Raw genomic sequence first — 63,473 nt, 5'->3', positions numbered from 1 at the left:
GCCTAGGGGGGGTCGGTGGATCAGTAGGGGGGGTTACCCAGTTTTTGGTTGTGCGAATAGGGGGGGTCACCCTGTTTTTGATATCATGTTTTCCACAATTCACACACGCGCTCATGCATATATTTTATAAAATGTTATTTCAGAACAAACGATAAAAAAGTTAATCGTACAAATGTGTTCTTAATAATAACTATTACCTATATTGCCTATAAATTTGTTGATGCAAAAAATGTTGTAGGCTAAATATTTTGAGGTTAAAGTTGCCAAATAACAACAGATTATGCAATGCGGCTAGAACCCCAATTATACAGTTAAGTTTTAAACACATCCCAAGTCCATGTGCTGCTGATATCAGATTATTTTATTTGAAGTCTGAAGTCACTATTGTATAAGATATTTACTGGATTTATCCAATTATAACAGGAGACGGAAAGACAACACAGCATTTAGTACAAAGAGCAGTGACAGTTTTTGTTCAGCAAATCAAAAATGTTAAATTTGTGAAAATGCTGATATATAAATTAAAATAAATGATGAAAAAATAAATAAATATTTTTTTTGTTTTTTTAACTTTTAAATATGCATATTTTGCTCTGTAAAATACCAAAATCCAACACAAATTTAAGCAAAAATCAAAGTTTCCTTTGTTTTCATAAGTACAGACTGTGTTTCGGGTGTAAAGCTTTCCTGGTCTATAAGATATGAAAGATATTTTAAATCCAACTTAGTTTTCAAAGAGTTCAAACCGCCTAGATTCAAATCCTCTTTTCCTATCTTATAAGGGCGTTTATCGAGTGAGTATTCCACAGCTTTGCTTTTATTTACTATCTTTAGCAGAATAGATTTCCCTCCTTCCTGCAGCCGTTTCTGTAGTCATTTTTTGGCTTTATGCTTCCCCTCCCCTCCTAAGGTCTATTAAATGCAAACGCTAAAAATTATGTCAAAATTATGGCAAACCATGATATTTTCAATGCACATATAATACATTTTGTAATCATGTCAGAGCCAAAACTGTTAATGTTTCTTTGTTTTTTGGGGGGGGGGGGGTCAGCATGTTTTAAGTTTTAAAATATAATGTTGGGGGGGGGGGTCACCCACTTTTTTTTATTTGATAGGGGGTGGGTCAACTGAGATTTACAGCTGGCAAAATGGAATTTGCCGACCCCCCTAGGCCGAAGTAACTGACCAATCCCTTAGCTTGAACAGTTCAAATCAGACTAGTACAAAAAGTCCTGACTTAACTTGTCTAATTCATATTCTATGACAGGAACAGCAGTACATGTATTATATATATTTTCAGATTAACTTCCTAGAAACTTGTCTTGAATATTTTAATTAACTTTTTGACACATTTATTTGTGACCCATGCACTTGTATTTATATGGAGATTGTAAACCACACACTTTTAATGACGTGGTGATTGTAAACCACATACTTTTATTCATGTGGAGAATGTAAACCACACACTTTTATTTATATGGAGATTGTAAACCACACACTTTTATTCATGTGGAGATTGTAAACCACACACATTTATTCATGTGTAGATTGTAAACCACACACATTTATTCATGTGGAGATTGTGTAAACCACACACTTTTATTCATGTGGAGATGGTAAACCACACATATTTATTCACGTGGAGATTGTAAACCACACACTTTTATTCGTGTGGAGATTGTAAACCACACACTTTTATTCATATGGAGATTGTAAACCACACACTTTTATTCATGTGGAGATTGTAAACCACACACATTTATTCACGTGGAGATTGTAAACCACACACTTTTATTCGTGTGGAGATTGTAAACCACACACTTTTATTCATGTGGAGATTGTGTAAACCACACACTTTTATTTATGTGGAGATGTAAACCACATACTTGTATTCGTGTGCAGATTGTAAACCACACACATTTATTCATGTGGAGATTGTGTAAACCACACACTTTTATTCATGTGGAGATTGTGTAAACCACACACTTTTATTCATGTGGAGATTGTGTAAACCACACACTTTTATTTGTGTGCAGATTGTAAACAAACTACAATCTTGTCTTCATATGGAGATTGTAAACAACACACTTGTATTCATATCGTGTATTCGTGTGTAGATTGTAAACCACACACATTTATTCATGTGGAGATTGTGTAAACCACTCACTTTTATTCATGTGAAGATTGTAAACCACACACTTTTATTCATGTGGAGATTGTGTAAACCACACACTTGTATTCATATGGAGATTGTAATCCACACACTTGTATTTATGTGGAGATTTGTAAACCACACACTTGTATTCATGTGGAGATTTGTAAACCACACACTTGTATTCATGTGCAGATTATTAACCACATACTTGTATTCATATTTCTGTTGTAAATTTCAGTTCATGTAAAGAAGCCTTATTATAAATGTACATCTTTTTAGTAGATTGTAAATTGAATATACTAAGATATTTAGTCAATGTGCGTGTATTGGTGTACTATTGAGAGTGACCAAGAGCTGGGTTTAGTACCACACCCCAAACAGTGAAGTTACTGCCTTTTGCCATTACTCTGTTGTGGACTCATTTTAAATAATCTAATGAGAAAAGTATTCGTTAGTATTCCTGTAAAATAATTTCAGTTTCATGACTAGAATGAGTTAATCTCGAATTTTATTATACCCAGTTAATTCCTTTGAAAAAAGCAATTGGCGTCACACATTTGATGATTTCTGTTTATTTCATTGCCTCTTTTTAGCTCCGCTGACGACTTTGTAGAGCAGAGCTTATCATATGAGTAATTGTCCGTCGTCGTCCGTGTCAATGTTTTACTTTTTCGACTTCTTCTTGAAAACTACAAGCCTGAATGCTTTGATACTTGGTGTATATGTACCTTGGGTAGACCTCTCTTAGATTTGTTCATTTCATGATGATATCTTGAATTCTCTAATTTTGGTGAATATTTTTGTCATTTTTGGTAAAAAGTGATATTTTCGACTTCTTGTTAAAAACCGCAAGTCCAATTGCTTTGATATTACATATATAGGTACTACATGTGGACTTCTCTCAGATTTGTTCATTTTGTAATGATATCTTTATTTCTATAATTTTGTTGAATATTTTTGTAATTTTGGGTAAAAAGTGATATTTTCGACTTGTTAAAAACCGATTGCTTTTACATTACATATATAAAGGTACTACGGTACATGTGGACCTCTTTCAGATTTGTTACTTTCGTGGTGATATCTTCAATTATCTAATTTTGATGATTATTTTTGTCATTTTTGGTGAAAAGTGATATTTTTGAATTTTTGTTGAAAACAGCAAGTCTACATATTGTTCATTTTCTAATGATATCTTCTGTTCTTTAATTGAAATGTGCATTGCTAACAGCGGAGCTATCTCAGCCGACAGGCTGCTTGTTTAAACTTTGGATTGCTTTTATGATTTCTTCTGTAGTTGGAGGATCTATGTCCAAATAGTTTCTGGCTGGTTGAAGATGTGCCGGTAATTCTGGTTCTGGTTTATTTAATACTTCTGTGAAGTGTTAGACCCAAATTTCAGCTTGGCCATGTTCAGATGAAATGGTCTTCCCATCTTTATCTTTCACAGGAATGGATTGATTTGCATTGGATTTACGGAGTTCCTTGGTAATTTTGTAAACAGCACTGAGATCGCCTCTTTGTGCTGCCTGCTCAGCTCGAGCTGCCTTTTGGTTGAGAAAATTCCTTCTGTCATTTCTAGCGGATTTCTTAACTTGTTTGTTCTCATTTCGGTACAATTCATTTAGCTGATCAAGAAGTCTCTGAGATTTGGTATTAAGCAGTTTATTCTTAATTTCCTTCCTCTCATCAATGAGTTTCCAGGTGTGTGGACATAACCATTCCTTGGATTTGCTGGCTTTGACACCAAGAACTTTCTTTCCCGTTTCAACATAAGTGTTCTTAATGTTATCCCAATTTGATTTTACATCTTGTTGATCAAGGTCTTCTAGGGCACTAAACCGATTTTGTATTTCCAGAATGAACTGATTCTTGACAACAGGTGATTTCAGTTGGTGAATGTTAAGTCTCTGTCTAATCTGCTTACTAGCAGCTGCCTGCCTAAGATTAAGCTTGACTGTTGCACAAACTTAATGGTGATCACTGGAGACATCAGCTCCGCGGTATACACTTACATCCTGCAATGAACCGCGTGACTTATTTTTGACAATAACATGGTCGATCTGGTTTTTATTTCTGCCATTTGGTGAGATCCAGGTAACTTTATGAATGGACTTGTATGGAAAAATGGTTCCACCTATGACAAGATTATTAAAGGAGCAAAAATCAATGAGTCTTTCAACATTTTCATTAACAGTACCAATGCCATGTGTTCCCATGTGCAACTCTACATCTGTGTTGACAGATCCAACTTTGGCATTACTAAAATTATGTAATGTTGAGGTATTTTGGCGATTGTTGACTGTTGTTCATAACAAGTGTCTTTGTCATCTTCATCTGCATCATTTGTTGTTGCATAACACTGGATAATGGAGAGTTTGCAGTGGCTGTAGTTAAACCGGGCTGTAATCAGTCTGTCACTGATTGGCTCCCATTCCAAAAGTGAATTATTCCTTGCTTTAGAGATGATAATTGTTACTCCACTGGTGTGAGAGTTTTCTCTACCAGAAAATAAGATGGTTGAGTGACCCTTTGCCTTTGTCGACCCTGATCCTGTCCAACGGCATTCACTGACTCCAAGAATGTCAAGATTGTATTTGTACATTTCGTTAATGACTTTATCCGTTTTGGGGTGGTTCATGCATAGTTCTTACATTCCAAGTACCAATTTTTGGGCTTCAGAAAACTGTCCATCGCACGCCTGACTTCTCCAATGGAGCTTTCATCAGAAGTGGCCAACCTGCCGGTTTCCCGGCTACAGTTCCCATTTTGCCTATTTGTACTAATTAGTTCCTTTCTTGCAGTTTCTGTAACAATCAATTGAACTGGGCGGGTTGTTGGCCCTCCACAGTAGGTTTCTTTTGGGGTTTTCCTTCCCTTAGCCAGAGCCTTGTTTGCCTAGAACCGCGAGGAGCTAGTGTGTACCACGGGGAGGTGAGGTTGCTCCACGGTTTACTGGCAGGCAGGCTTTTCACTCAAGACGAGCTAGTCAGTCTCAACATCACTGTGATGCTGAGCGCTTGAGCACCCCTGACACCCCAAATTGCCTCAGTGGAGAAAATAATGTATTCATAAATACTGGTGGCATAGACATTTTATTTAAATAGTTCTTTGCTAATCTGTCAAATGAATGGTGGAGTTGCGATTCAGTTAATTCACATGCATTAATGTGACCACCATATTTTTTACCCAACTGTACATGAGCTATAAATAGTTTATTATGCACGAATGATGTTATCCTCCTCACACGCCAGAAATGAATGTTTGGAGGAACTCCGGGGGAAAAGGCCAATTTATTACCGCTATTTGTTTTAGTTAGATATTTGTCTAAGTTGGACAAAGTGCATCTTACTACTGCCAGCCAGGTGACCCCGGGAATTAAAAAATAATGGTATCACCCACCAGGTACATGGCACCTCTAAGTATTATGGGTAATACCTGTAAAATCTCCGGCAGAAGATTCAGACTGGAAATTTGGGAGCAGTTAGTTAACACTTTCATTAGTGTGACATTAATTTAGTTGTTAGGGAGATGTGGTGCTTCTGTTTGCCAGTTCCATCAATGCATTCAGAGACAATTTTTGTTAACTGTTTACGTTGGTTGTCAATCGCAAAATGGCTATTACACCTGGCTTAGTGGGAGAAAACAGAAGTTCCGGCAAAATCATCAAAGGTGCTACATTGATGTTCGGAATATCAATGATCTGTGTAATGACGACCTACATCTGCGTGTCGTGAGTGTCAGTGTTTCTTCTGTTATTTATTTGATATTTAGGCTTCCACCACAAGGTCAATCATTGTTGTGGAGCTTGTTCATTGCTTGTGGTGCTAGGCATCGATTTAGACCACATTTATTTTAATCGTTGTTTACCCAGAGAGAGTATCGCTACATCATCTGTCAATCAAGAGTGTGATCACGCAAGTGTGACAGCGCCAACTTCAGGCCATCTACAACACATTTTGTAAACCAGAAGTATCTGGCTAGATTGATTAATATTCAGATCATTTTGACCTTACTGCTCCGGTTCGGTACAGTTTAACACGGATTGCATGCAGGCCTTCTCGAAGTTCCATACGTTTTCCAAGCCAGGGTGTGCAGAGTCCATGTTATATCACATGGAATTGGTCTAGGCAACCACCACCTGACATGCCAGTAGCATTTTGTCTCCATGCAAGTTGGTGGCAGTTGAGGGAGTCATTACCAAACCAGGGTTACAGAATTTCTGTTACCAAGCCTGCTGCATGTACGAAATCCCTTATCCAGGCAGCTTTCCACATGGGTATGCACAGAATCTGTCATGGGGTGCTTCACCTCGGGCTGTATTTTTTTTACAGTTTTGTGTGGATTCAGTTTTGGCCTTTTCAAAGTCGTGTACATTTTCCAATCCAAAGTGTATGGAATTCCTACTAGCATGGAAATCCCTCTAGGTGCTTGGGTCCGTACAGTCGATCACACATGATCTGAAAGCTCTAACTAACTCGCATGCATTTTGTGATGGTGAAGTGTTAGACCATAGTTGTTCTGGCATCAAGATGCTGGAAGCCATGCAACACATTAATTTCTCATTACCTTCCAGACCTCTCCTGACGCACAGTCTGGATCGCATTGTTGAAGGTCAGAGGGTGACGAATACACAAAGTAATTGCTGCTGGACTTTTTGTTGTGAAGCTTGGCTTACAGTTACATTTACCGTCACGTTGGGGGCCTTCAGCTTAGCTATGTTGAGTGTTCTGCATTGTACGTGTCAGAGGTCTGTATACTTTCTAAATGAGGCATCGTCGCCCAAATTGTTGTCTGCTCGAGACCAGTGTGTAGTTCTGTACAATTAACACCTACACAGTTTGGCATATTTTTTTCACTAGTGTTTGCATTGTGGGTAATATTGCATTGTGGGTAATATTGCATTGTGGGTAATATATCCTAGCATTTGTTAACCTTTTCACACTGTTTTAAATGGGATTGGGCTTGAGTGACTACTTTTTAGATTCAAATGTGAACACACTTTGTGTAACTTAGACAAATATCTCACTTAAACAAATAGTGGTAGTAATTGCTCTGACGCCATAACCTAAAGGGGCTGCTCCAGCCAGCCCTCTTGTTTATCAGTCACTCCAATTATTGACACTATCCGCCCGCCTCCTGAGGCATTGGTGCATCACCTTTAGAGATCTGCTGTTCTTCAGCAAAGAAACAGTGGAGCGTATTGCCTGTAGTCAACAGAAGTGATGTGCACCTTTGGGTGATGCCATTTTTCTTCAATCTGGGGGTCAACTACCTGGCAGTAGTAAGTCCAACTTTGACTAACTTAGTCGAATGTAAGTAATCGGAGTGACTAATAGACAAGAGGGCTAGCTGGAGCTGCCCCTTTATTCATACATACTGTATCTTAAGAGTTCAGGGAGTTCTGAGTTCAAACCCAATGTATTCCCTGAATCGACCCAGGGTATCTCATACTCAGCCAACAGGGTAGATTTAAAGTGGAGCTGATTTATACAAGGCGTCATGCGTCATAAGCAGTTTTATTCATTTAATTTAGGGACCTAGACCGAAGCTGTGATGTTAATCGTATCAACCACCTCTACTAACATATTCTATTGAGTGATAGTCTCTGTGTGTGTTGGGCATTATCTGTGTTACTGTGGTGGTGGTCCTGGCAAAATATTTCAACCATACATTACAAGTTTCATTTCATACATTCTGGCAAAGTGTTTCATGCTCCCCTGTGATTGCACTTGTTATGTACAGTGGGTGATATATACATTACAAACAGAGACCACGGCACGAAATTTTGTATGGGAGCGTGATCTGCTCACCAACCTTGTGCTGAAAAAAAAATTGAAAAAATTTCCTTTTGAGGGGCAAATTTTGCTGACACAAAGGGTTTCAGCTTGATGTTGGAGGGGCGATCGCCCCCTCCTCTTGTGCCGTCACCACTGAAACATAATTTCTTCTCCAAAAGAGAGAAATACAGATAGAGCAAAAGCGAGAATGAGAGATCGAGTGTATTATAACTGGAGTAGATATGCAGAGATAAATTTTGTATTAAGTAAGTATTTGCATTGAATAGAATAGAACAAATCATTTATATGTAAGTTGTGCACATCCATTAAAGTTAAGTATGTATTTAAGTGTCACCAGTTATATGAAATTAAAGATTCTCATACAATGACATTTTTGTGCATTATGATACATAATATAACTGCAAACTCTTGTCTACAGTAATGTACCTTATCGGCAATTTCAAAGCAAGTATTTTAAGAATAAGATCAGAATCAAAACACAAAGGAAGGTGCACACCAATAATACGATCAGAATCATAACCTAAAAGGAAGATGCACACCAATAATAGGTACAGAATCATAACCCATAGGAAGGTGCACACCAATAATACAATCAGAATCATAACCCAAAGGAAGATGCACACCAATAATATGATCAGAATCATAACCTAAAAGGAAGATGCACACCAATAATAAGATTAGAATCATAACCCAAAATGGATATGCACACCAATAATAGATCAGAATCATAACCCAAAGGAAGATGCACACCAATAATAAGATCAGAAACATAACCCAAAGGAAGGGACACACCAATGATAAGATCAGAATCATAACCCAAAGGAAGATGCACACCAATATTGAGATCAGAATCATAACACAAAGGAAGGTACACACCAATATTGAGATCAGAATCATAACACAAAGGAAGGGACACACCAATAATGAGATCAGAATCATAACACAAAGGAAGGGACACACCAATAATGAGATCAGAATCATAACACAAAGGAAGGGACACACCAATAATAAGATCAGAATCATAACACAAAGTAAAGTGCACACCAATAATGAGATCAGAATCATAACACAAAGGAAGGGACACACCAATAATAAGATCAGAATCATAACACAAAGGAAGGTGCACACCAATAATGAGATCAGAATCATAACACAAAGGAAGGGACACACCAATGATAAGATCAGAATCATAACACAAAGGAAGGGACACACCAATGATAAGATCAGAATCATAACACAAAGAAAGGTGCACACCAATGATAAGATCAGAATCATAACACAAAGGAAGGGACACACCAATAATGAGATCAGAATCATAACACAAAGAAAGGGACACACCAATAATAAGATCAGAATCATAACACAAAGGAAGGGACACACCAATAATAAGATCAGAATCATACTGTAAAGGGGGTTATTATTCACTGGGTTTTAATTTAGCGTTTTTCACTGACTGGAAAAATGCGCTAAATTAAAACACAGTGAATATGTAAAATTTAGCATAGAACACATTATCTAAATGACGAAACCGTGAATTTAAAACCCACTGAATATGCCTGAAATGGTAAATCAGTGAAATTTAAACACAGTGAAAATTAGTCATTTTACAGTAACACAAAGGAAGGTGCACACCAATAATGAGATCAGAATCATAACACAAAGGAAGGGACACACCAATGATAAGATCAGAATCATAACACAAAGGAAGGGACACACCAATGATAAGATCAGAATCATAACACAAAGGAAGGTGCACACCAATAATGAGATCAGAATCATAACACAAAGGAAGGGACACACCAATGATAAGATCAGAATCATAACACAAAGGAAGGGACACACCAATAATGAGATCAGAATCATAACACAAAGGAAGGGACACACCAATGATAAGATCAGAATCATAACACAAAGGAAGGGACACACCAATGATAAGATCTGAATCATAACACAAAGGAAGGGACACACCAATGATAAGATCAGAATCATAACACAAAGGAAGGGACACACCAATGATAAGATCAGAATCATAACACAAAGGAAGGTACACACCAATAATAAGATCAGAATCATAACACAAAGGAAGGGACACACCAATGATAAGATCAGAATCATAACACAAAGTAATGTGCACACCAATAATGAGATCAGAATCATAACACAAAGGAAGGGACACAGCAATGATAAGATCAGAATCATAACCCAACGGAAGGGACACACCAATGATAAGATCAGAATCATAACACAAAGAAAGGTGCACACCAATGATAAGATCAGAATCATAACACAAAGGAAGGGACACACCAATGATAAGATCAGAATCATAACACAAAGGAAGGGACACACCAATAATGAGATCAGAATCATAACACAAAGGAAGGGACACACCAATAATAAGATCAGAATCATAACACAAAGAAAGGTGCACACCAATGATAAGATCAGAATCATAACACAAAGGAAGGGACACACCAATGATAAGATCAGAATCATAACACAAAGGAAGGGACACACCAATGATAAGATCAGAATCATAACACAAAGGAAGGGACACACCAATGATAAGATCAGAATCATAACACAAAGGAAGGGACACACCAATAATGAGATCAGAATCATAACACAAAGGAAGGGACACACCAATAATAAGATCAGAATCATAACACAAAGAAAGGTGCACACCAATGATAAGATCAGAATCATAACACAAAGAAAGGTGCACACCAATGATAAGATCAGAATCATAACCCAACGGAAGGGACACACCAATGATAAGATCAGAATCATAACACAAAGAAAGGTGCACACCAATGATAAGATCAGAATCATAACACAAAGGAAGGGACACACCAATGATAAGATCAGAATCATAACACAAAGGAAGGGACACACCAATAATGAGATCAGAATCATAACACAAAGGAAGGGACACACCAATGATAAAATCAGAATCATAACACAAAAGAAGGTACACACCAATAATGAGATCAGAATCATAACACAAAGGAAGGGACACACCAATAATGAGATCAGAATCATAACCCAAAGGAAGGGACACACCAATGATAAGATCAGAATCATAACACAAAAGAAGGTACACACCAATAATAAGATCAGAATCATAACACAAAAGAAGGTACACACCAATAATGAGATCAGAATCATAATCCAAAGGAAAGGACACACCAATAATGAGATCGGAAACATAACCCAAAGAGAGATATGTACCAAGAATAAGATCGTAAATCAACATAAATATGTAAAATAGGATAATTACTTTTTTTTTTGTCTGTCTGTCTTTATAACAAAGTAAACAACGTGTGACGTGATGGAAAAGAGGTGCCATGCGAAGTGCGCCATCTATGGCGAATCCTGTCTTTAAAATGTCATACATTGAATTATGTATGTAGATGTAGAAAGTGTCTGTCTATACACTAGAATGTAAAGCACTTTTTAAAAGATACAAGAGAGCCGACATTTGTTTGTTCATCATTGGCAGCCCTCTTCCGAGATATTGTAGGAGTATTAAAACTGGTTCTATCTCTAGTTAGTCCAACCATTTACTGTGCCCAGGGCCACCGCTATTGTTTCATCTGAATTGAAGTTGACTGTGCTTACGTTCGTGGGCAAGTACTCATAATTGTGATATTATTCGGGAATTTTATAATATAGTAATACTAGTATTTCGTACCATTTGGTGTATGCTGCCCTCAACGCTCTGTTTGGACGTAATACTTTACAGTATGCCATCGTTGCATGGATCACTGGAACAGTAGAGACGATAGTGGTGGAAAATTCGTTCTCAGCGATATGGTTCTCATATGAACAAGGATAACTGTTGAGCAGACCAACGAGTACAGACTCGACCGTTACCATGCAGTAACAAGATAATTTCTTTGGTAATTGGAAGGCACCGAAAGAGTCAACAACGGTAATTAGTGCACGTTGGGCCCTGGGTCAAAATTGGATTGTGGGAAAATCAATGTTTATCAACACAAATGTCGCACATGTATGACGAGACCGTGGCGAACACCGCCTTTCAAGTTTAAAGCCAGGTAGTAAGTTATTGGACTGCATGTAATTTCTTGTCTCAGAAAGGATAACAAAATATTATGAGTATCGTTCAACTCAAAACCACCATGGACGGTAATTTCCTCACACTTCTTACCATGTTCTTTCCTTTGGTATCCCAAGCCACAGTCTCGGTGTTGAGCGACTGTACCCGAGCTAATTCGTCCCCGTGCTATCGTTGTCACACGTTGTAGGTTATAGCAATAACACCGGAACAATAGTCTACTGTAAATCTTTGGCTGGCAAAAACATGTAGTGATATTGACTGGGTCGCACGATACGTAAGTGAACAGCTAAGAAACAAGAAACACGCTTTATTAAACAAAACTAATAAGTTGGTGCTTATTAATGCTCATATTCCCCAAGCAGAGGCGACGGCACGACATTTTGAATGGGGGGAGGAGCGAGATCTGCTCAGCACCAACCTTGCGCTGAAGGCTCGACCTTACTAGAGGGTCCGCGGCTGATCTGCACTGGCTCGGAAGATGAATTCTGATTGGCTAAAAAAACAAAAAAACTTGTGGCGTTGAATGCACGTTCATTGTCAGTATTGTTATGCAAATTCAAACTAGCTAATCATTTACAACCTTCCGAGCCAGTGCAGATTAGCCCAGGGTCCGGGGCATGCTCTTCTTGAAAATTTTGAACTTTAGAAACGCTATTTCCTGGATTTTGAAGGGCTATTTTGGTGACACAAAGGGTTTCAGCTTGAGTTTGGAGGGGCGACCCCCCAGCATTTTTCGACCGCCCCCTCTGCCACCCCCCCCCCCCGTGCCGCCGCCACTGCCAAGTTTTAGTGAAATCTTATGAAACATCAAAATGTACTGGTATTGGTGGAAGACAGAGTGGGGATGATAACACACAGTGATGACTTCAGTGATGTAGGCAGTGTAACTCGACCGATACATTGAAACCATTCAGCCAGTACTGCGCTCACGATGCGAGAGGAGTACAACCGCACACTGGACAATACTTCATTAGTTTAGCAATAACACTTTTTATAGTGATCTACATGGATTTTACAATTAATATCTGAACCCTAGTACCTCTGAAAAATAAGAATTTACCGATAAGGTAAGCTCGCCATATTGTACTACTGTCGGGAGAGGCAACAAAATTGTTCATGAAGATGAAAGGCCAGTGTTTTTATATGTGATATGTTTTCAAAAAACACCGGACATACCCACCTGTAATTTATGATCAATCCCTTAAAATAGCATCATACACAATTTCACGCATTCCAAAAATACGACAACATAGTTCAATATTCAATGATTATTTAATTTATCAAATAGTAATCTAGATCGGAAGGTTCGTCTACATTTAAATCTGCATTTTGACCTTGATGTTCAGAGTATGTTTTATAAAATTTCAACAATATACACACAAAAAATATATCAAACACGCCGCCCTCTGTCGTTCAATCTCCAGAAAAAACACATCAGTTGATAGAGGGCGGCATAGTTCGATGAAGAACGCAGCAGTTGGAAAGGTAAGCCTATTCACTCTTTGAGTATGTTTTTCCTGTTCCAACATGCGAACGAACTGAATGCTTATCGATTTGGCGTGTAGTTTTCATCACGTGATCAATAAATACTGACAGGATATGAATGAATTATTTTCGTTACGGTATATTACGACGCATGCGCACGATAAAGTGCGCTGTTCTTGTTCCCACTATTGATGTTTTGACAGACTTTGTATATCCTGGTTAACTTATTCTCAGAAAAAAAACAAGCCAGACTAAATTCTTCTGAAAAAAATACTCTCATGGGTTAACTATCATAAGCTATGGACTTGAAGAGTGATAGTGACGTCACAATGTTCGAGGCGTAGCCAATGCTTGTGTAATCAATAATAGTATCGGAACCAACAGACCTGAGATGTTCAAATATCTTTAGAAACTAATAAAATGTTCATCTGTCATAATTTGAGCGTTAGTGTATAAATAAATAAATACATTTAAGTAGATTGCACATCATGGAAAGTTGATAATAATAAAAAAACACCAACGTGACACGTCACGTGTTTCTGTTTGACCAATCATGTGACTTCGTTCATTTCTCCAGTGTCACCATCGCCACGTAAAGCATTCGCCATATTTATATTATATGGAAATTGGTTAAAAAACATTGAAACGGTTTTTTATTTTAAAATTCGAAATCGAAACGTAAGTCACATCAAAATAACTGGTGGGGAACCGCAGTGAAAAAGAGAATAAATCTAATTTTACGAAATACAGATGTAAATAAAATATTTAGGGTTAAAATCATTTTGGATTCAGCCATTATAAAAGGGAAATGTGGGGAAAACAGTTTTAACAAGTAAACATTCGTTGGCGTGATTTCACGACCAAACAGATTGACTGTTATTTATCACAGAAACCGGCATGGCCTCACTGCACTTCCTCGCCACTAGCATACGTTCAGTTTCTTCACGCAAATTGTCAGCATCTCTCGCCGTCGTACTGCAGTTATTTAATTTTGAGAACAAAACGACGAACGTCTGACATTGTCTTTGTTTCATCAACATCGAAGAATGTTTCGCCGCCATTGATTTGAACACCCACGGTGAACTAATACTGCGGTTGGTCCAACCAAGTTGGACTGTGTGGAAATTCTTGATAACCCGGATGTGGAGCTCCATTGGGTAAATCTGATACAGCACCCGCCATGACCCGCATGGCATCCCCCACACCCTGACTGCTGGCACTAATCATTCCCGGCATGCCACCCGGTCCTTCCACAAACGCCATAGAAGGTACAATACGCTGGTGACTGCTGGGTAAATTCGGTGAGTGCGTTATGGGGTAACCGTCGTTACTTTGCATATAATGATTGTCCATGTAGCTACCGCCGTTTGGATGGTGTGGAATTGGCGAAGGTTCCTGTTCCAAGCCGCTGTCGTACATGGTAGAGTTGTTATTATTTGTTCCGATACTCATTTCGTCTGTTGAGAAGAAGCAAGGAATAAAATAATTAAAATAAAAAATCGTAGATATTTCAGAACAAGTGTGTCTAGAAGATTGATAACACAAAAACGTATTTCCGTTATCTTTGAATTGCAAGCTAGTTTAATGATTGACAGGCAACTCGGTGAAGAGAACGTCAATCGTGGTTTCTAATTTAGTCGATACAGCGTTGTACAGCATCGCGATTAAAAACACTACCCGCCGCGATGCCCATATTTTAACTGGCGCAGTGGGGTCGACAGAAAGGTCAGTTAATCTCAACTCTAGTTGTTCGCGACAATTGTATAACTGTTGCAGCACAGTGTATAGTACGGAAATTGGGATGGGTTTGACAGTTTAACAGTTAAAATTTAATTTAATCGGACCATCCTGGATGTTGTACTCGTAATTGTACCGTGAATTGGTGACCGTTTTCCGCGACACAAAGAGAATGCGAGTTCCGATGCTCAATTGAACCCCAATTTAAATCAGGATGTATGAATGATAATCCAGTAAAAAGAAGGATAAGTCGGATTATACTTTTAATCAAGATGAGTTTTCGGATTATTATCCCATTCTTATTAACAACTCACATTCATGGGTATTTATTGCTTTCATCCGTCTCTTTGGACAATGTATTATTTTAGTAAACTGCAAAGAAATTAATTATATGGCTGTCTACATTGCCAAATCCAGTAGGTATTTCACAAATCACACGAATGGAATGCCACTTATTACTTCTGAGTATTGTACCGCATTTTTTTATACTCAAAGCCGATTGTTGAAAGTCATGAGGAAATTATTGAAAAGGACGGCGACAACACTAGTGAACAAAATATAATCAATTTCTCGATAAGTTTATTCCGTTTATCCCATGCGTTCTTCAAAGTGCCCGTGTCTAATCTCGTGAAATTGTTTGTCAATCCGCTTAAACCGATGATCTGGGTCGATTATCGCTGAGACTGATCCACTAACGTTCAATCGGCCCGTCACATTTACAAAAACTGTAATCAGAACAATTCGGTTTATCCTGTAAACCAACGGCCACTCGTTGAATCCTACACGAATACGTAATGGATGTATACCGTTCCAAATAAACTGTCATATCAAGCCGAGTGAATCGCGATTCTGAAGTTGTGCGTTTACTCACGGTGAACTCGAAAAGGCATTTGCAGTTCAAGTTTAACAAATTAAGTCACGGTCACGGTTATTTGGCTTCGTTTTGACTGGACATGCTAAGTACTTTTTACTCGGGAAAAAAACCAGTTGTTATCCAGAAACAAACATAAAAAAAATATTTTTAACAAACGAACACGATTTTCGAAAACAACTGTGTCCCATATATGTAAACCATGTTTAACGTTTTTGTGTGTTTGTATCATTAGTTTGGATAAAATTCAGGCTAAAATTATACTGGCGACTAATCTTGAAATATATTGTATTTGGTTTTTTTAATATATAACAGTTGTTAAAGTCGTAAAAAAGTTGATACGTTGAAATCAAATATATAAATAAAATTAAAATAAAACGGGTTTAGAAATAAAAAAAATGAAAACACGATAATTGGGTATTTTCCCTTAAGCACACATTTTTGTATCATACACGTAAATAATGAGATTTTTCAATAATACAAATTTCTTACACAAACTATGTAGCGTTTTTATCTAATTATCATATAATTATGTTATTTTGACACAAAAATACAATGTTTTAGAAGAAAATGCACTGATGTGTGTTTTCTGTTTTTTGACGTACGTCATGATAAAAAATAAAACGCCATATTAGATTTGCATAGGTAGGTGCGTTCGGAGACGATGAATTCATTCAATTGAATATGAGATAAAATAAAATAAAATAAAAAGTTTCTACAAATGCATGATGATATACGTGGTAATATTTTACTGGCGGCGTTGAAGCACAAGTACTAATTACACTCACCTTCGTATCCGTCTTTGTCCTTCGTTGATTCGGGCGACAGCGTCTCGTGCGGACTGCCTTCTCGTGTTCTCTTAACTCCACGAAAATACTGACTCCATCGCTGGCGGTTGGCGTCCTTTTTTAAGCGTTTTTCTTTCGCGCGACGATTTTGAAACCAGACCTATCAAGAAAAAAACAAGGACAATATTTGTAAGGTTGTTCTGGTCGTTACCTTCGCGACAAACGCATGATGCAGTAAATCCGTTTGGAAAATGATACCTTCCGTGTGATTGTATACGTAGAATGGTTTGTCATCCTCGCTCGTTCGACGCCGGCCCAACTTTCCATGCGTCGGGAAAACATTTGAAAAAGCTTTCATCCTTACTATGTCCGGTGTATCCAGAAACACCCGCCCTCTCTTCCTTCTGTCCTCTCTCTCTCTCTTTTATCAACTACACCGATCATTTACTAAACTATTTCCGGTAAGATTTCCGACAAAAGTGTCCGTCAATTCATCACCGCGTTAAATAATAAATTGATCAGCAATCAATGATTGAGTACCACCTACCTGAACCACGCGCATATCGAGTCCGGTTTCGCTTGATAACTGCTCTCTCACGTGTCTGGCTGGTTTGGGGCTATTAGCATACGCAGTCTTCAATGTTTCTAATTGCTTGGCACTAATCGTCGTTCTCGGTCGTTTATTGGACGCGTCCATTTCTAAATCTGCAATAAAAAACACACACTTATATATAAATATATATATACATCTGAAGAATCTGTCTTTGTGCTTAGTAATGTATCGGCATATAATCATCAATTAAGAAATGTCATAGTCTTGTCAGAAATAAATTATTCCCTAACTGGAGATTATTCACGGGTATGAATACTGTAATTACACGATCTCCGTCTTCCCCCAACTAACTCAAATTGAAGGTTTCTTTTGAATGAAAGTGATCGAAACGGGGATGCACCTGGGACGTGTCACGTGCACGTACATCTCCACACATCATTAATACAAAGTTCTTGTCAATACCTTTTTCGACTGCGGTGTCAACTTCCGGCGCCGAAGCCTATTTACAGACTACTGTCTGAAACTATACTCGGCTAGATATACCGCATGTAGGATGTAAATTTTGTGTAAAATTGTCATTATTATCCTCGTATTATCGTTTTTTTCTGCCAACAATTATGGCGAATTGGTAAAACCACAGCTTGCACATGGGTACTTTTTTGAACTGTCAATATTTATATTGGTGTCCCACAATGCATCACAACAAAACGAAGCTTTGATTCGTTCTCTTCTTGATAGTAACCGCACTTTCTGACATTATATGAATGTAAAAACGTTTTTGAAGGAAAAAAAACAAAAATGCACCAACAACTCACCGGAATCTGTTCCTCCTCGAACTTTAGCGGCTTCGTAGTCTCCTTTGCAAACTAGTTTGTTGTCGTTCATAAGGTAGAATTCGTCGCCTGTAGCTAGCTGCCTATTGCACATAACACAAGCAAAGCACTGTAGATGGTAAACGTTGTCCTGTGCCCGCCTAACAACTTGCGTCGGTGGGATTCCCTGATCGCACGCTGAACACTTCGTCCCAAAACGTCTGCCAAAGAAAGTTAGCGCACAATTAGTCACAGAAATGCACGTTCTCTTGATTACGACCGATTTTTATTATTATTATTGCGATTGGTAGAACAATTAACCTACTGGAACGTATTCCGGCAACTCCTTAGGAATGAACAAATTGCTAGGTTTATGTTTTACGGTGTAAGTGTACCGTTACATCGACTGATTCTAATAGTAAATGCTGCGTTCCCAAATGATAGATGGACGACAAACGAGTGCGGATTGAAAATCCATTTCGACGACTGTGATCTGGCTTTGTGACGGCTTGACATTCAAGCACTTCAGCATTAGAAACAGAATCGCTAAATTCCTGCAAATGTACGGTAATTGGAGAGGACAGATAGAACAAATCCGGGAAGATTTCCTTAATGTCTTGACGAAATAGTAAGCTAGAAAAACGGGATTATATAGTGATAGGCTAGCGTGTGGAACACATGAGAGAGGGATCTCGGAGAGACTCGGCGCGGTAAGAGACGTAAGCTTAATGGATATTAGAAGAAGCACCAATCGTAATATGCGCATTTTGACGTAATCCCCAGATTCACGGTAACCTTTGACCTGCAATCATAGTAATTTACCGCAGGGGTAATCTCTAGAAAAAAACTCCTCGTGACCTTTGACATGCTGGTGCTATAGATATTCAGGTAGATTATTCGATATTTATCCTAGCAGTAAAAACAATAGTCTCAATATCACATACACAAATTTGTACGTATACGATGACTTGTTATTCTTGTAGAATGTGCCTTTTGTTTCACTAGCTTATTAAAGATGAAAACACGAGTAGTTGTCATAGTAATACCACCTCTTATTCATATACATACATCCGAGAATTTGGGAATTAAATATTTTCCCACGTTACTGCCCATTAATGGTTATTTAATGCTCAAGCGCAACCCCTTTATTTCCAGTAGTTTAACACGCCCTTAAATGTCGGTAGTTCTGATACTCGGCCCGCCATGGGAAATCGTCCCCCATATGTTGCTCAAATTGGTCCTAATCTTCGCGCTGCACGGTGCTTCTTGGCGGATTCAGCCAGCGTAACGGTAGATAAATGGAAGTCTTAGCCCCAGATATTGACCGTAATCCACTCAGCTATAACACACCGAGAATAGCGAATATAATATTACAGGAAAGACATATGAGGATTATATAAAGCCAGGGCGGCAATTATCCACGTTTTTAATCGTAGGGACCATCCCGGATACCGGCACAAAGAGGATTTTAAAAACTGACATGTGATCACTATAAAAACGTGGCTGTATCGTATTAGCATTAGTGTCATTATTAGTACCATCGACTCCGCGATTTTGATGATGGGCGCGATGTTACTGTTTTGTACGTGAATGATATGTATAGGGAACTCGCTCTGTTGCTCAGGAGTCCACGCAACGCTGATGTGACAATACAGGCCGTGTTTCTTTTGATGTTTCTAACGACATCGGACGGTTATGTAATATATTACATAGCAATAAGGTTTCGAAGTAATGTACCCCTTGATTGACATCTCGGAATCTTTTTAACAGGTTGTTAAAGTAGTTCCAATTTTTTATTTTATTTTATTTCATTTTATAACAAGTCACGTCTCTCAATTACGGCGGTTGGTGCCTTGGGTTACTGCAATAATTTGCATATTTTTTGCATAAATCATTGGGTTACTGACTAGTATGCCCATATTTGGAGTGGTTATCACGAGGTACACTGAGGATATCCTGTGACACGATTTTAACTTTCAGATTGTGCGGTGGGTTACAGTGTCGACCTGTTTCTGCCTAACCTCTGAGAAAGATTTGTAAAGAACAGTGAAATATCTCGCATTCATGTTTGATTAATATCTTTATATTTACCCCATAACCAATGGTCTTTGAGTCGATAATACCAAAAAAATCTACTTATTTTGTTGCAAAGTTTGGATTCTTAAACTGCAAATGGGGATTGTGACGTCATATCGGTAATTCTTTCGGATTGCAGGGAAAGTAAAGTACTACCGATAAGAACATCTCAGCCCACTCACTCACTATCCCACTCGCTCTCTAACTCTGACGGTGTCAGTCGATTGGTCTGTAGATATTCTCCCCGGGCTGGATTACTATAAAACGCTCATGCATCCTTCAAAACATATCTCAATATTGCCGGTGCCATTTAATTGCTTTACTAAACACGGCGGCTGGTTTTGATATAGCACACACACATTACTCCCCCAGTCATCTCCATCTTAGCAGTTTCAATTTCAAGGGGCAGAACGCGGCGTGATGAGAGCGTTTGTTAACGTGTTTAAACTAGGCTTGTGTATGGTGGTTTGGAAAGATTAATCGCAAACACCTCGATGAGCTATGCGTCCTTTAATTGATTAGATTTTAAAAGTCGCGTGTTTCAAGTAATGAAATGGTGCGTACGTCTATATCCTGCGTGGAATGGGGGGGGGCACAGCTGCTAACGTATAAAATGATTTCTTTAGATGGGTGCTCAAGGGTTTCGGGCGCATTTGATCCCTTCCAGGTCTTAATTTTGATATTCTTTTTTTAATTATTAGATGGTTTGAGGTCGCATGATACGTGAGCATGTGCCAATCTTTGACTTGATGTACCAAACAAACCAATTCAGAACAATGTGTCAGGAATTACTTTGAAGTGTCAATAAATGAACTAATTAACACAAAATTGTATTTCAGGAACGAGTCACGTTTATCGGGTTCGGATCAATAGAGAATACACATGCTAGGGCGCGGATACGTGTTTCGCAAATAAAAAGAACGGGGGAGTATCAATTTGTAAAAACAAAATATCTGAAATGCCACAATTTGGAGTAAACAAGTGAATAAATATGTTCTTTAGCTGAGTAATGTGATCGATCTAGACTAATGGATTAATTAAATTAATATATTAACTTCGTCGATCTAATCACTCATTGTTTATACCGGTGACGGCAGCATCATGGAATAAATTGAAAAAAGTCTAATATTGTTTCTCATCCGGCACATGTCCCTCCCAAAATGTGAATTCAAGACGCGTTTTTCAAATATTCTATAAATGTATTGCTTCGCATGTGACACGATATTTAAACTACACAATTGCGTCGGTATATTTTGTTTTTAAACTATAATCGAAACCTGAGAACAACAGTGCACTGCACTAACGAACCGTCCACCCGAAATCGGCATCAATCGTAATCGCATCTACATCCCGGCAACGCACGTGCGGAAGACAAAGATAGACTTTCGTAAGAATAACGCGATTAAGTAAGGCACATTGAATTGTGTGCATCTAGTCGATTTCATTCTCACGACCGACACTGACGCGATTAGCGAGTTGCGTAAGTCCGGGGGTTCGTCACAAATCCCGTCTTTTGAGATGCTCGCTTCTACCGATTTCCTCTCTTAATCCTTGTGCGATTCACAGATCGTCCAACGTTCAGGCATAAATTAATATGCATCTTCTTTATTCTCTACATAGCTTCATGAATTATGGTTGCACTGCTAGTATCGTAAAATATTACCACAGCGGTTTAATTATTTAAAATTAATGATAAAAGTTTGTAATAATAAACGATATATTTCTCGGTTCAAATTTAATGTCATATATTTAGAATACCTCCTCAATCAAGTGTGACCGAAACATATTCAAAATGAAAGGAGTGCATCGTAACGTTTTCACGGCAAACTAAATTGGAGAAACCTGCATAAAAAATAGAACGTTCAACACGCTATTAAAAAATGGTTTTACGGTACTCACTTGAAGAAATCTTCTTTGCAGTAAACCTGTCCTCCTCTGGAGTAGCATTTATCGCTGAGCTGGGCCTGGCAGTCGGTACATTTGAGACATTTGGAATGCCATGCGCGATCTTGTACTTTGAGGATAAAACGATCCAGTATCGGATGCTCACAACCAGAACACTTCGGAATTTGAGCTGCGATGGAGAGATGGAATTCAAAATTCATAAATTATAAAACAAATCAATAACCGCTAAAAAAATCGGGGAAAAAAAGTAAGAGGATAATTTTCTTACAAGATTTGCACGAGTTAATCTCATTATGGGCTGACGCGAAGCTGATGGTTCTTTCCATGGCTGACATCGACAATACTAAACTGGTCATTCTAAACGCTAAATACGTAGGATGCACGCACAGTGCGTACAGTTACTGTGAAAAGTAGATGTACACAATACCGAGGATCTTGACCCGAATAAAAGAGCCACTGTCAGCCACTACTTTCTTATTTGACTGCAGGGGATGCGCTATGAACAGTTAGCTAGTGACAGCCAACGACACAGAACTGAATAAAAATCTCCCCCAACTGTCAATTCACATCAGTCTACCGGATTGGATAATCCCTGTCATGCATAATCATGTCGTGAAGGGCGTGGTTCTTTGACATCTACCAATCAAAGGCGCTCTATCATTTGCGTCTGTTTTGCAATTCAAAAGCCTCGGTAAGGGAGCGCTTGTTGTTGCGAATATTTAGTGCGCCGCCTATTTTCAACTGTATTTTAAAGATGCCGTATACCTTTAAATGGACTGTAAACAAATGCGTCGCATTTTTCTTTTGTGGTACATACAAAAAAGACTCGGAAAAAATATGTCACTTTTGTGTCAGGTTTTCGCCAATACGTTGTATTTTTTAAAGTAAAGGCATCATCATGATCGTCACCTCATTTTGAAAAGAGTCGGTTGTTCATTGTAATCACCATAATTTCCATTTCACATGAAAATGAAAACGGACAAAAAATGCGGTATCATCATTTAATGTTGTCATCATATCAACGTTACAGCCATCATCATTATGATCATCATCATCATCACCATGGTTGCCAACACTGTTTTTCGAACAACATCTGTCTGCAACTTGGCGTCCAGAATAATCCCATTATTTGGCATATTGAGAGAATGGTCCGTAATAATGAGTGAATCCTCAAAAAGAACCCCCTCCGTTTCTACGGCTTTCCCCGCAAAGTGTTTTACATACGGTTGTATATATATACATATAGAATTAAGGTAGAACTTATACTACCCCAACGTATAAAATAATATTCTTTATTTTTTTTTTCAAATGTGAAATATCTTCAAGTTGTTAAATTTGAGGTTACCATATACTCGATTTCGTCGGAGAAAACCGATGTACAAAATGAAGTGGAATTAACAAGTTGTGTCTGTTTCAGGGCATTTTAGCATTGTTTCCTGCTGCAAGGATATATATATATATATATATATATATATATATATATATATATATATATATATATATATATATATATATATATATATATATATATATATATATATATATATATATATATATATATATATATATATATATATATATATATATATCTTCAAATTGTCGTTGACATATAGTGGAAAATAATATAGTTTCTTACATGTTCATGTCTAAAATATTACAAAATTGACATTATTTGAATGACGAAATGTGTTTTCAATATGGTCCATGAAAACTGCTACTATATTGTGACATTTTATGTATATTATTTGACATTTTTCTCAACAAACAGATTAACACTGAATTTAAAAACTCCAAATGCCGTTGACTACTACTAAAACAATTAACTATAGATATGTTTTGAAACAAAATATTCGCTGAAACGCGCATATCTCAAAAAAAAACACGATTACTAACATTCTATCTAAATTGCAATACCGCGGCAGAATATGTCACCGTGAGTGTCCTTCCGGTGTTGTCAAATTTCTGAGAGCCGACGTGTCTATTTCATGTAGCGCTTACCAAGAACGTCAAAATTGCGAACTATTATACGGACGTTAGCAGGATTCCCACTCTCCCGTTCCCATCATTTGAAACCTGTGGACAGCGCGTCATTTCGATACGAGTTATTAGAAAGAAACCTGTTAAAAGACCGGGACGCAGTCTTACGGTGTAATATGCTTTATATTGCTGCTAGCTGTGCAATTATTTTTTGTCGGTGTGTGAGTTTTTTTTTTCAAATTGCAAAGTTAAGCCGTAGAGTAGGTTCTAAAACTGAGTGAGGAAAATCTTTCATTTACCTTTCGATTTGAACTCTCCGTATGATCTCTTTCGATCTGCAAGATACAAATATATATATAGATATTCTATAAACATTTCCACCAACAAAAATATTTCATTTAATTTATTTTTTTGTTGTTGTTGAAAAAATAGATCTCAACTGATGATGATGATTTTTGCCTGGTATTTTAAAATCGTATAACATTTATGTTACATGAAAACCGTTGCCTAGCAACTATTTAGTTTGCATCGACAGCTAACGTTTACTACTAGGTTGGTACAACGACTGGGCAAATGCTATTCGGGCGGTATTAGACGGAACCAAACGTGTCGTTGTTTTTTTCATGTACAATTCACATTGAATGTCTCAATTCTAATCATAGTCGTGTATATTCTACATGCTTATTATTGATCTCTGAAACTCCAAATCAAAACGATTTACTCGCTTTAAACCCAGACACCACGAGCATGCTGTGACAATTTGCTTCCCAAACTATTGTACAATTACACTCCCGCCGAGCCCAATAAAACCTGCTCGTCTTCGCGCACTATCGTGCAAGTGACCCGATCGAATAAGGGTCACTTATTTAATTTTCTAATTTCTCTTATTTGGAAATGATTCCACCCGCTGAGCAAAGTTAGTGCGATGTCTCGTCAGTATTCTTCTCGGGTAACTACGACTCGACGCCATTGTCAGCGCACCGCCGGAACCCCGGGTCGGGAGTACGAACGCAGTGGAAAACGAAAGCAAGTTGCATATAATTTCTCTGTTTTTAGAGCATTGTGTTCATTTTTTGATTCCTGATATTTACGAAATGTTGAATCTCTTTTTAACAACTTGAAGTACATCGTAACTAACACATTGAACATTCGCGTACAGTGTATCGTAAACAAGCCAACGTATTGTGTTAAACGGGTGATGAATGGACGCGGAAACGATTAAGCAATTGGGAGAGAAAACGAAATAAAATTACCATCCCGTTTTTTTTTTCATAATTCAGACCTGATTAATAGTTGTGAGGAAGACTGACTAAGACTTGAAAGGTGCAACACGTGCGTCCATTTTCTTTTTTCTGATGATTCATATGCCCTGTCATTAACATCTCAAATAATGAATAATAGAGCACTACGTCATCGGATGAAGAATTCTGATCTAGCATCTCGATAAAACAAAATAAAAAAAATAAAATAAACAAAACGGCCCGGTATTATTACACAGAACAGTATCTATCTTAGATAATGACGTCATATTATCATGACAATTATTCGTTCAAGTATATACATTTCCGTCGATTAATGTGACAATAACGACGCGTAAGTGCGAAGATGTCGTAATCAGTAGAAAAATGCATAACAATGAATCAAGTATTTGACACATATGGAACCCGCTTGAGCGACTCAATAACTTGAATACTATTCGGATGTTTTCGAGGAATTAGACTCTATTGTTTTAATAATTACTATTTTACGGCTTTATTTTTATCACTTTTAATTAATTTAAAACGATATACTAGTAATTCGCGTTAATCATGTTTTTAGCAGGTTTTATCTTTATTATTAATGATAGCGATGATCATGATCATGTTACTATAGTAACCAATTCTTCAAACGCGACCACAATTTTGTAGGAGACATTTAGTATACTCGAATCTTAAAAAAAATAAACGCATCCCACATGTTAAGTTTAAAGTCATCGTTTCCTACAAGGCGAGGTAGAAAATTTGTTGTTATGAATTCTCGGATTAAATCAACGACCATGCCTGTTTTTTTAAGCATAACAATATCGTGTCGGCGGACCTTGGCCCGCACGATCGTTACAAAACGGGCACAACATACTCGAATTCGCGTTTACAACGATAACACATTTATTTGTATTGAAAATTAACCAAATCCCTGGAAAATTCCATATCATGCCGAGTATTGCCTAATCGACTGTCATGTACCATACTGTGGATTAGACAACAATTGCACGGCGTATTATATGTTGTAGCCAACTCCCCGATGTTAGCCGGCTGTCACTACAATTTGAAATAATGACGTCATATATTACCTATGTATATTATCTGTATATCACCACCAGTCAAGCGAAATGTGTTTACCGGGCCAAAAATAAATTTTACACTTGTGGCGTTACGCTGAAACCGTGACGGTGTATGCGCCGTTACCACCCATCCCCGTCACAGGGTTCCAGTATTCGAGATTCATTCACAAATCATCAAAACTCAGCCTCGTTATTCCGCCAATCCCATCTCCTTAGTTTGTATGGAGTAGGGACTCTAAAATATTAATACCCCATCCCTCCACAGTACACAAACCACACTCACCGAAAATATCCAGATACGGGAATTCGTTCAATGAAGGCATTATTATGACGTCACGCTGCGGAACTCCTCGTTCGTGCGATAGTTGGGGGCTTGTTGTGATGACTGTGACTCTGAACTACGAGTGGATCTGTTTATATGCGTCCGGCCAACTACATCGCTTATTCAAATAATGCTACCATGCGTGGCTCGAGCGACCTCGCAGGGCCGATTAGCTAGCGGAGTCAGATCTATACAGAGGGGAAGTCATTTCACCGAATTAGCAGCATGGCTGGTGACTCTATAGACACATGTAATGTGCACGTGTTATGCAGTATAGTTGTCAATATGCTTTAAGCGACTGCTATTATGACCAGTTTTTATTCATCACTATCGCTACAATTCCCGGTCCCTCAGCACGGCATTCACGAGTTCTGGAAGCACTTTTCTAAAGCATATGGCAGTCTACGGGTTTCATTTTTTTGGGGCTAGCTACTAACGTGACACCGCTAATTAGATCTACTGTTCGTGAGAAATGTTGTCTTTATACGGGGCGGACGCTCAACTTGGAAACCATTTTCCATGAAACAATAACATCCACACGGTAGACGTTTGCACTAAATAACGGACGCATTGGAGAAAGAGGGCGGATTGAGACAAAAAGTTTCTAAGAGATGATAGTAACTCAAATATTCGGACATTGATGTTAAAACTCATCCTAAATACCCGGATGTATCTGACTGTCCCATTTGAACCAATATATCGTGGGTTTTCTTTTTTCTTCGGACTAATTTTTATTTTTATATACGTTCAAGTTAGATACACGCATGGTTCCAGGTGACCATGCACGCATAGAGAAGGTGGCGTGCGACCCTAATAGTACGTTTTCATTTTTAACATGTTTTTCTTATCATGGCCCCATCTTTTGGCGAATAATATCCCAAACATTCAAATCTGACAGTTTAGTACAGTTTTGTGCATGTTTCCTGTATTCAAAATGCCGTCACTGCTTCAAGTTGTCGGGAAGCAGTTATTGGATTTGTGCGTTATTCATAATTGTTCTAGTGCCACAACAGACTGTCCAATAATAATGTTCTTGTTGAATTTCCATGTCCATCGGAAACGTATTCAACACAATAATATTTTAGGTTGAATAATGCTTATACAACCGTGGCCAAATATTCGCGTTCACAACATTCACTTAAACTTTTAAATAGTATTTATATCAACATAGATCATGTTCGTTCATTTACTATTTTAAATCAATTAAATTTTAAGTACTGGCATATTGTTTTTTATTTGATTCAGTGCCGCACTACTTGTTTTCTTTTCTATCGTCCTGCAATTGGGTTTCGTCTGTAGGATTGGGCTATATTTGTACAAATAACTTAATCTAACTTAACATAAACTCATCTAACTTGACATCAGTTCACAGTCCACATCTCAACGATTATCAGCAGCTCTTCTCTGTACCCCCCCCCCCACCGCCACCACCAGTTTCCGTATTCGATTCACGTCATTGCTGTCACACCACGTAACCCAAACTTACAACATGACAAATTACAGCGCACGATTATGCAAATTAGGATTGGCAATAGCGAGTGAGTGAAATACCTATGTTTAAAACTAAAAACAAATAGTAATCAATGATTTGAGTTAAGTCGCTATTAAACATTGCCCTATTATTAATAATAAATATTTAGCGAAATTGTGTTTCATTTTGTTTACTAGCTTCGCATATTTCCGTTGGTACTTCAATTCCTCGCGATGCCAGTTTACGGATGTACTGATTATTCGACGAGCTAGGGGGTATGATAACAAGTGGGTGACTCAGGCTGTCGGTAAAGCAATATGACGACGGAGTCAGTTGCCGACTGACTATGTCTCTGACTGACGGACGGACCAAGGTACGGTATACAATTTGCTGGCATACGTTAACCGTATGCTAAAATTGCAATGAATATTACCTTATTAGTCCTAAACAATGCCTCTCCTTTGTGCATGTTCATTTCTTGTTACACGCTTACCCACTATATATTGGCCATCTGTTGTCCGACCCACTCCGATACACAAATCATCCACTTTTTAAAAACATTTTCGAGAAAAAAATCACAATCGATTTGTTTTCTAGAAATAAACGTAAACGTTCATTTTGTTTGGGATAGTTTTGTATTCCCGTCCACTACACGTAGATTCTGGGCAGTGGCGATTACGAGTCCACGATTTTTGGCGGGAAAGTAGGCAGACGATAAATAACAGTTTATAAACTATCGAATCTTGCGAGTAACAATGGTCTATTACATCAAGGGTGACTATGGGAAAACATCACTAATCATCATTCGTTGTCATGGTAACTTATCAAAAGGTTGATGTGTGGGAAAATCTTCGAAAAATATGAGAGAACGTGTTTTTATTGACCGTATTTAAAGTGTATTAATACATCGAACATAAATATAACCATGGCGTGGAACAAATATTACTGCGATCAAACAATATTGAATGGTCCACAAATATGTTTTAGCATTTTTTTTTGGAATCGTAAAATTTCATCGCTCCCTTGCCTGTAGAAAAACAGAGTTCTCACGACTATAAGTGACAGTAAAATGGGTGTCAATCTGTCATCCACGTAACTGTTTAATTTTGTTCAATTTTTTATTAATTTTTTTGTGAGGAGGTGGCACCAATTACACCATGCTAGGGAGAAACTTGCGATATCTCATTTTCGAGATTTAATTTCATGTTTTTGGCTAGTCCACGAACACTATTTGGGACGTACTGAATGTGGTTGAACAATATCTGTGGTGACAATTTAATTTTACTCGGTTTGGTTACTGGCAGCCGAATATTTAACCAAGATGCCAACCAATTGACATTCAAATATGGAGAACCCCTCTTAACAGTAGGTATGGGTACATCATTGAGAAAGGTCACCGGGTCAAACTACTCCACCAATATTACGCTGTGCGTCGCGCTATCAAGCGTATAACGAGACCTCATCAAAGTAAATAAAAGCGATGAGCACAAATCACAAAGTTAAAACTCGGAACAAAAATATTGAAATTGAAATTGTGTTCTCTGTTACTGGGTCCCGGCATTAATGAACTCAACACACGTCCTCCAGTCGTGACAACTCAGTCATGTCCCAGTGATGAATATTTAACTATCGATGTCACGTGATACGTCTTACGGACACGCTGCACTATTTTAGCGAATGGGCAGAAAATACTAAAAGACTTGTAATGTGGAAGCACAAAAAAGCGTTGCATAGTTTGTTTTATCAACCGAATGGTGGTTAGAGTCAGAGGAGTGGTGTGAGCTTGTTAAACTATTGTGGAAAGGGGCGATAAACGCTGCTGATAGTGAATGAAGATAAGACGGGCATGATCAGAGTCAGTGGCTGAGTGTGTGGGGGTGCGCAACACAATCTGTTCCACGTCTGCGTACAAATCAATACGTACTCGATTTTATTTAATTTACTTCTTTTCGAACTCCGCCGATTTGATTGATAGTACATATTTGAAGTACTCTATTAGTCAAAACTCGGAGATTATGTTCTAGCGCCCAGTGCGTCTTTGATATATGTTCGTAGCGCGTATAAAGTACTTGCAAACAGACAAAATTTTTTTTTCATTCGTGGCCAGAATGCACAAGAGTTCAACAAGTTTGTCATTTTTATCTCAATACAAATATACAATAAAACAGTTCAAAAATAGGATAAAAACGCGTCAGCAGTCCAACAGAACGTAAATAAAACTACAAACTCAATTTTACCTCCTTTCCGAATCTATGATGTGCGTTTTACTGTTACTTTTTGAGAGACGTTTGCAGGGGTTAAAATGGTACACCGTGCTGATGAACACAATTAAACAGTCGACCTGAATGTAAAAAAAAAGCATCTGTCGCCGCGAACAGAACGGAACAATTATGATATTGGTCTGACAAAGTCCAACTTAAGGCCATCGACTAATAAGACACCATAGGTGCTTTGTTTATTGGTCCAATGAATCGATAAAAGCTTTGACGTTCGACAATGTAAAACAAGTGGCGAGGTCCAATTATTGTTAACAAGGTGGCGAAGGCGTTTTCAATAGATGCGCCTCCTTTTTTTGACAAACCAGAAGCAAAATACTTGGAACAGGTTGCTGATGTGACTATACTAGACAATATCTTTTATATTTTCTGTGCATGTCAGAGGGGCGTGAAATATGACTCGGTGAAGCACTCATCAGGTGCAATAGAGAGACTGATAATATTTAATACCGGAAACCGGGCCACACTGTATGATTTCCCAGAGGGGACATTCGGAATATTAAACAAAACAGAGCATCCAGAGAGAATCTTTTGTGTCGGGTGTATGCAGTGTTCAAAGCCGTACTCTGACATGCATTCACTGACAGTGCAGGCAGCTTGCCATGAAAACAGAATGTCTTGTTTAAGTAAGGCTAAACATTGCCGCGATTTCCACAAATGCGGCCAGCTCAATGAAGAGTAGTCACAAATGGATATTTTCTATTCTTGCATTCGTTAGGCATTCGCAATTTTTTTTTTACTTCCCGCAAAAAATGTTTCTTCAAAGCCAGCCGATATGTGTATAGATGCCTTGGCGACGTTCTTCATGTTCTTAACAGGCTTTACACGGTGGGCAATTCAAAGTGACATATTCCCATGGCAACCGCTTTCTTAATAGAAAAGATACCAAATGATGCACACATCCACGATATCGATGGATTGTGACGATGTACGGAACTATATAAAGGTTACTTAAAAAATAGCGAAAATTACAAAACTCAATAAAACAACGACAAATGGTTGCATACTCGGAATTTTTGATCGGGATGACTGTGTATTTGTCGCCATACTTAGATTGGAGTTGCGTTAATGTAAATCCCACATATTTAATGATTGGTGGATTGTTTACGTAATCGCTCAAACTCGAACACTTCTTTCGTCATCATATTTCGTCGACGAACAGGAAATATCGTTGACTTTTTTGATTAAGTAACAAAAGCGGCAATATTGGTGGATAGTCGGGTAACGATAACCAGACATAGCGTGTTGGCCCAATAAAAATGACAAAAACATACAATATGCTGTTGCCATGGAAATGAATATGACATGTAATTAGGCACGAATAGGCAATTGCAATGATAGGCAAACAATGGAAATTTAACAATTAAACGGTTCGATGGCGATCCCCACTTTAGCCCGATGACAATTAGTAATGGCAATAATGATGGTTGAGTGTCCATTTGAACATAACAAATTCAGAGTAAAGTGGATTATTGAGACCAGTTTGACTTTTTCTCCACTGCATTAACATGAAAACTAAACAAAGACACATTTTCTAAAATAAAAAAAAAACTCTAGCAAAATTCTTATTGTTCAATTTTTTTTAAAAAATAACAAATTTACTGAACTAGTATATTGAAATTGTGTCTTTATTTTTGCAGAGGGTGTTCAGTCGTCCGTGGTTAGACGGATCAAAATCACGTGGTATAGCCTGATTTCCATCTTTTGAAAGATGGTGGTTTGACACTGCGGTTTTCGAGGAGTTGCATGTTTGTTTTTTGCTTCGAAGATTTCGAATGCCCCTATTCTTCTCTTAATCCGAGTGGCTTAGGATGAACACCCCCGGTCAGAACAAACCTACTGGCGATTAATTCCTTTCGCACAACACTCCGTTGAGTAACGCTGGTACAATTCACGATGTCTTTGCAAAAACGCCATTTTCTATTATTCTTTTATTTTATTTTATGCTACCCTGAAATTTAAAATGCACCCATTCATTTAAGTTAAATACTCGGATGTTGAATGTTTGAACCCGGATATTGTCATGTCTATAAATACCGTGAAATGTATTTATTATGAGAAAATCACCCATAATACAACAGCACCATATTGGTCTGTTTGCTAAAGTTGGAATTTTATCATAGTATGAGTACGTTATATGAATCGATTAGATTCATGTAGGCAGGTTTAGGATTAGGATTTAGGATTGGCACGGGGATATGTAGTATCCGCACAGCGTGCGCACTATTTTGCCGTGAAGCTATACTGAACCGCGAAATTATTATATCGAGACTCAAAATTGCCCACATGTTCGTCTCAATAACAAAACAACTTCCAGTGCCAACCCCAACTTAATCACCATGCGCATTCCACATAAAGCGCTCGCCATGTATTTCCGGGTTTGCCTTTCCCTCGGTTATTGTTAACATCATGCACGTTTGGTGAACCATCGGTAGCAGATAATGATCCGGCTGAAATAAATGCCTGCTTTCACTGGGGTATCATCGTACTACTTGCACACTGGCCGTTTCCCCGAAAATGTGTTCATTCACCAGATATTTAATCTGATTTATTTTTCGATTTTTTTAATCCGATAAATGATACTGAAAATAATAAAAAAAAAATCGCTGCCTTATTTTAAAATTATTCCAAACCAATTAGATACCATGGTTTGTCCCAGTGCTCAGGTAGTACCAATTACGTGCCGTTCACACTTTGTTCGCGGAGTTACCATCAAGCAATTAGCACAGTTCAAAATGGAAATTGTGTCTGTCTAATTCGACTCATTCCACGCTTTAATTTGTTATTGGAATTTTTAGTCCGTGCTTCCACAATATCTGTAATAGATACAGACCGGTTGGAGTAAATTGGATTACCAATTTCCATAAAATTATCGTAATTAAAATGCATAATCAACAGAAAATGCGAAACAGAACCAGAATGGCTCAAAAAATCGAGAGCAGCCCCTTTATTATAAATATAATTGTTGTTGTTTTCCTCAATTTGTCATTTTCATTACATAGCGAAACTAGAAATTCACATTCATAAAGTCAAAGTCAATGGCCTTATTCAAGTGTTTCGCATAGTATTGAGATGATACTGATGAGCTACTAGTAACAACAACAACAACAACAACCACAGCAACAACTGGACGTGAGTTTCACGTCTTTCGAAATAACTTGGTGAAAATATAGTACATTAGAATCCCATTTAGAACACGCGATGTCTAAGATTCCATAACGCGGAATACAAAAAGCGTTATCTTCGTCGTTTCATGTAAACAAACAAGGATCTGTATTCTCGGGGGCGGACATCCGGGCATTTTCACCGCATGGCAACCATCACGGTGAAAACAAAGGCCGACAACTCTCAGAAAACGGTACTTTGGGGGTGGTTGTTGAGACTCCCTGAACAGTGTAACAAGATTATCCCTGCGTGTGTAACGCATATACATTTGATTGTTCAGGATTACTTCAAAGTTGAGTTCCTGTTGTTTTCTTGTATTTTCACCGGCTCTTCGCTTGGCGTTCCGCGTTCCACAGCAGCGCGCACAGAGCCCATAGAAATACGTGGTACAGTGGTGCGCGTCTTAGCAACGTGGAACGTCTTGTGACGTAGCTCCGCCCCCGAGGATACGTTGCATTGAACCCGTATCGAACACAACGCGGATTGACGACTTCGGCGCGAGAGCAATGTTGTGCCACCAAAACACGGTAAGATCTAGATCATTGCACACTGGAAGGTAGCAAAGACGTGACGAGGCATTGCCATGCCCGATAATCATGCCGTTATACCATCGATCCGATCTAACACATTGAAGCTATAATTTAATAATGTGAAAATCAGGAAACATTCGCATAATATTAATCTAGACATCAGATTGCGTCTATACCCGACGTGTTCTATCAATGATGGTGTCGTTATTCCTCATTTATTGAAATATACTATAGTTTCACTGGTGGAAATCATACACATTGTTATATACTCGGAAGGAGAAAAACTGCAAAAACATCATCATGCAAGTTTGTGATGCAAAAATCGAATTGATACAACTAAATCTTAAAATAGTTTGAATTCCGGTATTTTACGATTCCTCACTGAAACAACAATGAAAAATAGCTTTGTATATAACACTGAAACCGACTCGGAATCCCTGTAGGAGTGCGGTGTTTCTCGAACTGTATTTCCGGCATATCAGACACAACGATCCGAATATTGCACTCTTTCAGCGTGTCAATCAGAGCACTATGGGCGAAATTTGATTAAATTCAATCTCCGTCTGCCAAGAGAAAAAAATGCAGCAAAAAAAGTCCGTTATCGATAAAAGTAGTTGGCGCGCAATGTCAAAATCTGCTCAATTTTTCAACGACTCGGCGAGACAAATGGAGTTATAATCTAATTACATCATCATGCAAGAAACAACCTATGATCCAATATAAACAAATCGTATCGTAATTTTCATTTTTATTCGATATAATATTAAAATGTGGTACATGACAGAAACAATACAAAATGTTAAAAATAATGGCTGGTGTGTGATGTTGAAATCTGTAAAAGACCATGACACATGTACAGTTACGAAGTTTTGTCTCAATAAAACAGGGTGCATTTCAATGACCAGGGGGGAAATTCGTGGTCTTAAGGAAATTAAAAATGAATATTTTACAACATTAAAAAAATACACTCGTTATGCCCGCAAAAGCAGCTGTGACGTCATAATTGGACTCAGACCCACTCTAGATAAGAACTGTCTGATTATATGATGCCTGCTTTGAACATGTATTTGTATGATTACTCTGGTATTTTTTTCCCGTATGCTAATCTCCGACGACGGAAATCGAAATCTGTGAAAGTGGAGGCAAATATGCGACAAATGAGGCGGAAATATACAGAAACCTTAGAAAGAGACTAAAAAAAGGGAACAAAACAGCGTTGTGGTACAAAATTTCGTTAATGGGTTGTGTTGCTTTAAGCATATGCTGTGATTACATTTTGTTCGGAAAAAATGTATTACAATTATTGCTTTTAATTTTAATTCAGCGGCTAAAAATAATAACCAAACTTCAAGGACAGAAAAACAACTCGTGAATACTCGGTTTTGATTGTCACTTGCCTAGACCATTCTAATAATACATCAATTTTCACAGTTACAACTTGAATCAATGGATGATATTGTTTTAAAGACAATTGTTTAATTTACCCCCTCCCCAATACAAAGCTTACACCTGATAAAATCCGAGAATATATACTGTAGTTTAGTTTCCTAAACAAATTTACATTAAAAAATCTAAATGATTTCGATAGACATGAATTAAATCGCCGCTCGGTCTAAAGCCGCGCCCTGTTTGTACTAGGCTCACAACGACCTGTGTTTTGTTTCGAAGAATTTGAAATGATATTAATTATTGTATATTTCGGAAATCGACTACATTAACTTTAATATAAAACCGATACCACGACTATTTACGGCATGTACAAACCGCCAGTAGAGCAGGTAAGGAGGGAGTGGAGTAAGTAAATATACAGATGATGACCGTGGCTGCCAACTTACGTACATACTGTGTCGGTTTGATATGACCACGGGAGATGCGCCAATCACGTGTCGATCCACTTTCCGAAGAAGGAAAAGAATAATATTTACACTTATTTCTATGTTGATGTGTCGATGGGGATAGTCCATAGCCTCTAGCTGATAATCATTACGGGGTTCCCGCAATAGTGTTGTTAACTCCTATGGTTGCCAGGCAGCTTGATTAATATAGGAAACTCACTGTGTGCCGACTTTGCGGTTAAAAAAGAAATCAGCATATTATCTCTTCGTTTTTTTTTTAATTTGAACTTCTTTGATTGAAACCTAATATTATGAAATCGATACTAGTATCAAAGCTGGTGATCACGTGGTTTTACAGTGTTGTGATGACGTAATATACCCAGAAATTACACAACGTGTGGGATTTGTATAACAAAACTTATTATTATCTTTAAGTTGTAGTATGGCAGATAATTAAATATACTCGCCCAGAAGTGTTCTCATGAGTGTCATGGATGGTGTATTACAAAATGAAGTATAAAATAAACTGTACTTGAAACGGTACAAGTAATAGTCGTGGTGATCGTCTGATGAATGAGAGAGAAAAAAACGACAGAAAAATAAAAATTATACTACGCATACCTTGAATTAATTTAAAAGAAATCTCAATAGTGTCACCGCCTAATTTGATGTCCAATCACGAGTACGGGGAAAAATAGTAATTTTGTTAAATTGAAGATAAACACAGTAACTTTGTTCATTGTATTGATAAGTTATAATTGAACTTGACATGAGGTGTTTACCGAATGCAAATAATGACATGTGTGTCCTATTCTATTTTGTCAAATAGCAGTGCGGTTCCATTCACCTGGGGGGAAACGCCGAGGTTTTTATAAACTGACGCATTTGATAATAAAGTGGGTGTTTCGGACACTCTTGTTTTCAATCCTGGGATTTACAATGCACACCGATATGGGGTTAGCAATATACTGATTTAACCCCGAGGTTAAAAAACACCAGTCTGACCAATCTTTTGTCTAAAACCTTTTGAGTGATTTTTTTTTTTATTACAAAATGACAATTATTCAGAATGGAAAATAGAAAATTCATTCCGTATAAGAAGAATGGAAACGCGAACAAAGCATCGGCTATTTTACTAAGATGTAAATTGGACATCTACACGACTGGAATCGGCGACAATTTGAGACTGGTGAACCGAGCGATTTGCCGTCGCTTGTTTTAATTCACCATCTCTCGTATGAATTGGAGTGCACACGTGTTCTCTGTCAAGAGGCATGAATTTAAAAAAAAATGAAACTTAACACGTAGAATGTTTTTACATGTATGTTCGATCCACGTATTATGTCTTATGCGCGGCTCAACAAGACATGGGTATATCATTTTACGTACATTACGTCAGTGTGCCCAGGCGAACCCAGATCGCGTGCACCCAATTGTAGATTTGTGTGAATGGATTTTTAATACTGAGAACGATAAAAGAGAATGTTATGTTATCTGCAACTATTGATTTTGTTTACCTGTTTGATAAGTCAGTAGACAGGAATCTGAGACTACTTAAACGTCTGTGTTTCGGTCGAAAAGAATCTCGCGAAAGTCTTGTGCTATTGTGTTTAACAGCTGACCAGCTTCGGAAGTTAGCTCGGGGTGCGTGCTCTCTCGTGTTGTCGTTGCCTAAGCGCTGCACGGAATACAATATCAATACACTGAATACTAATCCAAGAGTTAATACACAGAAATGTATTACAGGATCTAAGAAATCGACATATTTTACTTAAAAAGTAAGTGAGCGAAAAACGAGACGACGAAGGATGTGAATGATGATTATTTTTATTATTGAATATGGCGGTTTTATTTTCTCCAAATTATCGAGGGCTCTTAAGAAAGAACGACACACATGGTTTAAATAAGCACCAATGTAATTGAACCAGCGCAATATATATCGCAATCTATTCCGCTAATCAAAAAGGAGGATATTATTGTCTACAATCACTAAGAATTACTTTTTTTTCTATCTGTTGTGTTGCTGTTCGAATCATCCCGAACAAATTATTAAATAGAAGGATGAATGGTAGCAGCATGCCGCGGAAAATATTTGTATAATGTATTTATGAGTGTTGTTAGATTGATAAACCAGAGAAAGTATGAAGTGAAAACACAAATATTTGACAGGATCGCTTGAATTTTCTTACTGTAAATATTTGTATTTGTATCATGTAGGACTGATGTATCATAACTATAACGTCAATATTGTTTGGGAGTATCAATATCTGTCGGATAACACTGCTTCGTGACGGGAGCTCGAAACAATGACTACGCAGGGTGGATCCGGACGCCAATACAACGGACGGTAAATCGCTACGTCGATTGAATTGATGTTGCTTCCGTTTTGAACGCATTATAGTTATTATTAGTGCACAATCCCTCTCCCTGACTTGGCTTCCGCTGACTGTCTACCAGGCAATTCGAGTTCCTCATCGTATGAAAGCTATTGGTCCTGACGTTACTAGCGCTCTTCAAAAACTGCCCGCGGAAACGCTTGAAGCGACGAGAGCAATTTTCCAAATTGCTTCTTAAAGTCGTCGGTGAACTGAAAACACTCCCCATACACCGAGCCCCGTATTATCAAAAACACAATGCGGTCACAAAACATATATATACGCAAAACATAACCATCTTCTTTTTTTTCAACTCGTTTAAACTCAACGAATGAAACGCGTGACAACTCTAACAAAAGATGATCTCTCACACTACCCCGTCTTCACCCCCTTCGTAAAGATTGTCGGCAGTCAATATACTCAACTCGATGAACGAGTTATTCATGAATATTTGAACGTAACCGTGTTAGTTCTATACAGAATTTTATCGCAAAAATCAGAATGCAGGTCAGTCATTAATTTTAAGACAACGTATAAAGACGACCCCGTTTTATATGGGATTTAAAGTTCAGACACTGAACCTTTTTGAAACTTATACTTTTTGAGTTACATTAATCACAAATATTAGGACATTTTAGTATAAGGTGGTGTCACACTCTCCATAACTTAGCGATTCGTGCAGTATAATTTACTGCGTCGTATCCGAGAATGTACCTCGACTGACTTTTAGATAAAAGGGGATAATCCATCTTTTCTGATATAATGAGAAAATTTAATCCCGGAAAATTACTAACGATTTATCATCCGCTGCACTTCCTGGATTGAGTTTGTTTTGTTTTTCACGGGTTCGCTGGGCACCGTTAGACTATTTCTACAACCCGGCGCCCAGTTTAAGTTTGCCTGGGTCGGATTTGTAATGTTCTCAATATTAACCAACGTTCGCGCGACGTTTAATGATTTTCCCAGTTTTGAACTGAGACGTTATTTTGTGTTTTCAATCATGATAATTAGAGAAGCCTTTCAAATATAGTCTAGAATCAGGTTTAATTTTATTGGAGGGTACGTTTAAATATTGATGTATTTTTTACCAGAATGTTATCATTGACTCGTGACAATCTCGTAATGTCAGAAACATTGAAAAATACCATGTGATTGTAAAATAGATATGATCACATGAAACCCCGAAGCACGGTATAAGCAGGTGGTCTCCTTGGTGGGGGTGGGGCGTAGTGGGTTGGTGAGGGTCCAAGCCTTTTAATAAATGTAGAAGTCTACTCATAAATTACAAAATATTAATAACATTTCAATATTACTGCATTACCAATATCCCTAACATTTTCATACGTGTTGGTAACCATAATATTTTACGATACATTTTGGGTTATCAATACAGTAGAAGCGATTATTTTCAAGCTATCAGTATTGTTATCCCTATACTAACGTAACATAGGGAGAAATAATTAAAAAGTGTAGTGTTGTCTTGAATTATTTTTGAAAATATTCGTTTTAGAAATAGGTAATAATAAAAATAATGTTTTAACATTGTAATTTTAATATGGATGTTGTCGTGAATTGTCAATGTATATCACATGTTGGGATACGTGTTAATAAATAAAATAGCACAACAACTATTTCTGCCAGTATATTGCAAAACCAATTATTTTCACCGGCCTTTAATTTTTGTTGTTTTGAGTATAGTCATTGGGTCCTAGGTTCACGAATTTGAATTTAGCAGAGATATAATTAGTTCTAGTATAATTGTTATTTTATATGTTACCGTGGATTTAAATTAGTGGATTTCACTTATCAGCGAAAATAGCGAAAAATTAAAGCCCGGTGCCTTTACGACAGAGATGTTGTCGTTGTTTACGTATAAAAACATTAAAACACATTTAGATTATTAGGCGTTGGTGTATTGCTCAGGTGAATCCCGCGCTGTGCTCTAGAACTCACTCATTATATGCGAATTAACACATGGAATGACGTGATTATTACTCCCGATTGTGTGTAATTTGGGCGGCATTGAGGACATACGGCAGATAGCAGCGCCGTTGTAAATTACAACGTGTCACTCACTTCCGCCGCTGTTCGCCGGTAAGAAGCGAGCGCGCCGGGCATTCTTTGGTGCATTCGAGCTGCTCTCAATACTATTATAGAAAATGATAAAAAGAAAACTGTCTCATTCAATGACACGAATGTATGTCGTTCACTGTATGGTGTGTGGCTGTGGCGAGGGTATGTTACCCTGCCTGCCCGCCAAATGTTTTAACGTATTCATGTGCGAGCCGCGCAAAACGTAGAGCCCGTCTTTCGTCTGTCGTCGCGAGCTGTCTTTACAAATGTGTCCAAGGCATGCATGCATTCGGTCGCTCTACAGCAATACAAATGCATTAGCCGTTTGCATTGTTTTTGAACAGCCACTCAACCTAGGGCGAACACACAATTATTAACAGGGGGTAAATTGGAAAATTTATCGCGAAACCACTCCGATTAATGCCATTGGCTTTTATAAAAAATCTCCACCTCGTTTTTAAACTGTTTTTCTCATCCAGTCTGCGTTTATTCTCGATGTCGTTGACAGCTATTAAAGGTAGATATTATTGTCAAAATGTACTATTCAAAAATGATTTTATTTCCTTGTTTTGTACGATGAAGGTGGCGTGAACGACGAGCAATGCGTTTCGAGTCCTATACGCACCAGTTGCACTCCGTGCCACTGACGTTTTCACGTATTGCCAATGTTGTCTTTTACTCCAACAGACTTTCTCTTTTGTTGGTAAAACAAAACGGGGATAAATTTTCATTTCTAATCTCCGTTATAGTGTGTGGTTTTTTGTCTTCATTTTAATATCGGCAGTTGGTCGGGATGTATTACGCGGGAAGTAGAGGCTAGCATCCGGGCAAACTACACACAAAGGTATATTTACGCAGTTACGCTTAACCGGTTACTGTACAATAAAAAGGCGGTGTGCCGAATGGAACGGCAGCCGGCATGCGGGCGAAGGAGCCCGAATCACGGATTTAACTTAGCGCTACTACAAGTTATAACGGCCCTTGGTTTAAGCTACCTCCCTATACCGCTGGTTACAGTCAGTCTGACTTGTTTGGGTCTGTCTAGAAGCGAAATACCTCTGGGCAAATAACAGCGAGTGCAATGTGTTATTTGAATGTGCGTATTTGAAGTTGAATGCGGGTTCTCTGTCAATCGCGAGGACAGACGCACACGACGGGAAACAAGTTTTTGACTTAAGGATGAGAGGCTACTTAATACCGATCACAAACTTTCAAGAGCTCGCAGCGGTACATTACAAATGAAAATGATTCACTAAACCCCGCCGCGCTGTTTTACTTCATATCCATAAAAACTTGAATATATATCTGAATCCGTTGCTTTCCAATGCATCGCGCTATCGCACGCGACCTCCTATATTATAAAAGTAAAAAAAAAATGCCCAAGAAACAGAACTTTAAACAAACAAACAAATCAAACTTCAACGTATTTAAAAACCATTAACACGGTGAAACATTAAAACGGCCAACCATTTAAACGTGTACATTTTTCCCGCCAAATTACGAAATTGTTTTACCAAGGCGACGGCAGATGCTAAACAGCATGGAACGCAGCAACAGACTGTCAGCGGCTAATATTAGTGAATAGCCCGGCGAGTAATTTATATATCCGTGGGTAAATTTAGGTGATATATAATTGAGCACCTACGATGTAAAAGTACGTTCACCTGGTGATTGTATCCAAAAAGACTAGGTTGTGTGTTCTTGGGGAGGGAGGGGGGGGGGTATCCTCCTAGACTGTCATTATATACAGTGGCGAGCGTTCGACTACTGCGACGGAAGTCCGATTTGGGATTACGGAAGTTGGTATTGCGCTTGCTGAAGTTTCGGCTCGCTATTATAAACATTCGGTTCGATAAAGTGGACGTGTATCGCAAATAATAAACAAACGGCATTAAAAATCGACGATAAAACATGTTAACAATATGTCTTGTCAAAATTGCACATTGGAATGTACGCTCTCAATCATGTACGATAATTTAACGAAGTAGAGAAGCCACCACTTCCAACATCTGGTAACATGCGTAACAGATTATTAAGTATAATTATTTCAAACATAAAAAAAACATTACGAAATAAAACGTAAGTCAGCAGCAAACTGAGGTTTTTGTTGTTATTTATATTTTCATTCTGATTGTAAGTTTGAGTTTGACAAACACGCAATGTTGAGACTCATGGGATATTCTGGAATCCGAAATTGAATTATTCGTTTGTCATATTTCTTTTTTTAAATAATGGATGGGGATGAACAGAGAACAAGTTGAACGACGTTGTTATGTTTATAGCGTGAAAATTGAAGCAAATATAAATTAAGTAGACATTGTACGAATGATAGTAGTCGCGGATATGCTGCGATCACAGTGGGAACAGAAATGGGGTAAAACAAGTGAAACAGTGAGTGAAAAAAAAAACAAGACCTGTGGGAATGGTTATAGTAATACATCTTGCGAGTCTGAAAATAGACAAGAATGTGAAAAAATAACGATCTTTCACGAAAATTGCATTTACCTGGGATTCTGAGTGTAGCGAACTTAATAATAGATGTACCGTGATACAGTCCCATTAACTTGACCGTTCCGTTACGAGAACGCGTATCTCCATAAATGTGATCGCAAGGAGAGAGATAAATGCTGGCACGTATCCTACAACCCTAAGCAAGACTGACTGCCAGCAGTGGAAATCCGCTGCCGAAGAAACAGCCCGATACTAACATGTAATTTGTTGCGAAAATACTATCCGCACGGACTCAAAGACTGGGAGGATGACGACGATGATGATGATGATGATGAAGATGAAGATGATTACTGGTTTTGGAAATAAGTATTACGGAAACGCGTAATAAAGAATATTGATACTAGTGAAGTAATTTGTGACCAATCAGTACAAACCAGCCAACAGCTAGCCAGGTGAAAACAGCGCTAAAGATTAATCGGGTCTTTGCTATCACAACCATGTGTGACTTCTTAGCTGTAATTTCGATGAATTTAATCTGACTCTGAGCCTGAGTCATGAATTGGAACACTGTGGTGTACAGGGAAACGTAACAAGTCCGAGTAATATTAAATATAGCATATATCCAGACCCAGTCGCCTCTACTCTAGTATATTACTTACTCCAATATGGATAATTAGTCTTGCTAGATCCCCCCAATCAGTTAATGCATACCGCCGTCTAATATCTTAGAAAATACACTCGCAAAAACCAATTTCGCTCAAACAAATAACTAATAAATGATGAAAATGCCGGGTAAATTAAAAAATCGTATTATAAGGAATATTAAACTGCAATACCTTGCAATGCCTTGTTTTGAGCCAAGAGCGTGTACAACATCTCAGGCGTCGCCGCTGCGTTGGTTTGGCTCCTTCCAGTGAGCGACATTATTCAGGTTTTCAAGACAAATTTGGGCGATTTAAGCCGTTAGAAAAGCCGGATTTGTCTGGGTGTCGTCACGCCGCTTAATTGGAAGCTACCGTACAGTGCACTTATTGGAACTGTATTAGCGAGGCTAGGTTTTTTGTCGAAGTCCGACTTGCATTCTAGTGTATTGCCCCTTGCATTTTATACGTCATCAACCCAGCTACGTGGTCTCATTTGTATGTATGCCAACTAGCTACTCAATTGGTGAAAAGCTTTAACGAGCAAACACACCTTTATTTTATAATGGCCAGTAGTTCGGTTACTCCTTATTTTTTTCTGATGCCTTGAAGACAAGAATCCAAGACAGACAGGCAAGCAGAGAATGGAAATGAAACCGCATCCACGTTTCGGAAGAATCTTCACTGAGGCTGTTCTTCAATTTCACCAGTTTTATACACACTGATTAATTTCGGTCCAATTTTGAAAATCAGATGCCGGAATGTATAAATCATAGAGACTTAGTATTAAGTCAAGCATTTGACTATCTTTATTAAAAAGTATCCAATGTAGGTCAAATGAGTAATCAGTATTATCCAGTTCCAACTCAGTCCTTTACATACGTGTATGTATTCGCGAAATATTGGAATACCACGACATTGTTTTTTCATCTTCTTTTAAACCTTTACATCAAGTTGAAAAATGCAGTTTTCAATTTTAAAACGTTTTCTTTATTGATCGTTGCCATGGCAAACTAGCTTATAATGTGAGTTTTATTAGAACGTGCACAAAAAGGCAAAATATAAAGAATGATCGTGCGATCTTATTTAGTCAACATTAGAACATTGGTTGTTTCTTAATTTGAAACCATGCCAGTGGAATAGAAGAATCCGTCCGTGAGAATTTAAAAATGAAATAAGTTTTATAAATGGCGGGTGTTTATTTGTAGTATATAAATGACATTGCAAATAATACGTGTATGTTGAAATTATCTGAATTTTAGGAGAACTCCGAGTAACTATTTTTATTTGAATTATGGCGGGTTTTAGGAATTTAAAGAAACTAAAAAAATAACTATGAACGAATTCCGTAGTTTTCTTTTATATTGCAAAATGATTAAGACTATTATATTTCAGGTATTATCCAATATTTAAGAACACTTTTATAATCAAAGTTTAGTGAAAGAAGTCATTTGTTATGCTTGTATTTAATAAAACGAAATGGCAGACGTAAGAGTACAACAAACGCACGTTTTCCAAAATTATTTATTATAATTGTTGATGAATGTAAATAACACCAAAACCAGACAATGAATAATATCTCGCTCTATAACTATTAATAATTGTGTTTCAATCGCAAACACTCTTTCAACTCTTAAGAAAAATAATTTAATTTAATTCGAAACGAAATCAAACACGCATATATTCGTATGTATATTTCCATACTTAGAATCGAGATTGTCATCGTCTTGTCATATCTAAAAAAATATTTCCTCGTTTCTTTCTTTAACAACAATGGAAGCGTCAAGGGAAATTATCGTAAGTAAACACTCATTGACGTGGTAAGAAGCTTACTCACACCGCCACGCGATTGGAATTGTTTCAACTCGTCTCGCCCATCGACCTGAGCAACCAGGCGACAGTTGCTGTGACGAAGCTTTTTACGAAATTACTTTCCGTACATTTTCAAATTAAAAATGCCCATTTACGGTTTCTTGCTGTTCAGAATCCAATGCTTCTTGTTCCCAGTGATGCGAGCATTGCCAATTCAATTCATGCGCAGCGGTTTCTAAACATTATGGAGTTGTTTGCGTTCTTGCTCGTTTATTTTCTTTTAGCAAAGAGAGGGAGATAGAGAGCGCGCATTGCGGGGTGATACTACATCTCAAATTTCACCGCATTTTTAATCGACCCACTGGCTGCGTGTTTATAGACGTATCGAATATAAAATTTAAAGTTTGTGCTAATCATCAATAAGTAACACTGGCCCACGATGCCTGTCAGATCTTCTACATAAATACCATCCCGCTAGACAAAGACGTTCGCCATTAGACAGTCGTACATTAACGAAACTACGCACCAAGACTAAATCATACGGTGAACGTGCATTCCAATATTCCGGTCCAAACATTTGGAATTACATACCTTTCTCAACCCGCCATTCAGTCTCACATTTATCATTGAAAAAGGCACTAAACATATATATATTACTGTAGTCAATCTTACTAGTGTTTTATAGTAGTTGCAGTTTTTATTGACAAACGTTTATATTTATGTGATTTTTGCATTTGCATAACTTTATTCATTATATAAATTGTAAAATCATAATTGCACGTGAAACTAAGTTCAAAACACTATAAACGCCGAGCTTTTTTTATTACTCACAAAACACGCGGTTGAGGTTGTTCGAGTTCAATTCAATTCACTACGAATTCGTTGGGTATGAGGTGATCGGAATACACTGAACAATATTTGTTAAAGCTTAATACAACAATTGCGTGCAAAGACCGCTCGCTAAATTCGCCCAAATAAGTACACGTGTTTGAAGTGGGCTGAAACATCACTGGGAAGCGACGAAATACTAGTACATACAAAATTTACATACATTTTAACTTTTAAAATATTGAATTTCTCGTTATGTAACATCTAAGTGTGTTCGTTCTAGAATGGAGAATTAGGAAAACACGCACACTGAAACAATAAACTTACCATGCTGTATAATTGTTTAATTGTTAAACTTATATCGTCGTCCGTTATCATGATCACCTTTGACATTTTCAACTTCATTTCTTCTTCAATACTTTTTTTTTCTATTTACCAGTCACGTGCCTCAAATAAACCAAATTGACCATGATGTTTTTTTTTTTCAGATTTGTCTATTGCATTATTATATTCCTAATTGTACTATGTTTAGTTTAGTTTCTCAGTCAAAATGGTTGAGTTTGATTGATTTTAATGATTTATAAAGATATGTACACGAGACGACTCTCTACCAGATTATTTGAGACTATATTGAGAACTTTTGTGAATTTTTCTCAAAAAACTGTATGACGTTATTACTTACATTGTAAGCCACAATTGTTGTTTATTATATGTCGAGTCCAAGTTTTTTTTAGCGCAATACTTTGACCTTATATATGTGTGATATGATTGTATGGATATGTTAATTAGATACTTGCACTTAGCATTGGTAGATTCTGGTCGAATTTATTCATTTTTCGTAGTATCAACTATTTCGTTAAAGCGGGGGAGTTCACCTGCGCGTGCATCAAATGGCCCGAGCGTGTCATTGTTTACAAACAAGCGTCTACCCATGAGCCTATGCGTTCCAGCGTGTGTTGTTATTGTGCTTGAAAACTGGGGATCAGGCTGCTTTCATAAGATGAACCACAAGCAGCGATCCGACAGGCTGCTTGACAAGTTTGTCACCCGGAAACATTATAGTTAATGGCCTAGGTGGTATACATGAAATTACAAAAATCAACTTCCTCTCTTTTCATACGCATACAACTTTTTCTGATTGATAGAGAAGGGTATCACAATAAAGATGACAGTTAAACGTAGTGAGTGTTATGCTGTCAATAGTAACAGTAATCAGAATAGATAATATCATTCATCGTGTGCAAAAGGGGATTTTCTCGCGTGAATAACGTGACGAGATATCTCCCATGTATTCATTGCATGATTTAGGACTAACTTTGAAACAGGCAAACAAACAAAGTCATTCACTACTGAACCTTGGATCGGTGGGTCCCCTCCCAAATGCTCATCGACTGACTTTCCATCAACGAAAATAGCTTTTTATACACGGACGGGTAAGGTGATATATTCACATAAAACAACCAATTTTCTGCCTGCCCTCGGTCATGGGCAAAGTGGTATGTTCAGGCGAAAAATTCACATAAAACAACGAATTTTCTGCCTGTCCTCGGTCATGGGCAAGGTGATATGTTTAGTCGAAAAATTCACATAAAACAACGATTTTTTTGCCTGTCCTCGGTAATGAGCAACGTGATATGTTCAGGCGAAAAATTCACATAAAACAACGATTTTTTGCCTGTCCTCGGTCATGGCGTTAAGCTCAATCATAATTTAAGAGTGACAGAAAACTAAAATTCAGACTTCGAATATACCCAAACTATAACATTTTGCATTCAAATACTTGATCAGAATTGTAGTTGAAAGAATGTACGTGTTGAATGGTCGATGGAAGGCGACTTTAGAAAGTCACAAAGCAGGCATGACGTAAATCATCAACATTTGGGATTCCTGAAATAAACAATACTTGTACTGCAGATATTAATAGTTACAGACTGACGTTTCTTATACTAGTAATTGCCATTTTGTGTCCATTATTTGCGAGAATTGACATACCTAAAATTGATTTTAATCCAAGTCTGCTATCTCAGAACGGTTAGGATTCGCCCTTTAAATTTACCCTGCCCATCGCATACCATCACTCGAAGATGCAACCTCTGTCAGTTATGTCAAAACTGTCGCCTCGTTATTAAAAAAAAACACCTTGACAGACGCAGTCACGTGATGACGATGGTGACGACCCTTCCTATACTAAGTCTACGAGTAACCATACACAAGCGACTGACATATATATGTGTGTATTAGAATAAGGCGTTACTGTATGCTAGGCGGTGCTGTCGTGTTCTTTGAAAAAGCCCTAATCGCTAGAAGAAGTGGCAGGTTATTTGTATATCGCCAAGTATTTTTGACTTCTAGGTAGACATAACAAATCCCCTTGCTCATATTTCGTGTGATAAGTCGATTATCCTGATATCAATAATTCCAAAATAGTATTAATATTATTTTATTAAAATGACCGCCGCTCTCCCAAGTAAGACTTTTAACAATGGAACGATAATTTTACTTTGAACCAACATCTCCCAAAAGAAATATTATTTGGTAGCCTAAAGTTGAACGGCGAAAATTGATTGGAGCGCCGGATTAATAAGCATTCGATCTTTAAAGATTAAACTTGGAACTTAACAGAATAATAGCCGACATATAACAAATTCAAAACGTGTTGTACCCTTGTATTTATGTTTGACAATGTATATCATATAACCCCAGTGAGTAGTTTCATTGATTCACCGGAAAAAAGACGGAAATTGCTGTTATTGTAGACTTCATGATTCATACGCACGTGTCAAAGGTCATGTGACCCAATAGATGCTGACGGAGCGTGCTTGTATTGGACTGATAGCTAGACGAATTTCTCTATATTTTAGTCACGTGTCTTAATGCTTAATTTTTATCTAGTGTGTACACACAATTTTAACAATTAAACTCTATTGTTTAAAAACGAAAATATTGCCCCCCCCCCCTCTTCCCGCATGTCTCGTGCACTGCGGATGAAGCGTTCCGGGGATTCTATTGTGACGGATGAAGTGCGAGCGCTTGTACTGGAAATGAGCTCTTCACTGGACCAACGTGTAATGGTTGTAACTCCATCAATCCGTTGTTTGTCAACGAAATATGCCAATATGTGATACTATAGTGGGTCCCAATTGGCCGGGATGTTCATTATGGACCGCCGCTCTGCAACCCGCGTGCGCCGGATTCGAGCCAGTCTTTTTTTTCTTAGCATTTAGGTTTTATGGTTCCCCAAGGTACTTGGATTGTTGGATGTAAAATTGATTTCCCCACGGCGATATTGAACTTCAGCCAAAACGGCACAAAGAGATTTAAAAGACTATTTAAATCCCTTGTCTTTCGCCATCAATGAATTCTTTGCAATATTAAACACACGCAGCAAATATGATGATAGGCTGAATGACCAAAGGCAATTCCCCATTAAACGGGGGCAAATCGCAATGCGAGATATTCTAGTTAGGCAGGTTTAAGGTGATATGCGTTCTACGAGTACGGAGCTGATTGATCACCACTTTGCGAGATCTAATTTTATTAAAGGTTCTGCTGTGTAGCCACATTGAACAATTTAATTAGAGCACATGGCCAAATGCTTTCTGGGCGAGATATACGAGAACTAGCGATTTAAAGCGGCCAACGTACAACATTCTCGCGTCGATAAAATTTGATATACGAAGTCGCGGACTGGTAATAATGATGATGATGATGACGAAGTCCCGCCATGTAGTTTTGTATAACTGTGTCCGGGCGAGTGGCCGAGTGCTCTTCAATATTCTCGTGAACACGTATTGTTGTAACAAGTGGACGCGCTCTGCTACTTATATCAACATGTACCGAAATGGTAGAAATCCAAAAATGCACATAATTCAACGTTTGTTGAATTCAAATTGATTATAATAAACTAAGATAAAATAAACTCAATGTAAAATTATTGACTGAAATAATTCACTCCGTAGAGTGGAATGAAATAAATGTGAAATTTGACCTTAGATATAGTATAGTATCAGCTTTTTTACAGCATATATATTTCAGAAAGGCGATTCTATTAGTTTTAGACAGTCCCTGTGATAAACATGCCGTTTGTTGGGCTCATTTTATTCGTGTCGTTTTCATGAATCGACCGAATTTAGGCATTTAGTGTTGCTCCTGATTAACTGTCATCCTGGGTAATTTATGTTGTCCAAAAGTTATCTTCAAGGTGTTTAATTTAAAGAACAAAAACGCGCATTGGATGCCCGTCGATAGAGACAGCGATATATGTCATTGCTAATTGGAGCAATAGTTTCCGAGAAAATGATATTCGTATCATTGTTCCCATATTATTTGTAACGTTCAAGACCTGTAGACATGATTAGCATTCGTGTTCCTTTGTGCATAATTAAACATGTAAATTACATAAAAATGTGTAAAACATTGCTCCAAAATATTGTATTCAAAATGATAAGCCAGAAAACTATCACGATGCGTAACAGACTCGGAAAAGCCTAGACAAATGCGCAAACTTAATTGAGTTTGTAGAAAAATCCATCTGACCTAAGATACTATAGTTACTCTATAATCATGGGTGAAGTCATGTAATCACGAGTTGGTGTCTCTTGGACACCACTAATCCTGGCGATGGTCACGTGTCAATTCGGAGGTAAATAGATACCGACTTAAACTTGTTCAACGTTTTCACAGAACGCTTCGTGTTAATTAATACCAAATCTGAGAAAATATTCAGGTTACACACATTTTTGAATGTCCTGGGAAGTGTACTATTTGCTTATCGCCGTGTTTTGAATCCACACACCAGTAAACACGTGTAATTCTCTCATGATAATTTAAGTTTACAGATGATGGGTAAAATGAACGTAATGCTACTTCGCCGTCTATCGTCCTAAACACGCATAGGCCTGTGACATTATTTCACAAATTCGTGGATTTGTTTCCTAAATGCAAAGTAAATACAATTATAATACTGAAAAAAAACACCCATTATTCGAATTTAACGGACTCTTATATCAGATAAAAACGAACCTCCACAATTTCTCCGCGACGGAAAACACCGTGACTGAAAAAGCAGATCATGCGTACCAGGTTGTACGGTATATTTTGCTCGCCTATGCTGTAATCAGGATGCCCCGGAACCCTGACTGTTGTGAGAGGCATAATGCATCGGCGAGTAGCCTTCAAAGATCAGTTTGTTTATTAATATCTGCCGAAAGACTAGTTTTGAAAAGGTCACGTAAGCCTGGCAGGGTAACAAATAGGTAAACACTCAGAAATGGCTCTAAGAAACTTGAAATTCCAAAGACTGGAATTAAAGTTTTTTTTATTTATGACGTCACGACGGTATCCGTGAAGTGTTTGGCTTTCAGACTCAACTCTGCACAGCGCCGTTAAACTGACAACAAAGATTTTTTTTTTAAAAGTATGCTGTAAAACGTGGAATTAATGATGCAGACATACCTAAAGTGAAAAGACAGAAGTGCATCAGAGAATTTAAAAGACTTTGATTGCCATGGCAACCACTGTCATACGCAAGGTCGGGAAATGAAGAGGTACAACGAAACCTTATAGTGATACAAAGATTGAATGATGTCAAAATATCGAGTCAGTGTTGTGGGGGGGGGGGGCTCTTAGCCGGCCATTAACGCTGATTAATGTTGAGTGCTTCTGTGTTATCAACAACACGTCGCAGAGTGCAGAGCGGAGTTTGCAAGGCACTGTGCAAAACTAGTAAAATCCAATTGATTAGTTAGTGCGCTCACAAATACCATTCTAATCAGCGGAGTAAATGTGAAGCTCAGGTGGAACGAAGACGGTTTAATTTTTTAGCGAGCTTGCATCCTCCGACATGCTTCGGTTGTTATCATCAATATAACGCGCGGACATTGTCGCGTTCGCATTCTTTTGTGATTGGCTTTTTTATCCCTCACTTCAAGCACCATTGTACTAATGAAAATTGCTGGCCGGCATCCAAACTGCCCCTCCTTTAATTAGTAAAAAACACTTTCCGATTTCTCCCCCTCCGATTGACGCAATGTCGATGTCAGAACATTGCCAGGAGAGATAGCATGGTTGATCACTGTCTGCGCATGGCGTGACCCCAGCGCCACATTTCAACTATGACAACATTATTAAACCAATTCGATTGCGTTTATCATTTCAATTACTCGGGATATTTATAGTTTTCTATTTTTCTCCCGATTGAAAGAATGAATGTCTTGGAGTTGTGATTAAATTGACTACAGAAGGAATTGAAATCATTATTAATTCCGTCTTTTGTCCCCAATTTCCTTATTAGTCTTGCTTCGCGTTAGTCGCGCTCCCATTCTTCGACTCGAGAACGACGAGAATAACCACGGCCTTTGAAATCCGTCTTGGCAAGCGGATTTTTCCGGAAACTGGATATATTTAGCAGACGTTTTAACGAAAACTGTATGTTTCAAGCATGAATGTACAAAACATTCGTTTGTGGGACGATTTTTGCTGACTTCGTTAAAATAACGTTGGAAGGAATTGTGTCCGTTGGTCTCCGTGATGAACTACTTCATGATCGTTCGACCGATCAGGCGTCACCGAGTCCCTTTGCTACAGGTAGGAAGGACACACATTATTATGACATGGACATATCAGTAACAATTCCACTGTGGTGGCACTCTAGTCTTTTTGTTTTGTTTTGTTCAATAAAAGGTGTCGACCAATTATCGTCCAATTTTAGAACACATACACAAGACACCTTTGCATTAAGGCAGAACGCATGGCTACACAAAAGTAACTATATACATGTATATATATATTTTTTTTTTATTTACAAATTTGATATATCATATAGGGTCACCGTTCTCTATTTGGAAAAAAAAATCGATGCTTTAGGACATTTTACCATCCAAGTGTTATACTATGGCAAGGATATACCCATATATCTCAAATTTTCGCTCGGCGTGAAAAATATACATATATATAGTCTTAAAAAGAAAAAAACAGATTGACAGTACATCAACAATGTTCACATATTCTTGACTATATAGTATTAAAACGATCAATGTAGACAGACTTAGAAAAAAGATGTTGCCAATGGTAGATATGTGGTTGAATACTACATCAGTATAATACGACGTGTTATTGTAAACAACATATCACCATGTATGGTACAAACATATCATTTAAGTAATTTGACACATTTTTATAGAAATACTACTATTTTATGTACTTGATTTCGAATAACACACTGTTCTGTGTTCAATTATTATGACCGTTTTGTCCAACCGTTGTTACGTGGATTGCGGCATCATTGTGGACTAACGAGCGTCTTTCAATGCGAGTTTGGTGGCATGCATTTAGTCTAGGGGTGCGGTACTCTGCGAAATATGTGAAAAAAAGCGTTTAACTCCTCGAATTCATTTCCTTGAATGTTCCAGCAAGAACACAGAATTGTACGAGCCATTGTATTTCAAATTGTTTCATTACAGGTTTAGTTCACGGGTATGCGGGAAGATGTTATTACATGTCCCAGGACAACGTACTGTTCCGTGATACATTCGCTTTCATCTCGATGTGACACGGGATCCTTCTCAGGCTGCTGTATACGTGGAACAAGACAACGTTGTGAAGGCACCGAGATCTGTCGCACAACGTACGTAAACTACTACGCTGAAAAACTACTGAAGTCAACAGGCGTTTACCCATGATAACTCCAGTTTTTTTTAAACAAAGCACAATTATTCAGGTCATGGGAGAAATAAATTAACAAATTGGAATAACTTTGAATTAACATGACGACGTTGTGGGTTGCTAGTGACTAGGACACCATGACGAAACAACATCGCAGGCTGTGAGCGGTAGTGTCTAAGCGCGGCGGCATAATTGTTACCGACCATCTTTACCGTCGCTCTTCCCGTAATCTTTGTATGCAATATTTGTTTTTATAATTCCTTCTGTCGGAATATACTTCTCTTCTGAGTACTGATTAGTATGCCCTTTGGAAAAGACGGGAAAAGCAAACAAAAGACGAAGGAATGTTTTATTCAGCAGAACCAGTGTACTGCGTGTTTCCTGAAGATAAAATATTCCATAATAGAACAATCAGGAAAACCTACTTTCTGTATGTTCCCTGTCTCTCTTCTTACTGTTAGAAGTGACATAAATTACCCAATGTTTTTTTTATGTAAAACGCGAGTGCAAATTCCCGTCAGGTGATTTATTTTGACATTTAAAGATCGCCGACTAAAATAAAATCATGGACAACAGCAGCATTTCAATTTCATCTTTTAGATAACTATTCGATTCAGTCAGTTCTGTGTTTCCAAACAAGCGAAGTTGTCAAACGAGTGGAACGCCCAACTGTCTCATACATAACTCGATGCACAATGTTTTTTTTAATTTAAATATCACTGCGAGTAGTATTACCTTGATTTCCTATGGGAGTCGACAACGATCAGAAGAGCCCACAAAACAAACACTTTAACAAATTAATTTAAAATGACAAAGTAACGTAAAAGTTAATAAGATGGCGACTTTATTTGGGGCGTCTTAACTGTTTTTTTCCCTTCTGTTTTTGCTTCTTAATTCGACAAGAGTACCCTTTCTCTCCCGGGCGTAGTCGTTCCCGGGACGTAAGAACACATCACATGTTTGTGGGCCAGCAATCCACACGAGAAACAGTATTGAAATTATAAATTCGGTTCATGTATGAAAAAAACACACATTGGTCGCATACACTCTTTGGGTTTGAACAATTACGGTGAAAGATCATACACAGAGGGGGCGCCCGTCTCTGTCACGATAGAATTGCGGATACTCACGAGTCTAGGTCGGGGATTGGCACACATCAACCATTAAACATATAAATAGACATTTCAAAATTGTGGGCGATGATGTAAGCGTAACCAATATCATCGTTTTAAAAGATAAACTATCGTTACTCAAACCAAGAAGACATATCAGATACAAGATTAAAGTACCATAGCAAGATGGTTACGGTTTGAAAGAGGGCGGCTGACCACCGTGAAGCAGTCCTTTTTTGCGGACCCGCCCCTCCTCAACGCTGCCACTGTTGTTTTGACTTAATGGTTGACAGTATAGATGTGAACAACTCCGAGTCGTTATTAATATTATGTTTACCCATCCTCTCAACACGTTATCATTACGCAATCTCTAAAATCATGATGAGTATTTATATTTCGAGTTCGATCTGATAAATTATAGTGCAAAACACGTGACTTTTGAAAAAATATTCTCAATGGATACTAGATTCTAACGATAATCAGAACCGTGTCTCTTGAAATAGTATATCCTGAACAAAGCAAAAAGGGCCCAGGAATAAATACAAATTTCTATCGGAAATCTACTAAAAACAATCTGTCTTTGGCCAGCGCTAACCGAGCATAAAAGTGGACACTCAGAAGGGCTCGCAATACGGTACTAATACCCAAGTTAAAACACCATAAAAGTGAAAACGACATCCCATTATCCTTCATTAAAATACGGAAAATTACAAAGTTGCTTCAATCCCCCGTCAGTCGAGCGAGTGATCGAAGCGTCAACATTGAAGCAGTCCGTTAAACTGCTGGGTTAATGAAGTGTCATCCGTGGACGTCATTGATTTTGGCGGGCACTGCACGCTGTTAAAGGCCCAGGTATACTATAAATACGCTCTTAAACAATAGGGATTATTTCCTTGCTTGTCACACTGTAGTAAACAGCTCCAGCCAAGCTCCGGTAAAAACGCGTTTTCTCTAACTTACAGGTCGATTATGTCGTGCCAAAGTGGATATATGTTACTATGAATATCACAGCAGTGACTGTGTGTAGTATTTATTACAATAAATAGTGTACGAGTTGAGATTTTGGCGGATAAAAGTAAAAAACAGGAACTGGGGAAAGGGACGCGCTACTAATCTTGAATAATTAACTGCTGTCAATCAAAGTCACGTTATGTTGGACTGCTGAAACAGGATGTGTCATAGGCTACGTAAGTGATTAACAACACTCATTAGCATAGTCACACCTCCAATTTACACTTGCCCGGGGCAAGTGAATTGGGCCTTTAACAAGCCGCATTGTACGTTACCCATCATGCATTATTGCCCAACAATAACAAATCTGTTGCAAATAAAACCAAATTTGTTTTTATAATTGCCCTCTCCCGTCCTGTCAGTCCTGACTAAGACACCAAATCGCAACGGCCTTGAAGCATGGTTTATCTCCCTTCTTCAATGGTAGACATATACGCAATTCCAACAGGCAGTACATTAGAAGCTCAGAAACAAATTTGTATTTGGCGATTGCATAGGAAGATATACTCTACGTGAGAACAATTGTAATAGAGCGGAAAGTGGACTGACACGGCTATGAATAAATCTATCCACAATGGCAAGCTGTGTCTACGCATGCGCAGATCAGCAATGAATATGAAATGGCGTTCGTTGAGTGGGGGAACACGGGTGCCATCTGCTCTGTCTTTCGTCAATAATTGCGATGAAAATTACACCTTCGTGTGGCTCTCTTTATTCCAAATGGATGTCCTGGAAAATTACTGCGGCATACTGAATTTCTACTGAAACGTTTGGAGGTTCATTGGTGTCGGTCGTGTCATCGTGCCATGATTGTGTATGACAGGTCAAACACGCACAGTTCCGAATTTACCGTGACGCACTTTTCGTTTTATCCCGAACATTCGCATTTTTGCGTACAGCAACGGAAAAACAAACAAACAAATATGTGGTATCGTGAAGTTTAATAGTAGATACGTTGATGTTTAAACCCGAATCAATGATGGAAATAGGCATACTTCAAGTTGTGAGTTGGTTCACATCACCGTGACCACACTCACCATATTGTGGGTGATGGCGGGTGATCGGGAAGCCAGTTCGAACGCGTTAAGCGTACATCGCGCAATATGGAGACACCGAAATTCGATGATAGGTTTTCTGCCAACGAAATGAGTCTCAACAGATGATCGAGGTGACCCGGTATATCCCCCTTTGTTCTGATTTCAATAGATCGCTGGCTAACACGAAGAATCAGACAAAACTATTGTGACAACAGGACTAAAACACTGAATTGGTTTAATAAAGTGAGGAAATGCTATTTGCGAAATCGCAGTGACGTTTAATGTCTCAACTCAAATTCAGCAAGCTGTTGCTGCGCATCATCATCTTAGTCGATGATGCAACGGTTGCTAAGGGACAGCCCTCCGTATTTCACCCGTTGCTATCCTCCAGCATCAGCATCAATTTTCTCACTGAGTTCTCTCATGAAATTCTCTTCTGCTCAGTTGTCATCGAGTTAGCCATGCATAACAAAGAAGCCTGTCAGTTTTACTAACGCCTACAGTCATCCCACCGAATCCCTCATATCATATGAAGCTTGGTAAAATGGAAAGTGTAAAACTACGGTGGTGCTTTGCTCGTAAGCGTTTTTTTTTTCCATTTCAGCGGTAGCAGCTACGCAGTGTGCCGCGAAGGATGCGGTCGCTGTACATCGGAAAACTCAATAAAGACGAAAGAAATCTACACGGACTGCTAAGTAAAGGGAGCAAATCGTTTTCGATGTGGTGTGTTGGAGTTACAGCAATTAGTTAGCGCAACACGGATACTTATGGACACTAACCAGCCGTGACGCGCACTCTATTTCATACTGCCATTGCTCGAATTCCCACTGGCCCCATATCCATAGCGTCAAACACGTTAATGAAGTCAGCACACAGTGGGAAAATGAAACTATTTGATCCGCCATCATTGCGTCGCACGCCGCATACGGAGTTTATCTGGCAGTCAATTGGAGTAGCCTCACCTGGGACCGGGACTTATACGATGAGAACGGAAAAACTGCCCTCCGGCCCGTCGACAAATTTAAATAGTATCTTCCCGCCCTAAGCAAATATGAAAAAAAAAAATAATAAACGAGAACACGAACACTTGGTCTGGTCATCAACGACGTTGCCTTTCGTTATATATGTGAAATGAACATATCGAAACAATCTGCCAGTGCAACAGCGAGTCATTGCGCTCCATTCTGGGATCGTTTATTCCCTTGTGACTGTGGTTGCCGGGAAATTTATTGTCAATGGCTGTCGCTAACTGACGTGATCATAACAGAGAGCCAAGAAACCCGGAATGTTTCGTATTTTTTGCACTACTTTTACACAGCCGATAAACGAAATCGCGATGAACAACGTGCGTCGGGCTGGGTGTCTTTTAAAACTTACGCGGCATCGCCTCGATTTTTCAGAGTCGCCTGTCACCGCGAAGAGAGAACTCTGAAAATGTGCCCAGATAATCGTGAATCAAATTGATTTATAGGGAATGCTAGTAGTCACTGTGTAGCGAAACGGCCATAGGTAACGATTATAGACGGCCAATCAATTAGAAGTTATCGCTCTATTCGCAAGCTAAGCAAACAACATTACTTGATAAACATTTTGCGTCGGTAAACAAAGATGTCTTGACGTTTAAGTGAATAATCATAATTATTGGGACACCAGTTACATTTTTAATTGAAATCAAAACTCGTAATCAGGATGATTCAACTTGAAAATGACTTAACTTTTAAAAACATGTTATCGACTCATTTGTTGTATGGCTTTGGTTGACACAGGCCAGATTGAATAAAGTCATTTCCGAAAACAGTTTGGTGTTCGTTTCCGAGTCCACGTGTCACACCAATAAAACTGTGTACTCTATTAGCCCCACTCAATAATCGTGACGTTTCTACGCAGCGGCGACTTTTTTAATATTAAAATGACCCCAAAGTCACTCTTTTTAATCGGCTGCCACCGAAATATCGAGAACACGCGTACTGCTCGTATTTTTTGCATACAATTTGTTACTGTACGTCACGGTCTACGCGATTGTAGAACCAGTCGAGATAAAAGTTTCGACGCAATCCGTTGTTTGTTATTGAAGATGCGTTGAAAGAACACAACTTCCTCCATACTTTGTCCCAATTTGTCGCGTTAACGCCTATCACTATGCATGCCAGTTATATAGTGGACAGTGCCGGTCGCTCACCGACTGCCTCCTTTGTGTCGTATACGTCGAGTTCGGCACATTGTTGTGAATTCACTTCATGCACGCATGTAATAAAATTAATCAGTTGCGAGTTGTACGAGTGCAAAGCAGGGCACGTCTACGCACGTGGAACCACACAAAAGTGCTCCGTTCGCACCGTCCCCTCCCTCATTAAGATTCCAAGTTAAAAAATAAGAGCACGCCCCCAAGGGAGTTGCGTTTTGATTGGAACCGCCTTGTGCAAACACCGATGGGCAAAACAAAATCGTAGAGACGGAAAACTGTTTGAATCAATCTGAACTGGTGCAGTGGCTATGAGAAGTACTGTTTGACTCACAAGACCACAATTTGTGTGTGTTACGGAGTACTTAATTTGACCGATAGAGTTTGGGGGTACCGTTTGCCACCTGTCATTGTAGTGGATACCATATACTTGATCTGCACAAACACCGTTGCATTTATATGTGGCTTACATGAAGAGTCCTGCGTAATAACGCCGCTTCATTTGAAATAGCTTTGCAAATACAATTTTCATAAATAGTCTCTGTTGTTTTTTTATATAAGTGCAATTATAGCACCAAAATATCTTCTTCATTCACAAACTGATATTTAAAATATGCGTAGCTGTGTTTTGCTTTAGAACCGTCCTTGAACGATATGTCCGAGCCATGCGAAGAGTCGCGGGAGTGTGCGAGCAGACGTAGACACAGGATAAAAAAGAAATTCAACACACACTGAGTAAAAATTAACCAGTCATGATAGAATGGAAACAAGTGAAATGACATTAAAACGGGGAAAATGCAATCTAGAGACACGTGTCGATAAATGAGCAGCGAGGCATGGGAAAGTATTAAGTGTCGCCGAGGTGAACGTCACTTCCAATGGTGTGGTGGTGGCCACTGTTACACTGACGAACCCACATCAATACCAGCCATTGAAGTGCATTCACTACTGAAATGAGATTTTAAAATACTTTTACTAATATGAGTAAAGTGGCTAGATAGGAACGTTCTACAATATATTATCATTTCATCGTTTTATGGTCAGAGTGACGACGACATCCACTCGTAATAATAGAGACTGGCATTTTTTGTTGATTCAATTTAAATACTTTTTGTAATTAGTAGCTATATATAGGAACTGTGATTATTTTGGCACACAACTTGAGGGGCCTGTCAGAAATGTTTAAAATATTAACATGTTGATTTTTTACGTGCCGCGACACTTGATCATTGTTGGTACAACTTGATTCTTGAAATTGGAATAATTGAAAAATGTCGGCGCGTCGGAAACAATCCACCCAGCTGAAAGTATATATTCGTCTAGCATAGTCGGTTGTCTCTCTTTTTATTTTACAGTCAAACCTGTGTGAGTGACCACCTCTATATAACGATCATCTGTTTACAGGCTGCCCAAGGCAAAACCTATAAGCAACCTGTGTATAAGGACCACCTGTTTAAATATAACCACACTTTCATTATTATTTTAACTGGTTCACTTGTTTTTAAATAACCAAAATAATATTTATCATTCTGTTTATAAAAAAAAAAAACTTTTTAACTTTCTCGAATCAAATCAATTTAATTTTGATTTTGATCAACTCAAATAATTGTGTTTTTGTTGCAACAGTAAGTTCATTATTTTCTGGATAAATATTATGTTAAAGAAATGAGTTAGTGATCCATAAAATAACAATCCACCTTCCATATAAAGACCACCTGTCTATAAAGATTATTTTAATGAATTTCGTTGGGTGATATATACAGGTTTCATTGCATATAACAAAACATGCGAAAAAAAAAGAAAATCTAGAAAAAAATGTGATTTCGAAATCTGGAATTTACCGACGGGTTTTTGCGGTCACTTCGACTTTCACGTTAAACTCAGTTTTTTTATTAAATTTGAATGTGTGACTTGGGTACCGACATTCGTGATAGAACTTCTACGTGGAAACAAACCTAATAGAAGGCGTTCAGACGTCGGTGATTTGCCGGGTTTGTTAGCTGAAAAATATAACAGGCGGTAGTGTCCAAGGCGACATGTCTTCAACAACTACACCGTTTTCGAAGTCCGTCTGTAGAATATCTAATTTTAAGTCGCAGTCAGTGGGAGCCAAGCTAAGTGCTATTTTTACGTATTCTTTAATCAACGATTATCCCAAGTGACCGGTGTTGTGTTGAATGATTACACCTAGGGCAAAAGTTAAAGATGCATTATGGAAATTTTAATATTGTTGTTTGGTACGACATTTTGAGGACCAAAATATACTATGATTTATGGTATACTAATAAATATGAGACACTATACTTATGAGGCACATTATATAGTATTCGTTGGATGAAAAAAAAAATTAATACGCATGCGCACCGACTGTTATTGTACTAAAACATTAGTGTACATGCGCATCAGAGAATTTCATTGTTTCGGTGAAAGAGTACTATGCAGTGTTGTAATCAATTTCTGATAACCCGATGCATTCAACAACATTCAGTATCAAACAACCGTATTAAAATGATATGTTTTCATAATCCTTGTATCATTTTAGGATGAAAACAATATAAACAACAAATGGAAGATCATTGCTGTGATATGTTGGTGATATATGAGTTGTGATATGTTGGTGATATATGGGTTGTGATATGTCGGTGATATATGAGTTGTGATATGTTGGTGATATATGAGTTATGATATGTTGGTGATATATGAGTTGTGATAGGCTGGTGATATATGAGTTGTGATAGGCTGGTGATATATGAGTTGTGATATGTTGGTGATATATGAGTTGTGATAGGCTGGTGATATATGAGTTGTGATATGCTGGTGATATATGAGTTGTGATATGTTGGTGATATATGAGTTATGATATGTCGGTGATATATGAGTTGTGATATGTTGGTGATATATGAGTTGTGATATGTTGGTGATATATGGGTTGTGATATGCTGGTGATATATGAGTTGTGATCTGTTGGTGATACGTGAGTTGCGATAAGTTTGTGATATATGAGTTGTGATATGTTGGTGATACGTGATTTGCATTATGTTTGTGATATATGAGTTGTGATATGTTGGTGATACGCGAGTTGTGACATGTTTGTGTTATATGAGTTGCGATGGGTTGGTGATATATGAGTTGCGATAGGTTGGTGATATAAGTTGTGATATGTTGGTGATATGTGAGTTGCGATATGTTTGTGATATATGAGTTGCGATATGTTGGTGATATATGAGTTATGCTATGTTTGTGATATATGAGTTGTGATATGTTGGTGATACGTGAATTACGATATGTTTGTGATATATGAGTTGTGATATGCTGGTGATATATGAGTTGTGATATGCTGGTGATATATGAGTTGTGATATGCTGGTGATATATGAGTTGTGATATGCTGGTGATATATGAGTTGTGATATGCTGGTGATATATGAGTTGTGATATGTTGGTGATAAATGAGTTGTGATATGTTGGTGATAAATGAGTTGTGGTATGTTGGTGATATGTAAGTTGTGATATATTGGTGATATATGAGTTTTAATATGTTGGTGATACATGTGGTATATTGGTGATATATGAGACATGATAAGTTAGTGATATATGAGGTGTGATATGTTGGTGATACGTAAGTTGTGATATGTTGGTGATACATGTGATATGTTGACAATATATGAGTTGTGATATGTTGGTGCAGTTTTGTCTGATACAACATCTTATGTCCATTTTCGCTTGTTTTGTAATTGTCTCCGTATGTATTGTTAAGCATAATAATGAAGCTTCCAGACCGGACGTGACGTTCCACACCGGACGTAACGTAACTAATATAAATGTTGATCGATAAACATTTAAGAATTAAAAAGTTAAACAATCTAAAGAAATACTACATGTATAACTATTATCCATGCTAAACACCACTGTAACAACAGTAACACTAAACATCATTTCAAAATTATGACAAATATCTAAAAACTCAGTGTGAAGTTGTCATTGACATTTTATTTTTAATCAACGATATTAACGACTAATCATATATATTGCTATGAACGGTGTTGGACAGTCATTCATATTGGCAACAATAGATTAATTAGATAAATGGGTATTACTATTATTAATAAAAACAAAACACTCCGAATAGACCTGAAA

At 38.0% G+C, this 63,473-nt stretch overlaps 1 protein-coding gene and 1 long non-coding RNA gene across 4 annotated transcripts; one reads left to right on the top strand and one right to left on the bottom strand.

The window, feature by feature from the left end:
* Window positions 1-14,003: 14,003 nt before the first annotated feature.
* Window positions 14,004-44,070, bottom strand: lhx3/4 (lim domain homeobox 3/4 transcription factor). Of its 3 annotated transcripts, none has more exons than XM_085491751.1 (7): window positions 43,890-44,070; window positions 24,535-24,570; window positions 22,253-22,427; window positions 18,281-18,498; window positions 17,460-17,617; window positions 16,913-17,072; window positions 14,143-14,973 (listed from the first exon to the last, which is right to left on the bottom strand). In XM_085491751.1, the coding sequence occupies exons 1-7, from the start codon at window positions 43,975-43,977 to the stop codon at window positions 14,600-14,602; spliced, it is 1,209 nt and encodes a 402-aa protein (XP_085347877.1). In that variant the 5' UTR covers window positions 43,978-44,070; the 3' UTR covers window positions 14,143-14,599.
* An 8,611-nt stretch (window positions 44,071-52,681) lies between these two features.
* Window positions 52,682-54,082, top strand: LOC102803673 (uncharacterized). Its single transcript, XR_438107.1, has 2 exons — window positions 52,682-52,919; window positions 53,795-54,082. It is a non-coding gene; the product is annotated as an uncharacterized LOC102803673 (long non-coding RNA).
* Window positions 54,083-63,473: the final 9,391 nt, after the last annotated feature.

The sequence above is a fragment of the Saccoglossus kowalevskii genome, chromosome 17, assembly GCF_978046115.1.
Source record: "Saccoglossus kowalevskii chromosome 17, keSacKowa6.1, whole genome shotgun sequence".
NCBI lineage: Eukaryota > Metazoa > Hemichordata > Enteropneusta > Harrimaniidae > Saccoglossus > Saccoglossus kowalevskii.
This window is presented reverse-complemented; position numbering and strand designations above follow the sequence as displayed.

Bases quoted from the DNA above. Each gene is read 5' to 3' on its own strand.
- lhx3/4 (XM_085491751.1), bottom strand. From the start codon at position 43,977: ATGTCGCTCACTGGAAGGAGCCAAACCAACGCAGCGGCGACGCCTGAG. The intron at 18,499-22,252 runs GTGAGTACCGTA...TTTCTTTGGCAG, and splicing joins TGCAAAGAAGATTTCTTCAA to ACGTTTTGGGACGAAGTGTT. The intron at 17,618-18,280 runs GTGAGTTGTTGG...TTTTTATTGCAG, and splicing joins TCGAGGAGGAACAGATTCCG to ATTTAGAAATGGACGCGTCC.